We start from the raw sequence: 72,089 nt of genomic DNA on the forward strand, positions 1-72,089 counted from the left end.
AACTGTGTGTGGGGGGACTCTAGCCTAGCAATCCTAGAGTCCTTTTCTAAGGTTTTTTTCTTGGTTGGCCATAGACGTTTAAAAGCATGGGGGATATTTATCAAACATGGTGTAAAGTGAAACGTGCTCAGTTGCCCCTAGCAACCAATCAGATTCCATCTTTCATTTTCCAAAGAGTCTGTAAGGAATGAAAGGTGGAATCTGATTGGTTGCTAGGGGCAACTGAGCCAGTTTCAGTTTACACCACGTTTGATAAATCTCCCCCCATATTTTGAGCAGACCAATTATTTAGGTCCATAGAGGACCCTACTGTCTTAGGCTACATTCACACATTCGATGTTCTGTCTGCAATCATGGACAGAACACAGGACCAATGTTATTCAATGGCCCCGTTCACATATCCGTACGTGTGTACAGGGCCGCGATCTGTGACGTAAAAAAATAGGACCTGTTGTAATGCGGACTGCATTTTGCTGCATGCATCGCTACGCTAATGAAGCTGCAATGTAGTGCTCCCTGAAGCAGGGAACACTACAGATGCACATTCGTAGTGCGGGCTGTATAAAGAGCCATGTCAGGTTTAAAATTTAAAATTGATAAAGTTCACCTAAAAAGTAGGTACCTGTGTTTCCTGTTGTCCAATTTCTTTTTCCCAGGTCAGTATGTTGTATGGTCGTTGGTGTATGTCGCTGTTTTAGTAAAATGGCCCCTCAGATTTTTGTGAGCGTTATTGTAAGTGGTAAGTTTGCCCCTATTCTTGGCTGAGGTCAATGCTGCAGGCTCAGCGCTGTGGCTTTTTAGAACACTGTGATGACTGGTTTTCCTTGTACTTATAGCTTTTTTTTTTTTTTTAAAAGGTTTGTTGCCTGTACATCTAGTCTTGGGTGTAATTTATTATTTTTAACATGATTGTATTGACTAAATAGAACATTCCCGAGCCATTATTTAGAACACTCACTATTATAGTCTAAGTAGTTATTAGTGTCTACTTTTTTTGCCTGTAAAAAGTAACTATTATTTTTACATGAAATAAGGTCAAGGAATTCAATTTCCTCTATATTGTATTTTAAGTGAATTGGATAGCCTAGACCATGGGTCTCCAAACTGCAGCCCTCCAGCTGTTGCGAAACTACAATTCTCATCATACCTGGACAGCTAAAGCTTTGGCTGTCCAGGCATGATGGGAAACGTAGTTTTGCAACAGCTGGAGGGCCGCAGTTTGGAGACCCATAATGGAGACATTATTTAGATGCTGTGCACAGTAATATATTGCCTTCTTTTCATCTCCCCACTTAATAGATCATTTCTGTATCTGTTATAATACACAATATATTTCTTGTAGAGATGAATGGAATAAAAATATTGTGCCATAAAAGGGTTAGCATGTATGTTTTGCAAGAGATGTTTCCCTAACAGCAGCTTCTAAGAAGAGGAATCTCTTCCCCAACTGACCAGATTTCTTACCTTACTATAGAAAGACACTGGCCTGCGTCTTCCCTATGAAGTATAAGAGTTCTCCTAATCGCCAACTTTCGTACAAACCTTACATTTTCTGTTTGGTGTTAAATTATTTTTAATACATTTTGGGGACTTTAAATTTTTGTATTACAGTGAAAGGTGACACCAGTATATAAATAAGCCAGTATATAAATAAGATGGGATCAGGCCATTCAAAAGGCTTATGATCTAATGATCTTTGTTTAGAGCGGAGCATACTAAGAAACCTCTCACCAAAAAATATGCTTTACAGGAAGCCCCATTGACATATGCACAATAGTCTGAAGGGGTCCCCATTTACTTTTATAGGAGAGGTTTCTAGGTATGCTCTAAGACCTCAGCAGAGATAAATTTCAAGTAAAGAAACAGAGCACTGAAAACCAGCTATTATGAATGGTTTCTAACATATATATTGGTGTCTCCTTTCACTGTAACCTTATCTGCAATATTTCTATATTATAGACAGTAAAAATAAAATCACAAAAGAAATTCCTAAAAAATATGACTAGCATAAAAACTTAAATTTAAACAAAAAAGGGATTTTCTAATAGCGCCTTCCCTATAAAAAGGGAATCGGTCATCTGAAATTTACAGGATAAGGTGACATGTGGTACCTTTCATATATCCCGCTGTGCTTTCAGAAAACAGAAAAATAATTTAAATCTATAGTACACAGTCAAGGATGCTTTTACAAGCTCCTGAAGTGCACCAGGCTGTAACACCCCCCCTCCTCCCCCTCCCATCCCTGACCCTGCCTGGGTCTCTGCTTCCAGGTGTCAAGAAGAAGCACTCCAGCTTTATGCTATTCAGAAGTAGGCTTGCTTGATCATTAGGAAAAGCTAGGTTCGATTGGACTCGAACCTAGCCGGACCTTCCACATTTAATTGCTGATGCCTTCACGGTCCGTGCGGAAGGAGGAGACATCCCGGGGACCGCCTGGAATTCCGGGATACAGCCTATTACCTAGACTGAATCCCAGAATTCCAGGCGGTCCCCGGGATGTCTCCTCCTTACGCACGTACCGTGAAGACATCAGCAATCAAGTGCGGAAGGTCCGGCTAGGTTTCAGTGTGATAGAACCTAGCTTTTCTCGATGTTCGAGCAAGCCTATTCAGGAGCTCAGGAATACCTCGACTCTTTGTACAAGAGAATAAAATAATTTTTCTACATTCTAGGAGCACAGCTGGATATGTGAATGGTACAAGGTGTCTCCCTGACCCGACAGCTGTCTAACAGTGACAGCAGTTTGGAACATACATTACAGCTGACAGACTCCCTCTACTGGCAATAAACCTAAAATGTAATATTGTCATTTTCTGAGAAGGTAAAATATTACTCTCTTCACTCTCTTGGCTTCAGAGTAAAGGACTTTAGTGAATTGCCAATCTATTAAAAACTTTAACCACGTTCGACCATTGGCTCAAAAGAATGGACAAATAATAAATAAGGGGAAAAAAAAAGAAAAAAAACAGAAAACATCAGGATTGGGAAATACTTTTACAGTACTATAGAAGCTCTTTATATAATACGCAGATTTTATAATAGAACATCCACCAGGCCTCATCCACTTGAGCCTACGGACTGTTCCCTTATACCTACTCCTGGTAAAGCCCCGCAGAGCAGCATTGCCACATGTTTTACTGAAATTAAGCAGACAGATTCCATTTATTTTCACTTTCATGGTACTTAAAAGATTTGCCCGCCTCTGGGCTCTGCTGTAATCAGGCCATGCCTCATCTCTTCCCTGTTAAATGGACCCAATCCGAAAACATACAACTCTTCTAGTCAATGCTCAGCTTTATAGCACTGGTAATGGAGATCAGAGCGCCGGCACTCTGATAAACTTCTTAAGCTTATAAACCTGAATTTTTACGGTCATGTTTTCATGCCTCAATATGGAAATGAAAGCAGGGTCCAGGCATGACTGGCTGGAAGCGCATAGTGGTATTTTATTGCTCTTTAAAGCCTTCTAAGTGTTCCTAAATAAGGAACAAACATATGTATGTTAACAAAATAGTTGAACGTCACTTGCCCAGCTGTTCCAAAGAGGAGCGAACAACTAAGAACCACGGGATGTCCAAGTAGTGAGAAAACAAGCAATGGGGAGGGTTCTGTAGAAATTACCTAATGTCAAGTATACACACTAAATGCTAGTAAACAGATTATTACCTACATTAACTCTGCTATTGTATCAGGAATAGTAGCATTTATCTTATATAATAACGTCCTTTGTGCGTTAGGAAAATTAAAGCCTGTCTTGTAATCCTCCTCCTCAAACAGTGTATAACTTACAATTTTCTACATGAATCTGTAGGATTCTTGTGTAAGCTTCTTATGTCTTCTGTTTAGTAACCATTTCTTTCCATAGCACCAACATATTCTGCAGCGCAGTTAAAAGATTGTCAGCTCACATTTGGGAAAGTTTTGGAATCGCTGGAGGAAATCATTGCAAACCCTTGCAGATGTTGTCCAAATGGAAGACCTGAGCTTCTTGGGCCGTTGAGTACATGTGGAAACATGCGTTGAGACGACATCTAGCAAAGCTGACCAGGGGTTGCTAAGCTGTGGATAGAGTTACTGACAGTGTTTTATTAGACATTTAACAATGGCAGCTATCTTTGGAACATCAAAGTTTCCAATGCCAATAATGTACACAATAAGTCTTTCAATGATTACGCAACTACAGCTTAGATCTTGGTATATTAAAGCCTAAAATCTTATCTTCTGATAAGGCTCAATATTCTAGTTATATACAGGTTTTAACTTTCATTTGAAGCCCAGGAGCAAGATGAAAGCTGTATTTTCTGGAAGGCTGAAGATGTGACATCGGGAAGAAAGGTCAGACTATACAGCCTCCAGTGACCCCAATGATATGGGAACTTTTCTTCATATCATCACCCTTCTTACCAAATCACAAAAGGATATGTTGCTTCTGTGGGGAGGGTTCCTACTAGCAGAATGAGAAGTTGCACATCTATTTAGCAACTCAAATATATAAGCATTTGTATCATGTAGAGTTTTTTTTTTTTTTTTTTTTTTTTAGGTTTGTAAAGTGATATGTAATGTTATGTACACAAGGGGAATTATTAGCAGGTTAGACTAATCTAACTTGCTCATGGCTCCCTATAGTGAATAGTGCTCTCTAGGATAAGGCCATTTGGAGCACTGCCGCACCCCCAGAGCGCTGATCAGCCCCTACTAATGATCATCAGTGCAGCAGGCCGGAACAGGGGCACGACAGTGCTCCAAACGGCCTTACTGTACAGAGCACTACATTAAAACTGCACAGGAAAGGTGCCGACGATGAAGATGACAGACATACCTTCATCCTCAGCACCCTGTGCACTGTAGGGAGCGATCAGCAGGTTAGATTCCGACAGAATTACTCCGTGGGCATATACCCTAACATGTCTGAAGTGTGTGCATCTTCATTTTTTTTTTAAAGAGATTTTTGTTTTGATGCAAAGTTGATCGAAGGCACCCACGTTTAAAGAGTGCTGAGGGCATTTTCAACTGTATATTTCAAAAAGATTCTTGTAGCCAAATAATTTGTAATCCTTGGGTCAGTGCAACCAGGTGGTGTACTATATAAAAACGTGATGCCATGTCAACCAAGTGAGAAATAACCATTACGACAAGTCCATTTCCATAGGAAAAAAACTTTATTTAACAATATATCAGGATTCCAACATAGCTCCAGGGATCTGGAGTTCCAGGCATTAAACGTGGACATGGGGTGAAGTTTAAACAGCAGGGCAAATGTATTCAACAGGAAACAAAGAAAATAATTCAATCTCAGGTGAGGCATGAAAATATAAAATAGAGTGCCTGAGGAATGACAAGCAAACAGAAGTGTTATCTGAGGAAGTAGATTACAGTGAGAACTGAAGGTGTGCACGGAAAGCTCTTCCCTAAGTGTGATGGAATCAAACCCTGCCTCCCACACCAGGCGATATGAGACTAGCGGTCCTGATGGAGAGGCCTCGGACATGAAATGGCGTGCATAGCAGGGTGGAGCCACAAGCTCCGTCCGAGAATCCAGGGTTTTACAAGGCACAGTCCAAAAAAGTAAAACAAAAATAAAATATATATATTTATAAAAGTGTTTATCCTACCATTGTTTAACTGTGTCCTATTCTGTGGTACTGGTGACTCCGCAAAGCTAAAATGGGGTACAGAGGAGACAGACGGCAAGGATATTAAGGGATGCTTGGAAGCTGCCCACCCTCCATTGCCAGAGAGATGCAGCAAATATTCGATGGCTACATTACAAGAGTCTTGCCCTGATCTTAACCCTTATCTGAACACACGCACGTATACACACACATTTATGAGTACTACATTGGGGACAGGGAACTGATTGTGCACAGTCCGCCTTTACTCTAGAGGAATAAGATTACACATTAATCCCTTGCAGACTTCAGAAAAGAGGTTGTGGCTTAAACTGTATTACACGATTAAAACCTTTGGAAGTTTAGATTATTATTATGTATATGTTTCTGAAGAGTTATTGCTTAGGATATTTTTTTTTTATTAACCCCTTTCAGATATAGTAAGAGCCAGTCATTTATTTGTATTATCTTATGGAACTTAATCTGTCTATCCAACAGCCTGTAGTAGGCTCAGAAGGCATAGCACTCCTTTACAGAGACTTCTTAGTAGACTGCTCAGGGAGCAATCTCACAGTCCGCTGAATGGCAGTAAGATGGTGTGAAGTTCTATTGCAGGAAGTCAAAGTGCCAGACCCCATTACATAGTCATGAGGGCCAGAAAACAAATTAGTTGGCCCTCTTGCGCAGCAGAAGTCGCTGCATTGTGCCCGCCCTACCAAGCAGATTGAAGCCACTGAAGGATATAGCGCTGTACCAAACCATGGGGGTCATTTACAAACAGATAAGATATTGCATTTTAATAAAGTCAGCTATAATATTAGCACCTAAACCTGGGGAGAACCTGAAGATGAACCACTAACACACAATCTGACGGCTCGGTCCTTCAAACAAAGTGCAAGAGCCCTAGAAAAGCCCGAGGCGCTACAATGCTCATCATTTGTAAATGACTCCCGATGTCTTGCAGGTTCGGAAAATTATTCAGTCTTCGGAAAGACTACATCTTAAGATCCCAGAATGTAGTGGAGTCTGAAGATATGTTAAGCCTTAAATTACTATTTAGCCAGAATTACCATTGATGCAAGGGTTAAACATGACTAGCTTAAAGTATTTTTTAATGCCACATTTTGGTGGATTTCCTCTATTATTGAGAACAGTGAGATATTCTCCAAAATTACTACCAAAGCTGCTTCTTATCCTGTGAATACATTGTCAGAGTGACTATGGATGCTTTGATGATTTGAATAGATACGCATTGGATTGATGTTTGAAAAAGAAATACTATTTTTTTAACTAAGAAAACAAATGAAAATAAATTTGGAGTTTATACAAAAACAGCTTTACAGTATTCTTCTCAAAAACACATTATTTACAAAAAATATCAAAGTTAATCTCTTAAGGTACAGAAGGAAAATCAATTTGAAAAATTAAAAAAAAGGTGCTAATAAATTTAAATTTCACCTTTTATATTTTCACATATGTACATGGTGCTTAGGGCGTGAGGGGGATGATGGAAGAAAGCAAAGAACTCATCGCTGCAGGTTTGTGAAGTCACAAAGTCCAGTCACCGAATTACGGAGTGGTTTGTAAGAGGCGACTAATAGGACATTCGTAGCCAAACCGTTTAGAATCGGGACTGCTCCTAAACTAGATAATGGCCAGGAGCAATCTGCAAAAAAACATAAAATAGGAATAATGAAAAAGGTTTGTGATCTAGAATGTAAATGAATATGTATGTACAGAAACCTTAAAATAAAGCAGATAAGAGTGCTGAACTTGAAAGTACTGATTTCATGTGCTTAAAAACATCTTGCACCATCCACCTGCTTGGCAAAACCCAGCAGGTTCCACTCTGAAGGAAAACTAAAAACAATATCCGCATCGAACAGTGCTTGATGCAAACATGAGGTGGAGGGTTGAGCGTGTGGTGCTTTTTAGTTTCTATTTTAAGGCCTTTTTCCTTGTCCCTAGAGACCGTGTGTCTCATAGCCCCTCTCCAGCAGACAGACAGCTGCTGCCTTAGAGCACACAAGCCCTTAATCTGCCTCAATACAAAAAGGACACCAGATCCAACTCTGCATAGAATGTAAAACAGGGCACAGGAGCTGCCCGGGGGAAAATATAGGGAGATGTGCTGGAGGCGCCGCTAGCAAGGCAGGTAGTTATGGCAAGAGGTACGTAGCAAACCCTGCACTTTATGCAAGTTCTCAGTATTCATATGTGCCGCTCTGGACAGAATGCAACTTGGGTGTGATTGACCAATACCAGAAGACAACGAGATGTATAAGCAGCATGGGCAAGAGACCTCATCGTATGGCTGAAATGGATGGTCCTAATGTTATTGGAATGAACTGGTGCATATGGCTATGGTACTAGAAAGGTGACTTGTGGATGGAATTATGTACACGCACCAGTGTGGTCGGATCCTACATGCCATATTAAAGCGAAGTTAAGTTAGACATGTAGCACATGCCCTGACTCGGCTGTCGCACTCATGCAAGCGTGTAGGAAACACTTCCACAACAGGATTTACAGCAGGGTGTGTTAAGTGCGGAGGAGTGAGCAAGTAGATGCATGTGTCCATATACAAAAGAGTGTGTAAAACGTCCGCAAAGAGTCACAATCACAAAGACATGTTAAGGAATAAGGCAGTGCTGTCCACCTTGTTACATGGAGTTTTCATGTTGGACAAAACATACCAAGAACATGCAAAAAATGAGAAATCTATTAAGAAGCAAAAGTGGCTGTAATATAAGGAACATAACCATGAGAAAAGGAGGATGGGTGTAGAAAGGGGATAAAGGGTGGGAAAGAATCCAGGCATAGGTGAAGAAAAGCGAGCATATATGATACTGGAAAGAGTAAGCCAAATGCAAAGCACTATGGACAGGTATGGTCTGAGCATGTGACGTACGTGGGAGGTATATGAATAACTGGGTTTTTGCATAAACATTTATAGGTAAATGGTGGTCCCTCTAATATTGGTATATATGTTACATATACTTCATACTGCCAAACTGTACTTTTTCAACAAAGTGTGCTCTATCCAAGGTGTTAAATATATATTAGGATTGGGGAGAATGTGCCCCCTCATATGGTCGGAAGGTGTGTAATCCCGCTTAATCAAAGATGATGTCATCAGCAGAGTCATCGATGGAAGGTTGAACGGTCTGCAGTTAAACAGTACATTTACTAAGGTGCAAAAGGCAGAAAAGCATACAAAGCCCGAACTCTAACTAATGGTAACGTGTCTCAAGCTTCAAGGAGGCTCAAATACCAAGCTGGCTTTCCCACCAAAGCAAATTAAGTTTTTTTTGCAGACTGAGTCATATATACTATGGAATTGAATACCATCCAGATCTAGTGTAAATAATATAAATAGTAGAATGTAGGCTAATCAAGGCAACTGAAGGAATACAGGGTCGCCACAGTACTACCATCAACACCCTTGGAAAACAGCATTGCTTGCCGAATAACACTACAGCAACGTGCAAGTTCCTGAGTGATCAGAACCCCAGCGCCTTACAGGTGTGTAAGGGTCGCCTCACTGGCAATACCTTACCAGTCACTAACTAAGCTGGTTAAATAATGACAAACAAGTCACCAGTGGTCAGGTAGTGATAGTAGCATTGATGTTGCTATACAGAACCCTCCCCCCGGTCACCTACAGTCACGTCAAATTGTTTAACGTACATCATGGATACCATCGACAGTCTCCAGAAAAGACCTGCTCACCAAAAACATTTGGGACTAGGTTCAATGAGAAAGCAAAAATTGAATGTTACAGAGTGTTTCATAAGACCCTGCATTAGGTCTCTTTTCTCACATAGGTCAGTCATTATTCTAAACACATTTTTTCTGCAGTGTAAGGTGTTTGCTGCAAAACTGGATCCAGCCCATACATGACGACGTTACGTTGTTGCATCCGTATGATACTCATTTTCCACACATTACCCAAAGATTTCACTGTAAGGAGATCAATGAGCCGGACTGCAGGAGATGCAACCTACTGAAAGGAGTGTGCAATTAAGTGCATATGTGTACACTAGCGTAGTGTGTACTGGTGCACAGGTAGTGTGTGCATGCGTGGCTGAATGGTTTCAGCTCCCCCAGGACTTTTAGCTAAGTAAGCCAGGGTGGGTTTAGACTGGAAAAGAGCAAGACACGCAGAATTATACAACTCAGAAAGTGAACACAGACCACAGGATCTATGTCTGTCAGGGCCCTAGTCGGGCCTCACATAACTGTGCCCTATATGTTCAGCATATACATGCCTAGAATTTGTCATTCTTTACCGGGCACAGTACATGTAATGTCAGGGCATCCAGCGCAATGTTACCTAGGTTACTAAGCATACGTCAACCCCTCTACTACCATGGTATAAGGACATCGCTTTGCTGAATACTGAAGTCACAGCCATGAATACTACCTGCATCATTGTGCCTCCACAAGAATCGCGGAAGACAGTTCAGACTGCCCTTGCATGTCAAGTAAAGGTTGACCACTGCAGGTGTGCAAAGTGCAGACAGGAGCATATCCAAACCACCCTCCCCTGGACTGGAAAGGGAGCAGAACAATGGGGCAAACTATATAAAAATACCTAACATAGGGAAAGTTAGTCTTATTGCTCCGTCTCCCAGAGTCCTGTAATGCAGAGTGACCTTTGGCCTGTGCTCCTGGCGCTTGATTGGCCATCCCACTGATGGGGAGCAGGATAAGTTGTCACAGTTCATCTCAGACCTTGTAATAAATGTTTGCGGGGCTTTGAGGTGGCATCTCTTGTACTATGTATACAGGGTGTCCATAGTCCCCGCTCACCTTCTCATAGTGTGGGCAGTAATTGTTCTCTGTAGTCCGCAGCGGGATGATGATGTCACTTGGCTCAGTGCCAGCATTTCCACTGCATTTAGGGCTAGCCAATGTACTAAGGGATAGGGCAGCTGCCCGCTGCTGTGTATGCTTGCGGTGCCGTTTTCGGATCTTGATAAGCAAAACTACTAGGAAAATGATGATGAGTATAAAGATGACGCATCCTGCACCAATGGCGGCGAATACAGCCACTTTAGAGCTGAAGAAGCTGTCAACACCCCCTCCGGAAGGTTTATCCGCCTGGTTCACAGTATCTGAAATATAAGAAACACAAAAAGGTTGAAATGTGTGGGGAAAGGGGAAATTAAAGGGAAAAAAACAAAAACAAAACAACTTTTAAAAGAAAAACATAGCTACTTTCTTGCAAAAACAGTGGCACCCCTGTCCTCAGGTTGTGTTTAGTATTACAATTCAGCTCCATTCACTTTAACGGAAGCTGTGCTCCCAAACCATACACAAACTGAGGACAGGAGCGTTTTTCCTTTCTGGAAGGAAGAGGCCAAGTTTTTTTTAAACCTGGATAACCCCTTCAACTATATTACATGTGCCACCCACCAGAGAGCAATAATGGGTCAGTAACTGGATTCTGTTTTTGCTGTATTGTACAAACATGTGCAGCACTTAATCTTCTGACTGTCCTGTAACACATAACTCTACTAGCGGAATCCCCATGTCCGTCATATACATGTACAAATATAATCAAGATGTCGGAGGCCCAGCACAAAGCTGGTAGTTAAAGGGAGGGAGGGAACGACTCTGGAGCACATTTGTACAATTTACGCATCATTACAGGTTTATTAACATTTTTCACACGTTCCACAAATAATTTAAGATGATCTGGCTACGGAGACAGCTGGGGACTGAAGGAAGGAGGGACTAGCCTGTAAGATGATCATGCCCACAACCACCTGTTCATCAAAGCTTCAGATTTACTATAAAACTTAGCATCCTGGGGTCAAACGTGAAATTCTATCAATAGTCCGCTACTTCTACTTTACGCTTATAGCTGAAACAGCAGCATTCTTGCCAATAAGGGCAGGTCTTTATATCTCACCTGGCTTCCCATGGTCTTCTCCTTCAAACACATTATTCCATAGTCCAGGCGTTACCATCTTTCCAGTATTGTCTGCTTCCTTGCCTGGCCGGCTAGTGGTGACATGCTCTGGTAATACTGCATTTGGGTCTGTAAACAGATTTTAGAACATAGAAAAAAAAAATTTAACATTGAAGAAATATTTTTTTTTTATTGTTGCCTCAATATAGTTCTCAAACTTGTGCAATATCACTGGAACACATTTGTCATGAAGATCTACTGAATGCACCTTGACAAGTAAGGCTGGGCTCATACCGAGGTACTCCTCCATAAGCTCCCAACACATACCAAGTATTAAGTCAGAGAGCCAAGACACTGGTAAAACAATGGGGGAGATTTATCAAACATGGTGTAAAGTGAAACTGACTCAGTTGCCCCTATCAACCAATCAGATTCCACCTTTCATTTTCCAAAGTCTGTGAGGAATGAAAAGTGGAATCTGATTGGTTGCTAGGGGCAACTGAGCCAGTTTCACTTTACACCATGTTTGATAAATCTCCCCCAATATGCATTCATTAATCACTGGGGGCAGGACCATTGGGTACCGTTGGTAAAGGGCTTAAATAAAGCACCCAAAACTGTCTGCTTAATAAGCCAAGCAAAAAGCTAAAAATCTCAAAAAATAAATAAAAAATCTCTATATCTATATCCACACACACCTATTTATATGCATCATGCTCATATGCACAATAAAAAAACGTTATGGTGCTAGCCAAAAACTGGCTGCGGCACCAAGGGGTTAAATAGATGCCGTATTAAGTCTATGGGTGTGACGTTTGTCAAAGTTTGTTTAAAGTATACATTATGAGCTTTTTGCTTTTTTTTAATAGCTTTCCATGACGTATCCATAAAACATATGTCTTTATAACCTATAGGAGACTGAAACATTAAAACAATGCCTAGCAGTTTGCATCTACCACCCATAGACTATACTGGGATCCAGTTAATGGATGCGTAATAAAAAAAAAAACACCAAAGTTCAAGGGATCCCATATTAGTCTAAAAGGTGACATTAGTCTAAAGGTCACAGTATGCATCCATCACAGCTTCCATTTAACATATACGTTGGGAGCTTTCCCAGTATATAAGCTACTACATGGAAGCCAAAAATGCAGTGTGAACCCAGCCTAATGAAAGAGCGTATGTTTTTCCAATGGCCAAAGTAAACTTTCATAATGTGATAAGTGTATTTGGATTTTGCATTTTCATTTTAAGAGGAGGCCTTTGCCAAAGTAACCACCAGAAGCAAGGCTGAAAACCTCACTGCTCTTTTGTTTCTTCCACTAAGGGTCTTTTTACATGGGCAGAATTGTTTAAAAGGAGCATTTACACAGGGCAACAGTTAGGGTGGCGACAGGCCACAAGCATGACCATTCATAACTTGCGAACCATTGTGCGGCCATTCATTTCCATTATTGTCAGCATAACATGCCATTTATATTGGAATGCTTGCTGCCAACAAAGAATTTTTACTGGCCCATAAAACGTAATCAGGCGACGAATGACCAGGTGTGCTTACTCGTCTGACTTCAGGACCTTTTACACTGGTCTATAGTCTGAGATGAATCTTCCTACGGCTTGGGTTAAAAGGCCCTTAAGATTTATAGTTAGTCAAACTCAAGGTCCTGCCAAAGAAACTTGTTAAGTGACTAAACATACCTTGTCCGACTTTCATGATGATCTTCATGGATCGTGACTGGCATACCCCTCCTTCCCGATTCTCAAGACCTTGTAGAGTTCCATTGGAAGTAGCTGCAGTGGAAAGAATACATTGCGTTAAAATGACCATTATGACTTTGTAAAACTAAACTGTAATTACGACTATCTTTACATTTAAAAGGGGGTTATCCAGCATTAGAAAAGCATGGCCAAGTTTTTAGAGACATCACTACTCCTGTCTCCAGATTGGGTGTAGGTTTTGCAACTCGGTTCCATTGAAGTGAATGGAGCTTAATTGCTAACCACACCTGAAAGTGGCCATGTTTTTATTTTTTAATTTTTAACACTGGATAACCTCTTTAAAGATCTAATGCTTTTTGAACATCTAATCTATTTCACTACAGAGTAGGTCTGTCAGATGGGAGGCCTGGGGAAATGTCAAAACTTGTAATTGTATAGCAGTAAGTAATGTTGCTTGCCACGTTTTAGGAGGAAAGACAAAATATTTCATTGTGCTTTGTATACCCTCTACTAATTGTATATATCCACCCAGACTGACTATTACTATATATAATAATGTGCATTACTAGCTACAGCCGACAGTGAAATGGATTCATTACAACATTAACAATGACATAGATGCATGAACTCAGACCTGTGTGAGTGTTAGGGCTTGTTATTGGATTAGAGGAGGAAGAAGTCATCTTGGCAGAATGAGACCCTCCCTCTAAGTGCCTGCAGGCCTGGGAAGAGCATAAGACTTATCCAATACTATGAGGAGTCTGCTCATTCACATCAAAAGGGATAATAAAGCCAGCGTCTAAATGGCTTGTACAATAAAGCCAGTCATTTATCTGGCACCAGCGGTACATTTTATTCCTTTAGCATTTTATAGACAGAATGTCACATTGCAATACTTAACAAATGGCCCTACATTTACATATCTTATAAGACCAGGTATTCCATTAAAGCTGTTATATGGCCACACCTGCAAGGAATTCTGGTCATTTTCAGGTGTTGCCAATGAGAAAATGATGCTGAAGTAAAAAAAGAGTTTACTTGCAGAAGCTGGACCATGTAAAAAGGATAAAACTACTGTAATAATAAATAATAATAATAAATAATAATAATAAATAATAATAATAAATAATAATAATAATAATAAATAATAATAATAAATAATAATAATAAATAATAATAATAAATAATAATAATAAATAATAATAATAAATAATAATTAATAATAATAATTAATAATAATAATAATTAAATAAATAAATAATAACCATCTTTCCCCACCCAGCTCCTAGAACATAGGGGTCAAACTCATGGCCATCCAACTAAAGCTTTGGCTGTCAAGGCATGATGGGAATTGTAGTTTAACAGATTGAAGGCCTCGAGTTTGAGACCCCAATCCTACAATGACTCCCTTTAGCTAGGACAGGGCGATGGCCTCCTGTATGCAATACCAAATGTTCCTGACTGTAGATAATATAGTGATGGTCCACATCCAGCACAGTCTATGACGTATCACAGTAAAGGTGGGTTGACAATGGATGACTGTAATAAGTGTTACTATATACAGTACGAACAGCTAAACACAGAGCTATGAATTGAGATTAATGGTTGCAGAAGAAATGCCCGGTGACCCTCATGTCTCAGGAATACTGGGCCCTGTACCCATAGCAATCAGGCTGAATTGTTCCAGTGCAGCTCATAAAAAGCTGAAGCCATGACTGCCGCTAAGGACAACGAGGCTTCAATTTTCTTAGACAGGTTTGATACATGAGGCTCAGTATGTGTCCTGATAAAGTCGGCTGCAAACAGCAAAATTATGTAAGGCGCGCCATTCAGTCCTATAAATCGGAATGATGGAGTGGATTGCTTCCCTCTGCCCTGTCCCCGACTTACTACTGAGGCCTACATGTTCATACAAATTACTCTTACATAGAAAGGCAGCTGGCCGGTGCATCAACCTATTATAACATGCCGGGCTGGAGCACACACACACACACACAGACATCCAGGCATGGGGAGGGTTAACTGGAGCGTCTCCTCCCAAACTCTGCAGGATTCCCCCACACAGGAAATTAAACCTCTGTCCCAGTCTGGGAAGCGGGATCATGGTGTTTGGAAAAAGAAAAGAAATATAAAGCATCGGAAGGCTCCAGGCAAAACCAGCAAGCCCATGGAAGGGGGATTATTAGCAGCGGGAGCAGAATAAGCAGCGGACCTCCCTAAAGTCCAATGCTTCTGTTTTTGTTCTTCCATGTGCAAATGGGAAACATTCCCGTATGTGAAGTCAGGGGAAAAAATAAAAATAAAAAAAATAAAAAATAAAGTGAGGCTGAAGGGAACAACTTCAAAAAAGTTCAACCCCTTGGTACAGCAAGTATACTGCTGCACACCCACATGTGCTAAGGCAACAAGACTAAAACTGCATTTACACATCACAGTATAGCAGATAGCCGAAAAGCAAGAAACTGCTAGAATAAAAAGGCACATTTTTACAGTTATCCTACAGATGGCACCTATTTATTAAAGCATCAGGGTCTGGGTGATCACTGATTTTTAGTGATCAGATTCCCACAGACTTACAATGAAGCTACCCTCCTGCAGGGAGAGAAGCGTTTAACCAAGCGCTTCTCCCATCTCTAACAGTTACTACTTGGGGTCTGAATCCAAAGACTCGACCAGACCTATGTCTAAGCATTAACCCCTCAGTTACTGCAGAGTCTTTGTAGTTGCAGAAACCACCACTTATGTGCAGATTGGTTTCTGGGAGGCCTCTCAATGACTGCCACTCCAATCAGTGTTGCTCTCTCAGGTCTATAGTCACACATGGCAGCTCTCTATAGTCACACATGGCAGCTCTCTTCACCGTACAGTTACAACCCGAGTCCCAAATATGGAAAAAGCAAACCCTGATGGAATGAAAGTTATTTTTCACCCTCCTTTCTACAGAAACACAATGTGAGGTCCGCAGAGGGAGAGGGTAGAGGGGGTCATGCACAACACAAGAATGACTGGAGGCACTATGAATAGAAGCAATTCTGCACACAGCTACTGGAAAGTGGTAAAGAGGATGACGCCTGGACCAGTGAAAGTCAGGGAGACAGAAAATGCACTGATCTGCAAATTCACTAAATTACATTGTGAATCTACTCTAGACGCCTGGATTACAATTTTAGCACCGGGGTCACAGGGACCACGCAATGTCTTGACTACTTCCTCAGGCACAGTAAATGTCATTTATGCAGGTCAATGCTTCATTTGACTGGACCTTATAATATATACACCCTATATATTGCTCTGTCTTTTCATAGAAAGGCTGATGAGAAAAATGTATGAGATCTAGAAAAGGTGGTATTCCGGAGAAAGGAGGCCACACTAGGGGAACACAATGCACTTTATATAATACAGTACTGTACAAAATCAAGCAAGTCTGCCTTTAGAAGAGCATAAGTTCTTCAAGGTAACTTGCAGTGTATGAAAGAACTGGGCAGGGAGCTTGTACTAAACATCTCTGGAGAACAAGGCCAGATAATCTGCAGACATCCCTGCTCAGGTGCTTCTGTGTTCCTGTAATCCCAGACAGACGGGATGTCCTGATCAGGACTCTGTGGGAGCCATATTACTGAATGTCTTTGTAGCATTTTATTACACACCTGCCTTAAACTTTTGCACAGTACTGTAAAGGAAATAAGAGAAAAAAGGAGAACATAGTACATTCTCATACACCTAATATACATTGATGCTGTTGACTAAGCACAGAGATACAAGAGCAGTGAACTTGTCTGAAGGGGAGCATATCCCCACTAAGTAACATGGGCGGGCAAGGTAGGGGTGAGGTGGCTATATTTGTTCCAGTGCAGTGATGCCGATGACATATCCCTATGACTTGCACTCATATTGAATCCTCCAGACTATACGAAATAGAAGCATGGCAGAACATAAAGCAGAAAGTGACGTAGGTGTGCTATAATACTAATGGCATAGAGCAGTATAGCCAAAGCCTGAGAAGAGAGAGAAGACAAGGTACGAGGTTCAGAAGGCAGACACTTCATGGACCCGGATACCCACAGTATCTACAAAGTCTCTTCAGTAACCGCTGGACATGAACCGCCTGCCAGCTGAGGCCAGAACACTTCCAGATGTGAACTGCTGTGAAAGATTTCTCCCATACACTCACACCCGCCAGCCAACTAGTGCCAGGGGCTCAGGCTGGAGAAAGAAAACGACAAAGAAATGCAAGGAGAAAAAAAGATATGGGGGGGTTCTATGTCTGGAAAGAATGTAATTTTATAGAGAAATACAGGATGTGACGAGAAAGCAAGAAGAAAACATTTGATGAGAGAAACAGCTATTGGCCTTTTGTCTCCTGCACCCATCGAGCAGAACACTACAAATGCTCAGGAGTCATGAAAAATACTAAAGCAAACCTGCTCCCCTCAGCCCTGCCGGAGCCGGCACCAGATAGATCTCAGTACATAGCCTTGCTCTGCCATTTCATGCTCGCTGAGCTTTGAATCCCAGCGGTAAGAGACTGGCATGACTGGGTCAGTGAACATGCTTCCCTTCATAAGTCGAGCTGCATTACTCGCTCCATCTGGCCCAAATCAAGTATTGACTATTTCCAGAAATAGGGCACGACGTGTCACATGTAGGGAACGTGTCCTTAAGGGTCCTTTCTGTTCCTCAAATAGTAAAGAAAAAAAAATCATAGGGAACGTTCATGCATACAGTATAGTGTTTTACTGGCAACACGAGTCGCACGGAAAACACAGAACTATAAGAAATAGCAATACAAAAGATGGCAGCAAGCCTGGGTGGACCCTCTTTACAGTTAATTCTTTAAGCGCTTTCGCATAGAAATATTTAAAGTGGAAAGAGCACAGGAAAATGTTGGTAAGCACAGAAGGAAAAGCGCCGGCAGTTTTTATTTAGACAGGATTTACTATAAACAGTGAAAATATACACAGTGGTACCTTGATTTAAGAGCGTTTTGGTTTAAGAGTTCAGTTTTTCAAAATTGTGACTTGGTTTAAGAGCTCCCTGTACTGGGTGGGAGTGCGAGTGGAGGAGGGGCATGGTCTGCATAGGGGGGTCTATAGCACTGTACTTTGACCCAGAAAGTCTCCCTCACCTTCCAAATCATATCAGATCGACTTCAGGTTGGGGCTTGCATCAGGGGACAGGACTGTGGAGGTAATCTCTCAAATTATTATCTTTGGGGTGTGGAACCAATTGTCTTGCATTTCTATAATTTCTTATGGGAAAATGTGCTTTGGTTTAAGAGTGGATTTGGATAAAAAGCACGGCCCCGGAACGAATTATGCTCGTAATCCAAGGAATCACTGTATAAAGTTATAACTTGCTATACATGGTCAAGCACTACTAAGGAAAGAGAAGCACTATAATAGCTACAAACTTTCATCAGTGCTCAGCATATGTAGTAATAAAAATAAAAAATAAAAAAGGAGATTTAACACGAATCCCCATGTATTAAAACAAACAAAATTATACCTCAAGCCGCCTGAGATGGTAAATGGGAAATTACACTCACAAATAAATTCACCTTTCATTCAGTTCCCACAGTCTAAGGAATACAATTACTACTGCAAAGGGCGGGGGAAGAGTTTACAATTATTGGAGTGCCCTGGGCTGCAATAAACCTTACTATGACCCTAAACTCCAGAAACCCTTCTACTTAACAGGCCACAAACCCCACTAAAGGGAACGCCTGAGATGCGCTCGGACTGCTGTGCATGCATATTCCATGCATAATGCTATTTAATTGTCTAAAACCACTCCACTAAGGAACACAAACCTCAACTTTTTTGGTTGCTTTGTAGATTAGGTGGTAAAAAAAAAAAAAAAAATGGAAGCACAGCTACAACATTGCTTGCAGATATAAAACTTTCCCAATTCAAAAAGGTCTGATTTACAACTTTTTTTCCAGCCAGAATAAGTGTTGGTAACACTGATCAGTACTTGTACAGGAATTGCACCCCAGTGCCGAGCTGGTGACTCCTCATGTAATGACTTACATGTAATATAATAGTCCTGGTTTCTTCGGAACTCTAGGCCCATGTAGTTTGGACTAAACTCCTGGAACTTGATGGTAAAACGAAACTCCTTCTCAGGTTGGTTACACGTGACCAAGACATTGGGATCCATGACTGTACTGCATGACTCTGCCTGATCCCTGCGCACCATGTACAGCTTATAATACTCATAAGGCTGCGACGGCTCCCCCTTGGGGCAAATAATGTCCAAACGGTCTCCAATCTCTGGGTATAAAACCAAGCCTTTTCCAGGTAGAAACCTGCAAGATACAAAAAGTAAAAAGACATTAACAATAAAGCTCTATAGCAATTTCTTCATCAACTACTCTGTAAGCTCCATCTGTTAGCACACACCACACCTTCAGACACTTCACACGTTCATCAAGTCTTTCACTGCGCATTTTTATTACATATATTACCACACAACCTTCTGCATCCTTAAACACATGCGTCCTTTCATACAAGCACATAAAGAAAGGGCAGATGCGGAACGAAGAAACATCCAACATGGAGTCAAATACGTAATCGGGACATCAAGTGCCTGCAGCGAGGAAGCAGGAGCGAGGAGCCCAGGAGCCAAGCCAATGACTGAGCTGAAAACGGGGTTTGGCATCTGGATGTCACCCAACATGAACAAAACCTGCGGGAAGACTGGGTGTGTGCATGCTGCAGGCTTACAGGCAGCTGGCATCACACACAAAGTATTCCTGAGACAACCCTAAGCTGCTCCAAGTAGGTCAGGTAAAAGACTGCAACAGTGATAATGGCCTCTTCCTCCATACACAGGACATACAGAGCCCAAAAACTACAAAATGAGAAAGTCACAACCTCATGACAACAAACATGTATTCAGGGCACCGCAGGAAGAATAAGGAAGGGTGTCGAGTCTCAGGTGGCCAAGCCTATAGATGCAGACAAGTACACGTGTGAATCACCAGAGTCTGTCTGCACCCCCGGGCGGCTTCACACAGAAGATAACAGCCCAATCCAGCAATTTGTACACCTGTAAAATACTCAGAGCATTTACTACACTATGTGCCTGGGGAGGAGCAGAGAAAAGATAATCCCAAAAAGCTCAGCACACATCATGGCGATCCAGGCTAATAGGAGCACTGCCATCTATGTGGACAGCACGGCCATGTGCCAGTCTATCTATCCAAATCTAGTACAAATAACAGCAGAAGCCACAAGATCTCCTGTATTATTCATCAAGCATAGGTTTTAATCGAGGAGATTAAAGTGTAATATAGGTTAAGAAAAACTAGAAGTGCTAGAATTTGCCTCCACCACCCAAACACAATATTGCATTAATTGTTATACTTCTAGGAAAACTGGGTGAAACAGAGATTACTGACATGACGCCTCCCATAGGAGTTAGCCCCCAAAGGTATGTGGCAATAAGAGGACAATTAAATGGCTTCTAGGCATTTTAAAATGTTATTTTAGCCCCATTTAGGTTTTATTCAACAAAATTAATATACTTTCCATCTCCGGTATCCAATAGGAAAATGCATAACTGAATATACAGGGCAAACAATATTGGACTGATATATGTGTCATTTAAGAGAAGAATAAAGCTGACCTGTATAAATCAACAGCAGATTTATGGGATCACAAACCTAATAGAAGCTTATGGGTATTTCGAGGCGAGGGGGGGTGGGGTGTAATTTGTTTTTGGTCTGGAAGCCTTACCCAGCCATCGGCATGTTTGTTCGCCTAATGGACGTACTCTTATTTATAGTACAATAAAGACAAGTTCCCCATGAAAACCAGTCTTGTTAAATATTTAACCATGTGATGGCCAGCGTCTGCTAGATCGAATTACTAGAAGCATATGAGAGATTCCAGTCCGACCTGCTGCAGAAAGGAGCAGCGACACGCACTTCATGCTCAAATGCACATTTCAGACACGGAAAGTCCCTTGTTCACTTTTAGTCTACCAACTTCCATAGCAAATACAATCTCCTACTAGAGACAACATTAATGGATATTTAAAGAGGAATACTCAGTTTAATCTTTTAGCCCGAAGAGTATATCTGCCATAGTTACTATGGGTGAATCTGTAAGCAGAGGAGCAAACTACAATCCAATCTGGTTGGCCAGTTTCAGCAGACCTAGAAAACTAAGGGTAACAACAATCCAGAAACACTGCAAGTCCTAATGCAGCATAACAATTTAAAGGAGAAGTCCAGCGGATTATAAAATCCGGCAGCCAGCAGGGGCGGGCGGGAAATTGATTACAAATACTAACTTACCTCTCCCCATGCCCACAGTGAGTGGCGGGGCCCACTTTGGGCTCCAGGGTGTACTTGTCACAACCTGGCTGATGGACTGGCCGCTCCAGTCACTGATTGGCTGAGCGGCCAGTCCATCAGCCGGGACAGGTCTCCTAAAACCGCCCCCCTTCCCTCAGAGTTGTGAATGCCTTGCGGCAGGACCTGTTTACCACGATCATGGGGAGAGGTAAGTTAGTACTTGTAATCAATTTAGGCCCTGCCAGCTTTTATAATCTGCCAGCAGTCTTTAATTTAGTCAGATGGTGGTAAACATAATGGTTGTGATTACATACCTAACACACCCCAATTATTACCCCCATCACCAGATATTCACACCCATTTGAATCTGGAATAAACCTTAAAACTTAGTACGGACAGATTGGCACCGCAATGCTGAATCGAACACTATGCCCCATTTGTTACCCAGAGATCCGGTTCCTGAGATATTAGCCAAGTTTCTTTTATACTAATGAGCTTCTTTGGTACACTGGAGGTGGTGCACTAGGACAGCTTCCAGTGTACCAAGGTAGCTCATTTGTGTAAAATGTAGCCAATAGCTCTGTTACTGGATCTCAGATTAAACAGGGCACATCATTGAATTCGGTGTTGCGGTGCAGATCTGCCCACACTTAGTGGTTCACATAGGCAAGATTTATGGTAGATTCGCTTTAACTGCATTGTCAGACAATCTATGAACCTACATATCTCAGGAACCAGAAAGCAGATTAAGAAATTGTAGAACTGTGTAATCAAGTACGTCCAAAGCTATGTAATGAAGGCAATTTTTTTTTTTTTTTTTTTTTGGGGGGGGGGGGGGGGGGGGGGGGGGGTTGGGGTGTTTAAGAGGGGACCTGTCAACACTGCCATTTCTCCCCAATACACCCAATGGCACCAAACCCATAACATGAAGGAACATTTTTGCCCACTGCACGTCAGACAAGCTAACAGAGTATGTTTAGATGGCTTTAACTTGTTAGCTATGGCTTGCGCTGACTTGAGAAAACAAAAAAAGAGGCAAAGAAAAGTCAACTAAAGAGTGAAAGGCCGAACACTACAATCTACGACAATGCTGCACTATACAGCAGCCATTGAAAGCCATCGTCTCCATGGGTATAAAGCGGTTAATGTTTGAGTTACTTAGTATACAGCGAAGGTCTCAGCCCTTCTTAGTTTATATAAAAGATATATTTCTACACACAAACATATATATTGCAGTCTCCAGGGAAAGACATAAAGCCTCGGCAGGGCGTCCCCCAGCAAATTCAGACACAGAACACAAAGGCCGTCTCACAGGAGCCAGTTAGCTCTGCACATTCCTCTCTCCCCGGTTCCTTGGGAGAGCTATCAGGTGGCAGGCCCCAATTTTCTTATTGTTCAGGGAGGTGTTTTCTGATGGGAAAGGTGAAGAGGGGATTTGTGAGGTCTGAAAAATGATCCCTTCGAGTTGGGTAAACAAGAAATGCTTTGTTGCTAGGCCGGATTCACAAGCTGTGTGATAAATGCGTGTGTTTAATGTGTGGATGTTGACATGCGTGGACCTGCGTGCGCAACACGGGGAAGAGGAATAATTTTGGCAAAGCCTGCTGACAGCATCCCTGAGGAAGATGAAGGCTCAAGGGTGATAGGGCCATGAAGAAATCTACACTTCTATACTACAGAGCACACCAATCTACACAGTGGATAAATTCACAGGCTGGAAAGTTTCGCTGTGGTTCAGACGGCCATTCAATTCTCCCTCCAGTGCCACGGAGGATGAAGTATAAAAAAAAAAAACTTAGAAGTTGCCAAGCTAGAACCTCTGCCTGACAAGTTCATGAATATTAAAATGGTAAATCTGCATATCCTTAGGGTTTTTGGCTCCATTGGGGGTGGGAAAGAAATCTGTTGTGTGTGTGCCGGGAGGGGGAGAACAAGGATCCCCCCCAGTCTCTGCTTGACAAATCCCTTTCACGTCCCGGCTTGGCTTTTGTTTTAGGATTTCCACGATTGTGCTGGGGTCTCTAAAGCCGTGTTATCTCATTACGTTCCCCAGCTCTCAATGCCAGCCATTTGCATATGAGAGAGTCTAAACAAGCCCCCCTCTCAAGTCCCCACAACTCCCCTTACCCTCATGAAGTGGGGAAGTTAGCGATCAAAGCTGTGTAATGCGGCTTACATTCCTCGCCCATTCAGCCGCATAAAGACTGGCACAGAGGGGGTGGGACTGAGAAGCCAGTTGGCAACAGGGCAAGAGAACTTGAACAAAACCCACTAAATCTCGAAGAATTCATAGTGAGAGTGATCATTCACCAACCCCATCTGCTTCACCTGACACCATTTCATCAGGTATCAAAGAGAACTTCAGAGATTAACAGTAACAAACATAAACCTGACAAACAAAGGAGACGGAAAATATTCCAGGTCCTAAGAGTGCCTAGAAAATCTCAGCAGAACGCTCTTGTACTGATCCCTAAGCTTGTGAAGCTCTGCCAAAATCTGGAATACTCAAAGCAGATTGCCCAATATGTACAGGGAAAATAATGCTACTCAATAATATCTATAGTGTTTTGTGCTTTTTAACAGTGAACAACATGCTGCGTATTGTTTGCTGGAGCCAGGTGGTCCACACGCACCAAATCAAAAAATAAAAATATCAACTTGTTGGGTTGTTTGCTGGCGTCATCTAGGGAAGGTTTTATTGGCCATGATCAAAATATATTAATCTACAGTAATTACTCTTATCTATACAGTTATCTATCCAGTTAAACAGCGGATAGACGATTATATTCACCATTCAATAAACTTGCAAAATATGCAAAGTCTGCCACTGAATTTCACCCACAGGGTTGTAATACTATTGTTGACTAGTCTCCAGAGAGCACAGTCACTAAGCGGAACATTAAAACAACAAAAGGAAACACAACCGTACTACAAATCAATATATTCCGTAATACATCCTAGTTTTAATTCCCTCTGGGGCCGCACCACTTAGTGGAAGCTTCAACTAAATTAGAATTATGCAAGAACGGAACCAGACTATGCCAGTTGACGATAACTATCCTGGAGAAGCCCGAGAGTGGAAGTGGAAAAAAAAAAAAAAAAAGTCAGGTTATCTTTTCACACACACCCAGACTGCCAAAGTGACCTAATGATACTGATATTTTTTGTCAAGTCCCAGCCCTTTGTTATAGTCATTGATAATGGTGGTTGGACGTAGGGCTGAGCAATAAGGTCAAAAAATAAAAATCAATTATTTTTTTTAATTATTTAGACCATCCTTAATTTAAATCTCGATTTTTTTCAATTTTTTGCTAAATTTTTTTTCTCACAGATACTATTTTAATGACGTTTGAGACAACAACTGTATTGCTCCCCCTGTGACTGGAGCAGACTGGGGGTGACTGGGGCAGCTGGGAATGACTGAGGGAAACTGGGGTAGACTGGGGGTGACTGAGGCAGACTGCGGGTGACTGGGGCAGGAGTGCACATAGCCCTCTTCCTCTCACCCGGCACACAGGTTCCCCTCCAGGCCACACACACAGGTCCCTGGTCTCTGGAGGAGGCAGCAGGGACTGCAGGATAGGGTGATTACTGGAGCTGTACAGCAGGATCCGATCCCACTGTACAGCTCCAGGACCCACAGCGACAATATCACCCTGCAGTCCCCTCCAGAGACCAGGGACCTGTGTGTGTGGCTGTGTATAAGGGGCTGGGGAAGGTCAGCAGCTGCTCGAGGCCGTCAGTGCTGCATCTCTCCAGACTGCCCGCACTGCACCTCACCACAGCACCCGCCGCTCTCTGGGCTGCTCATCCACCCGCCGCGCTGGACCCGCACCGACGCTGTCTGGACCGCCTGCCACTGTACCGCGCCGTCCGCAGTGATTTTTTGTGAAAATGTAATCAATTCTAACATTCTAGAATTAATTTGATTAATCGCCCAGCCCTAGTTGGACGTGGACGTGATATGGATGCAACCAATAAAAAAGCAGCTAAAAAAAAAAAAAACACCTGGAAATGTTTCCTAGTCTCCTTATTTTAAAAAATAGCCATGTTTAAAAGTCAGAATCTAACATCCTGCTGATGCTCAAGGCTGAAATAAAATACTGTGGAAGAGAGAGGAGGAGGGGGGGGGGGAAGAAAAAAAAAAAAAAAAAAAAAAAGCACCATTAAAGAGTTTAATGAGCTTTGTAAGGACAGGACGCAGCCTGTGCAAGGTGTGCCAAGCATGCACTACTTCCATCATCTAAAAAGGTATTTAAATAACTCAGCATGATGATAAATATAAGATGCCCTCTTCTGCAGACAGACGCCCAGACGTAAAATGAGGGTCTAATTCTATGACACAATTGTCTACAAGAAACTGTGGGGCAACTCCTAACACATTTTACAACATTGTTATGTTGTAGAGGCATTAACCATTCAACATCAGCATTCCCTTGTGTCAGAGATGCTTAGTTTGTCAATGCGTCACCGACATGTAGCACTTGTGACAAATCACCATAACTTTTTAAAGGGGCTGTGTGTCTGATTTTCTTTGCCTACTTAGTTAGAAAACCTGTTCATGTTGGGGAGGGCAGTGTACTACACAGGCCTCCTAATATTTGAGACCACTGCAGGGGCTTGATGCTTGGGAGCTAGGGGACCTCCATTTTGCACTGTCTTTGTTGTTGTGGCATAGAGTCATTGTAGTGCAATTTTAGGCATGGAGAATGTACTTTCTAAAACACAGCCAACTGCAGTCTCAGATGGGTGCTATGTCTAGACGTGGCCCCCTGGATACAACACTAGCACTTAAAGCGACTCTGTACCCATAATCCGACCCCCCCCCCCCCAAACCACTTGTACCGCTGCTTTTAATCCAAGATCTGTCCTTTGGTCCGTCCGGGCAGGTGATGCAGTTATTGTCCTAAAAAACAACTTTTAAACTTGCAGCCTGTGCCAAACAGCCGTGGCCTAAAGTGACTATGCATTAGGCTGGCACACCCTCTCTATCCCTCCTCCCCGCCCTCTTTATCATTAGGAATGCTCCAGGCAGGTTTTCTCCTATTCATCAGCTGTGAGAACATGGCACATGGGCTGGATCATTAAGGCATCTGTGCAGTGTTCACTGCAGAGGAATAGGAAAAATTCTGCCAGTGGCATTCCTAATGATGAAGAGGGTGGGAGGAGGGACGGAGGGGCGGTGCAAAGTTATGGGAACAGATACTCTCGGCAACAGCCATTTGGCACAGGGCTGCAAGTTTAAAAGTTTTTTAGGACAATAACTGCATCACCAGCCGAATGGACCCCAGGACAGATCTCTAAATAAAAGCAGCTATCTGAAGGTACAAGTGGTTTGGGGGGGGGGGGGGGGGGGGTCTGGGGCAGATTATGGGTACAAAGTCGCTTTAATAGGCGGCAAAACTAGATACATTTACAAGCGTACCTAGCGTATCAGAGATCAGTACCCCCACAATGAAGTATTTTCTTAGGATGCTCTGGAGTCATTGTAAATTTAGATGGCATTCTTTATGTGCAGCCCTGCAATTTTGGTAATCAGAGAGGCCCCATGGTCAGCTGGACAAACACATGGCATCATCAGCTATGGACATCCCCAAAAGTTTCTACGTGCAGTTATCACTAGTGTTCAGGAGATCTGTTAAAATGTGTGCCGAAACACAACTACACTAGTCATCACCTTTTTAAGGTTATGCACTACGTAGGATTAGATACTTTTTCTCTTTTTAAATCAACTGGTTTCAGAAAAATATAGATTTTTAATTACTTCTAATTAAAAATCTCAAGCCTTCCAGTACTTAGCTGCTGTATGCCCTGCAGGAAGTAGTGTATTCTTTCCAGTCTAAAACAATGCTCTCTGCTACCACCTCTGTCCTTGATAGGTACTGTCCAGAAAAGGTTTTTCTATGGATTTGCTACTGCACTGGACAGTTCCTGTCATGGACAGAGATGCCAGAAGAGACTGGAAAGACTACACGACTTCCTACAGAACATACAGCAGCTGGTAAATACTGGAAGCCTTGAGATTTTTAAATAGAAGTACTTTACAAATCTGTTTAACTTTCTGACACCAGTTGATTTAAAAAGAAAAAAAATCCACCAGAGTACCCTTTTAAAATCCAATGGCACCCTCCCACAATGGAAGTTAACCCCCTTAAGGACAGAGCAAATTTTCATTTTTGCGTTTTCGTTTTTTCCCCCTTGTGTTTAAAAGGCCATAGCACTTGCATTTTTCCCACCTAGAGACTCCCCTTATTTTTTGCGTCACTAATTGTACTTTGCAATGACAAGCTGAATTTTTACACTGTGAAACCAGCAAAAAATTAAATGTGTGGTGAAATGTTTTTTTTTTTTTATTTACGGGGTGTTTGTTTTTACGCCATTCGCCCTGGGGTAAAACTGACTTGTTATGCATGTTCCTCAAGTCATTACGATTACAACGATATATAACATGTATAACTTTTATATTATCTGATGGCCTGTAAAAAATTCAAACCATTGTTAAATATATGTTCCTTAAAATCGCTCTATTCCCAGGCTTATAGCGCTTTTATCCTTTGGTCTATGGGGCTGTGTCAGGTGTCATTTTTTGCGCCATTATGTTTACTTTCTAGCGGTACCTTGATTGCGCTTATACAACTTTTTGATCGTTTTTTATTACATTTTTTCTGGATTTGATGCGACCAAAAATGCACAATTTTACACTTTGGGATTTTTTTGCGCTTACGCAGTTTACCGTGTGAGATCAGTAATGTGATTAATTAATAGTTCGGGCGATTACGCAAACATGTTTATTTATTTACTTACTTTTATTTAAAACATGGGAAAAGGGGGGTGATTCAGACTTATTAGGGGAGGGGGCTTTTTTACTAATAACACTTTTTTTTTTTACACTTCTACTAGAAGCCCCCTGGGGGACTTCTGGTAAGAGTATACTGATCTCTCATTAAGATCTTTGCTGTATACTTATACAACAAAGATCAATGAGATCGGCACTCGGATGCTTTCGGCTGCAGCCGAAAGCATCCGAGTGCCGAGCCGGGATCAGCAACACTTTGGAGCTGACACCTGGACGGTAAAGATGTGTGGATCTCTCCTCTGGGACAACGCCCCGGAGGAGCGATCCACCCCACTAGACACCAAGGAAGTGCTGCATCCGGTAATCAAATGCAGCTGTCATCCTTGACAGCTGCATCTGATTACTGTATTAGTGGGCACGACGATCGGACCGTGCCCACTAATAGCCGTGGCACCCGGGACCGTGGCGGTTCAGAGCGGGGTCGCCGCGCGGCCCCGCTCTGAACATCTCTTGCGGACGCATGACGTACCGGTACGCCATGCGTCCTTAAGAGGTTAAGTGATTTTCCAGGCATGCACGTCGTTGATACAGAAACCAGAAGTATGTTGACATACAAGACGTGCCTGCTTAGCCAACCACTAGATGAGGTGGGTCACCACTGTGGCCAGTGATTAGATGAATGGGCATTTCCTGGGTGCTTATATCAGAAAGCGATGAGCAGCAAAGATCTGGTCACCATCAACACTGAAGCAACGTCAAAAAGAAGGCTGGTGTTTAATACACCACCTTTTTGAAATAAATTCTTTCCTTAGAAATTCACTTAAAAAAAAAAAATTCTTCCAAGGATGTCACAATATATACACAAGTTAGCTCATACAAGAATTGCTCTGTTTCCTAAAAGACAATACACATAATGATGTTACATGCAGATAAAAGCATGATAGTAAAAGGCGACATACTGCAAAAACAGCAGAACAAAGCACATGCTGGAGCGACTATGATTCAGGGGATGGCTCCTCCCCCAGCACTGCATGGGTTAACCCCAAGGAGAGAGCTCACCCAACGAGCCCGAGGATGAATAGTGAAGCGCTGTATCATTACGTAATACTGATCATGCTCAAGGGGCAAACTGCAAAAACACTGAGCTCTATAGAAACTGTGGCATAAAAGATTGAGAATAGGAGCGGACAGTGGATCTACACAGCAGTGAGGCCGAGGTACACAGCTGGGGCGGAGAGCATCTTTACTGTGAGAACCAAACCCCGGCCCTGTAATTAAAAGAAGCTCCACCCCGAGGCTGGTATAGGGGGGGAATGAGCGGGCCTATATACTTGAGACAAGTATAGCTCCATTGTTTGGGGTTAAAGGGTGACTCTTAATGGACTGTCCGAGACAAGGGGCAGGCAGAGCTCTCTTTGTGCCTCTATTCCTTCTGCTTATTCACGGGGCTACCCCCTTGCAGACACACTTAAGCCCTCTTCTGTTTCACACACCGGCCTCTATTGATGTGCTCTCCACACACCCACTTTCTGGTCTCTAAATGGATTTACAAGATGCACCAGTGAGGCAGAAACTGGTTTCTATAGCAACCTTTGCTCTCCTTCACCCCCTACTCTACCCCCTTTCCCAACATCTCCACACGTCTTCACGATCAGTAGCTTCTCACCTTAGAGTTTGGGGGGGGGGGGATTTTGAAAAAAAAACATTTATAAACCCCCCCCCACACACACACACACAACCCTCAACAACAAAGCCTCTCTTCTGACACCAAAGCCAGCAAAAAAACAGCTGCAAAATCCCTTCACGCTAGTCAACTGGGAAGCATCTCCAAGCCGAAGAGACCATAGATGGGGCGCAGGTGTGCAAGCAAACCACCTACGGCTGAACCATGTCAGATCTCATTGTCCCAGTCATTAATAAAGAACCTAAGATCACAAGAGCAGTCCTTCATAACACAAAATATCATAGAAACAAAGGACGGAAGCGGAGCCTGGAGGACTCAGGCTGAGTAGTGAATATGCCATGCAAGAATTGGTAAAAGAGTAATGAAAAGCTTATAAAACTGTCTGCCATAAGAAAATTCTCCCCACAAGGTGCTGAAAGAAGTTTGATGAAAGGGTTAAGGTCCACTAGGCCCCATTTCTCTGTCAGGATCTCCTGCCTGCACCAGACAACAGAACTTGAGGCCCATTGTCTCCTTTCCAGCGCCAATTAAAAAGCTCGGCCTGTCAGTCACATCGTTCGGGGGATTTTTTTTTTTGTTCCTTTACTGTCATTTCCTGTCAAGTAAACTTCTTTCTGCCCATGTCTCCCTCCTTCTATGCAATGAAAAGAAAAGAACCTTGCGGCCCACCCTCTTACCTCATTCCCTGTATGGGAGATGAATTCCCGCAGTGCAAGGGAGTGCAAGGCTTCTGGGAGGAAAGGCAAATTTCTTGAATACATTTCATAAGCCAGAGAGCAGGTAGATTAGACCAGGCACATAGACCCTATTCTAAGTATTTAGGTGTATTTTGGTATCCATAAGGAACACAACTTTATTTTAGCAATTCCATACATATAATTTTATAACAAAATAAACCCTCATAAAAAGCATTTTAAGGAAGCAAATAATAATCTTGACGCTGGAGCCTGCCCTCCCCAAGCCTAACAGGTTCTCGAAAATTAACACAAGGAGGATTAGAAGACACCATATTAAATGATTCAAATGTTCATACTGATGTCATGGCGTCTGTTTTTTTTTTTATTGGGTCCATGAAGGAAATAAAAGATTCAAGATGATGCATCATTATTGCTTGTTCTATTGGATAAAGTGTAGGACAAAGAACGAGAGCAGACTCAGGAAGGCAGCCAGCTCATTGTTTGACCAGAATCAAAATAGTTTACTTTTCCCAGGGACCCTAAAGGGCAAAATTCCCCCTTCAACCTTGCGATAGAACAGGTACACAGATTGCAAAACCATGTACACACGAAGGACAGCCAAAGAATTAATTGGCTTCTTCATACCGACCACTGAACTTTGACTGAAAATGTTACTTATTGACTTTGATGGAGCACATATGGGGATAAAAACACAAGATCCCATGTAATAGACTATAATCACCACTAGTAATCAATAACTACTTCAGGTCTACTGCTCCAAAAGGGAACTGGTCATCACTTTCATGCTGCCTGAACCACAAGTCACCGTAGTGGCCCACCTGTGATTCACCCCACCTCTCCCTGATTGGGTATAGGGAGAGATCTATCAACCAAGGCAGGCAGCCACAAAGGACTGCACAAATTACTCACTGCTCGGGCAGCATAACCATGAAAGGTTCCCTTTCAAGGAAGAGCCCAGGTGTTTTCCAAACTACAGCTCTCATCTTGCCCTGACCACCGAAGAGCTACAAGTTGGGAAACACTGCTTCAGTCCATTTACACACCCTAAACCAGAGGATAAAACTGTTCCATGGAACAGCCATTTTCAAGATGTAACGTAAAGGGCTCAGGGGGAGAACAGCATCTTAAAGTGGAGCACCACAAAGGCGAGAGTTTGTTGTTAAAAAAAAAAAAAGAACATTTTCTACAACACACATGATTCATATATTTATGAACACCTTAAAGGACTTGTTACCCATAAAACTGGTCTTACCAGGTATGTGCCAATAGAATAAGTTAGTCCTATACACATTATATTGGACATTTAACCCTTTCCAGAGGAGGAAAAAGTATCCAGTGCCCACAAAGTTCTCCTTTCCTCTTGAACAATAGTGGGATTAAAATCCAAATGAATGCTGGTCCCACCCCTCTCTTCAAGTTCTTCTTCCTAATTCCTGCCATCTTAATTATACCCTCGCCTCCTGTCCCCCAAAGGAATTCCAGGCAGCCTCAGGCTCCCTCTGTATAATTTGCATCCAATTACTGCAGATTTCTATTCAGAAACTCATTGAGAGTGAGAGGACTCTGAACAAGACTGACAGGGGGAGGGAGCTAAGCATTATCCACCCCCCCGGTACTCTTTATTTCAAGAAGATGGATAAAGTGCAGGGACCATGACAAATTTCACAAAGCCCCCACCTTCTTCAGCGAGCCTCTCAAGAGAACAAGACGGGGGTCTGATGAAAAGGATCAGGGGAAGGGAGGTGCTGGATCCAGGGCGACTAAGCAGTGTATGGGAGAGTTAATTTGCAGCTGGGAACATAGGAAAGCGTCAAAATCTCAAATTAATGGAGCAAGAAGTTCATCACAACCCACATAAGAAACAATGATCTAGGCAAGGGGATGACTCTTAAAAGTGAATTGTCTTGGCTTGCAGATAGGTTGAAGAAATCATTGAGCAAGACACCTTGCAAAAAAATTATGTTACTCTGCAAAAACTACCTGCTGAGAAACTGCTAAGGTCATCATAAATCAGGCATGTGACAGGAAGGCCTAGCTGGCAAGAATCTTCCCTCCTCTGTGTCTTCATCTACAAGGAATCCGAGGACCAAGAAAGGACAAGAAGATTTAATATGGGAGACAATAGGTCAGCAAAGCTCTGAGAAACAATATCTTCCCTTGACCTGAATGAAAGAGGCGGCAATAAAGCTGTGACCCCTACTGAAAAACCACTATAATAAACAATTCCCAGTAGAAGAGAGTGTTCACTCCCACCTCATTCTCATTGTACCCCTTCAGGATTGTAGAGACACCAGCTTGTTTAAGTGTACAGTAATGAAGTCCGAGACACATGGGCGGAAGATCATAGTAGAAGGATTGCTGGGCAAGAGACTATTAACCAAAATAAAGTTGCTAAAGACCGGAATAACCAAGATTACACGGGCCCATGGTGCGACAAAGTAATGTTTCCCCACAAATTAAATTGTCTACTAAAGCCAACCATACACATCCAAACCTGTTGATCGTGGTGGCATCGGCCAACGACATTGAGCTAGTCGAGATCTGTCAGCCAAGTGCTTAGACAACAGCTCTCGTCTAATCAACCCATAGATATGACCACTAGGTGTCCTATTGCTGGAGTGGAGAATGAAGGGAAGCTGTAGCCAGGCAGCTTTGGTGGCACCTAGTCTCCCCAAAAACAAAAGGGAATGGCAGATCCTTCGCCTACTTAAAAATCTGCCACTGAGAAGGATTTAAGAGTCCACAATACACATTGTTGTGTTTGTGCCCACATGTATCTAAGGTGGATTTCAAAATGCTGAATACCTTTTCGTTGAAACTAGGTTACTACCACAGGTGTAACCATGTTTTAGCCCCTTTCCACTGACAAAATATACACACTCAACTAAATTGATCATGCATGTGTACATAGCGAGAGTCATTCCTAACACATTGCATCGGGAAGTCACTAAACTTAACATGGTTGGTGGATTTGGCTACCATTAAGTTTATGTTCACATGGGCAAGAAAACCTCCCTAAAATGTGTTTTGAAGTCACAAGGTCAACTTTTGCAGGTGAATGTTAAGTTCTTTGCCCTGTGTGAACATACCTAAATATGTAAGGTCCGCTTAAGAATTGAAGAATGCTACACAAATTTGGCTATGCCACCCTGCAGGGTTCATGCTGTATCAGTGAGCCCACAGTCTCGATCAGGGATAGATTTCCTTGTGACTACTGGGTCGCAGTCACTCGTGAGTAACAATGTGACCCCCATTACCTTCCATTACTGCATGATCCCTGCAGTGTGACAGTCTGGCCGCACGACCCGTGTCGCCCTAGCCCAATGTGGTGTCCAATACTAAAGACTAGCATAGATGGGCATGCTTCTTTCCAAAGTTACCCATGCAAATCCTTTGAAGGAACTCAAATATCATGGATAAGCATTTTTCCCCTGTGAATGATCTGTTGCCATTGTAATGAAGATGCAAGCGTTACCAATCCAATTACTGTCCATCTATTGTACAGCGGGAGGCGCTTCTTCATCCTCAGACATCAGGGACACGGATGATCGACAGGCACTTGTTGTACAGGGACACGCACAAAGTTACAGAAGTGAGAATATACAAAGGCCCAACCATTGGGGCTCCCTGCTGCTGGAGAAGGGGGGGGGGGGGGAATAAAAAAAAAAGACCCTTTAACAAAGCTCTCTGTGACCAAAAGCCTCAGCATACTAAATCTGTAACCTGTAGTCAGAGAGGTGGGTAGAGAAGAACATGTGTAACCTGGAGCAAGATGCAACATGTAAAGAACGGGAGGGGAATATGACAGGTGCCTGAGCTGAAATGCAGCCATAAGACCACCCCAGTCTGCACAGGGCTGGACACCCAACTTATGGAAGGAAAGCGTAGCAGACAGTTCATGAAATATGGAGTCTTGTTGTGCAACGTGCCCGTAATTACACAAGAAAGCACATTTCTGAGCCCCTAGAAAGGCTACGTGTGTAAATACAGAGTGACACCTGTTAGTTAACCCTTTGTGTGATTCGGGCACCTGTCACTGGATGGGTGGGAGAGCGAACAGAGCGACAGCTGTGCTTGTTTTCATTTGCAGAAATATAATTGGTCATTTCCTCCATTGTGGATGTGGTGCTATGCCACCAGCTAAAGGCACCAAATATCAACAATGTTTTGGGTTAAGAGTCTAAAATTAGGTAAAAATAAGTGTTAACTGAAGGGAATTTAGAAGTAGAAGTCCAGTGAAACAAAAAAAAAAAAAAAAAAAAAAAAAAAAGGACAGGGTTCAAAAACAAAAGTATACTTACACATACCTGTGCCCCATATCACCAATTATGGGTCCTGCTGACAGCTGCTGACCTACTGCAGCTGCAATGCCATGTACCCTGATGGACTGCCCACTTTGCCAGAGACCTAGTCAAGACTGGCTGAGCAGACAATCAATTGTTGGGGCTGTGATGTTGCAGCTGGAGAAGCCAGGTTTGTGACATACCCATTTTGTGAGCAAAAACCAGGTAGCAGCACTATGGGGACAGGTAAGTATAGTTTATTTTATTAAGTTACCTCAGCCCCTGAATTTTTTTAGTTTCATAGGACTTCCCTTTTAAATGCAACTAATACCAGTTTAAAGAAAAGTATAGAAAACTGCTATTATACACAAATAACCGGAGATGTGGGATATAAAATAGTGATCATGGGTGTAGGCAGCCAACCTACCCAAAAACAACAGTCAGTACTCCAGCTGTTAACAAAACTACAATTCCTATCATGTCTGTTGTAGTTTTGCAACAGCTGGAGGGTGAAAGGTTTTCAATCCCTGCAACAGATCAGCATAGTAAAGCATGACAGATAATGGATTGCCCCATTAGGAAAATAATTTTGCCATACTAATTGATAGACTTACTTAACCATAGCACACAGTTCACAATACTGGTCTAGTGAAAAGCACTGAGTGTGTGCTCTTTGTATACTAGACAGGAGCTCTGAAGAAGAAACACAAGTGTCCGTATATAGTTGACTGGTAGCAGACAAGCATGACCACCCGCCTGAAGGAGCCAGGTGAGCAAACAAAAAAAACTAAGTCTCCATCATGTACTTAAGACATGCTGAAATGAGCAAGGCACAGCACTGACGACTGGCCATCTTAAATTGTCTATACAATATAGTCACCCAATTTCCGCTATACAAGAAATTCAGAGCATTTAAAGGCCATACCAGGCAGATGGCCAATGGATTCAAGTTTAAATTGATAGGATTTCTATGAGATATATGGATGAAATCAGACTGATCGGCCCTTAAGTAACCAGTGTGGTTAAATGGCCGCTCGTCTTGAAGCCACTATGTCTATAGCAGGTATGGAGGTGGTTCCTAACAAACATTACCATCAGGTGAAATATTTCAGTACTGCAGAATGCCAATAATCCATAATCTGTTTCAATGTTACGCTTGATCTTTACTTGCACAAAAAGGAATGAGCTATCCAACCACACAACCGTGCATCATACACACGGGTTATACTAAATATAAAATGCACAAAGAAATCAGGCCTAAAAAGGTAAAGATAACTAGTTTACACTGAGGTTACGGAAGATTTCCAGCCTCTCCCGTCACTCGAAATGATTGTGTTTTACAGGCTGTCCAACTTAGATCATTAACACCGAGCGCAGCCTGAGGGTCAACACTCCCTGCTCTACCCCAACAAACACATTCCTTGCCTTTGATCCTAAAGATGGCTTGGGTTTCTAGGGAGACCATGTCACTCAGCGATCCCCACCTGTGTCGACACAGAAGCGAGGCCCATTCCAAGGTCGAAGTTTAAAGGTTGATTTGGTAAAGATCTCATGAGGCCTGACTTGCATTACAAGACCTCCACCAAGGGTTCATACATCTTGTTGGACCAAATGATTAAAAAAAAAAAAAAAAAAAAAAAAAGTTTTCCCAAGGTTGCATACCTCATTTAAGTAATTCCCAAAACACTCATATTAGTTCCCATCTTTATTAGATGCTGCGTGAAAAAAACATAACTATTCAGGTCTATATATCTATGTTATCAAAGTTGCCAAAACACTTTCAGAATGGTCTTCCAAAGTCTATTAGTTGAATAATCTTTTCATCATATAGAAGCTAATACAAGAATCGGACATTTCTATAGCCATTAGACTGAACTCATCTTGGTTTAGAATTATGCAAGGCTTCCAACTTCCAGCAAATAGCAAATAGGATATCATTTACTAAAGGCAGAAAGTTAAGGGAACGCTTAAAATACAGTTCCATCTACCGACAGCATGTTATAAAGCAGGGGGGAGCGGAGCAGATCAGTTATGTAGGGAAGGTTCCGGGATGGTTCATATATTCTTGTAAATATGAGCCTTGAGAGATGCAACCTTGAAAAATACTTTGTCCAATAAGATGCATAAATCTTTGGTAGAAGTCCTGTAATAAGAGGGGGGGGGGGGGGGGGATTGTCATGTGGGCGGTTCTACTCTATGATAGACAGCTTACTCTATAGGCACATATCTGTTGATCACCGAGTAGGACCAACCACATGACTAGTACAAAATGAGTAGAGATTTAAAATAAGTTATCCTGGAACTTTTCCTACAAACTATATATTAATCTTCTCAGTTCCACCTGCCTGCAGATTCAACAATTTTTTTATTGGGATCTGTTTGCATTCGATTACTAGCCGCCATCCATTAAAATTTAAAAACCGCCCCAAATTCATATCCTACAGAGGATCGTAACGCAGAACCCAGGCTGTCCGTAGGAAGGATTCATGTACTGAATAACTCATTTGAGAGGGAGACTCTTGAAGGGTGTACCAAGATAATGGAATCCAAGAGTACCAAGGGTAGTGCCAAAGAACACTAAGACCACAAGACAGATTTTACTGAGCAATTTCCGACATCCTAATCTTTTGTCTATGTCAGAAATCCTGGATGATCCAAGATGAATAGGCAAGCATGCTGTATTTTCCACTGGATGGTGGACAGAGCAATTTAGCAGAGTTCATTCTGGGTGCTCCATTACATGACTCCCCCTCTTTGTAGCAGAAACCCCTCAGCTGTTGAGTCAGGCAACGGCAAGCAGAGGAACAAAGAATCGAGGCAAAAGTGAGAAAGGCGAGGAGACTCAGCAGGCTGGATTCCACACAGCAGCCCAGCTGGGATAGATTACCAGACACATAAAAGGAGGCCAAGAATGAATCCTGGGAAGACCAAGACACTCCCATACCCAGAGGGAGACTTCCTTCATAACTGGACCACAGCTAGGCCAAAACTGTGGCGAGGGAAGAAGAACAATCTATTTAGCCAGAGCAAGGAGGAAAGAAATTGAAGCTAATGAAATATATAATGAAAAGTAAATAGGACACAGACTTCATAAGAGGAAGATGCTCTAAAACACATTGAGGAGACCTCGAAGACGTCACCCAAAAGGAACGTCAAGCTTAACCCTACACTGTACTGCTGTTTTGCTTGCAAACTGGAAAAGCCTTAAAAACAGGTCAAGGAGAAGGGGTATAAATATTCGGGCCACATTTACAACCCCCCACTTTCATACGAAAATAAAGCAAAGCACTCTGGGGTTTGTAGTTAGAGACCATACCAGAAAACTCCCAAAAGACCCTGAACGCTCTGCTTAGGCCAAGCACGCAGAAAAGAAAACACATTCCTGGCTTTGGTTAGCTGCACAAGATTTCCAAGCTGTAACTTAACAGAGAATAATTGTTACCGGGGAAAAATAAGGCGAAAGGGGTCATAAAAATAGGGGGAGGGGGGGGATTGAAAAATTAAAAAGAGAATGTGTGCACAGGGAGGGGGCTGGAGTAATGAGTTTAACAGACAGCAAGACCATTAGAAAACATGAAAGGAGTCTTGTCTGTAACACCATCATAGCATGCTGTCACTTCCCTGGATTCTCTCCCAGGGCTGGATGCTGCTATGTTACAACAAGACAAATGGATCAGAGGAGGCGTTCATAATTATAGGTGAATGGATACTGCACAATGTGGGTCCCTCTAGCGTACGGCACGCTCACTGCACTCCTGATATTATAATATTGCTGCGTACATGTGAGAACTCTTATGTGACCCTGCGCTTATCTGGCGGTGATCTCATTGCCCCCCCCTCCTCCCTCCGGTGCATTTGTCAAACACAGCTCTGCCATCATTAATGTAATCATGGCCCCGGACAGGTCACTGCCTCCCACAAGGTCAGCACAGCCTTCTCCAACCGCTCTGAACGCTCCAGTCATATGTATTGTATCCCAACTTCAAAGAAGGGGGACGTATGGACAAAAGATGAAAAGCAAAAAGTGCTGACCCCAGTAAAAGGCATCTGAAATGAAAGAAAATGATTAAACTATAATACAAATAAATATTGAAAGTTTAGCATAAAGGAAGAAAAAAAACAAAGCTGATGTAATGTAAGCCATATACGCCGTGACTCCCTGGTCATTGCTAGAAGCTTGTGAAGAAATGTCTGGACAGCCCTCTGCTGGAGAAATCACTGACAAACAGAGCGAATCCACTGTGCAAGACCGAGACCTATTGCAGTGAGATGAAAGCATACAGAACTGATCATACGAGCAAGCAGAATGTATACCTTATATACCCACGTATACAGCATGAAGAGTAGCGAGTGGCTGATATGGAGCTTGTGACAAGCACCTATAGCAGGGAGTTTACGAGTGTGGCAGTGTTTAGGCCGCGGCGTCACAGATTATTCTGTCAAACAGTAATTAAAAAAGATGCCAGAAAGGAGAAGATGAAGGTTAAAGCCGTACAAGGCGGCTACATAGCTATAAGGCATAGTAAGCGTTGCAGAAAACGTTCACAAGTCTACAAAAAAGAAAACACTTAAAAATAACCCAGGCAGTTCACAGATCAAGTGCCCAGGCAGAGTTGCCCGCACACCATCATTTGGAGAACACGCTGACATCAGACACCCATGTCTGTACTGATTGAGCAGGTTTGTTGTGACACACAGAATATGTCAGCAGAGGTGTCTACAACGTTCAGTAGGCCGGATCGGGTGGACCTTCCCGTCAGATGGTATGTGTCATATCACAACTCCAGTAGGCTCAAATTAATTACTATTACTAACTATAAAGCCCAGATCAGATTACGCAGGTTGTTAACATGATGCATATGGCCTTCTAGGAACTGTTCAACCTTTAAAGCTGATATTTGGGCACAGAGCACGAAAGGCGGTAACATTAGTCCACACTATGTGGTTGGAGACCGCCACCAAAATCCTGATACTAAACCACCAGTCACTCTCCCTTCTGTAACATGCCATTACTTTGCTTTAAATAGAACTGCAACCTGGTATTTACCCAAGTATGAACATTAACACCCTAGAACAGCGCCCAAGTTGCGGCAAAACTACAACTCTCAGCGATCTATGGGAATTGCAGTTGTGGGACAGCTGGAGACCCAATGGCTGCTTTATTCTGACGACACAATGGACTTGGCTTACTAAAACTATTAGGTACTTTTACATGGGCGGCCAACAGTTTTACTATGAGGCTGAATTCACATGTTCAGTGAAACTGGACTGTGCTGGGAAACAGGACGTCACGGTTCAGCCAATAGAAGTCTATGGGATCTGTGTTTTTCACGGACTTCACATACGTGACATCAATGAAAAACAGTTCAACATTTTATGCAGATGCAAACATGGATACGGTTGCACAGAACACAGAGTAAAAATAGCAGACCAGGGAAAACACTCATGTGACAAAAACAACCATGTGAAAAAGGCCTTATTCCCACATTGTGTTTCACTGGATGCCACGGACGTGGAAAGCCTGTAGTGAAGACACCCCCCCACACACACACACACACACGTCAATATCTCCAATATGATGCTGAGAGCAGGGGAATATGTGAGGCGTTGTAATGAAGCGTACGCTCGGCAGGGTCATTATAGCACTGAGTATATTCATACAGTTTCCCTGCTCCCAGCATCATATTGGAGATGCTGCCTTGCTGAAAGGGGGGAGGGGGTGTTCCACTACAAGCTTTCCACGTCCGTGTCATCTGTGAAACACAGAACGTGAAAATAAGGCCTTAGACTTGATTAATTGTAAATTATCTACCTAGTGTTGTATAGTAGGGGGGTTTACCAAAGTTTCCCTCATTTTGCAGGAACAATGGAGAAAGAGCATAGGACATAGTCAAATCTCCTAAACCTGGTTCTCTCTAATTATTGCAAAGCTAAAGCTCCCTGCATGACCTGATGGGAGTTGTAGTTCTGAAAACGGATGGAGAGCTGTAGGTTGTGCTCGAACTTCTAAATAGATAGATGGCCTTTCACAGTAGGTGGAAAGATTTGAAAAACATGCAAAAGAGTAAATGCTTAACTAGAAAAAGTAATACTAAAAGAACATTGAGTGGAAGGAGTCTGTATGTGGACGGTCCTGCCTGTCAACCAGCACTAACAAAAAGTCAGAAGAAGAAAGTGATCATACTTGGAAGCCGGCCCATTGTTGAGTGAGGAGAGTCTTCCCGTGCGTTGCCTCCCATCCTGTGTTACTACTTGAAACACAAGGGTGTCTTCATGTCACTTTTCCTTTCCTGTATTAGCGGCAGCCTTAAGAGTTTGGAGACACTTCTTTCACTAAAAGAATCCCAAGATGGTAGAAAACAATGCAGCTCAATGACTGTGTGCGGTAACAGCCGGCCACTTGTGTAATACAGAACTGCTGCTCTGAAGCTACTACTTAGACAATCCGTCGCTGAAGGATATTCCAAAGGAAGTTTAAGCATAAAGCATTCATTAGGAAAGATGAAATAGTCCCAGAACAGATTATATGCCATCATAAGGCAATAGTCACTGTATGGTGCTGAAAACGCCCTTGCCAGAGTCCAGTAACAATGAGGAATCCGTGGTGAAACAAGGAGATTAAGCTTCAACAGCGCGGAGTCAGGTCTGTGATGTAACTAGGTGTGGACACTCAGGCAGTGATATACGACATTGCTGCTGTCTCATAACCACAGATCACATCCTACCTATGTAATGATTCAGGACAATTAGAGAGAAATTATGAGGCAATAAATCAATTAAACCCCACACAAAATCAAGATGCTTGGTAATGGAAATTGGTGCGATGGAAGAATGGAAACAGGCTTAACACCTGTCATGGCTCATGGATAGCGGCAAATAACCAGAAAAGGCAACAAAGAGCCCGGTGCACTTGTTCTACGAGTGGAAGATATGCTAGACTTGGAGAAAACCAAAGTCAGATTAATGCTCAGACAGAAAAGAGTCATAAGGTCTTGGAGGAGCATTGTTCTGGCTTTAAATACCTTCTAATGGCTCGGCAATACTTCTCTAGAGATTAAATTGTGCATACAAGAGTGTACATAATTTACAGTGTAGCATAAGCCTTAAGATGCCTTCTAGGATAATCCAGAGGAGTCCTGGCATATCTACGTTGCAGTAGATGCTCTGTGAATGGTTTCCCCCCCCCCCACTTTTCAAGACAGAAAACACTATAAAATAAAAGCGTGAGTGAACACAGCCCAATGACTGCTTCACATAGTTTTGCGCCTGTATTTTGGATACATGACCATACAGCTGTCAGTACGGCAATTAGAAACACCAGTCTGCCAGAACTTGTGGTGGTAAACAAGAAGCAAAAATATAGCTGTGTAACAATGTGTGAAACTGGCCGAAAAAGACAAGAGAAGCTATATTCAAAATCTAACTATATAGATCTTGAAGAACTACTGTCGTTTGCATTTCCTCAAACTTGTTAAAGTTACTGATCACACCGGGCCTCACTACCCGTACACGTTGTGACCCCAAATTACAGGTGGGGAAGGGAAGGCGAAGTGCACTGCAGTTCGTTCCACTTCCTGTCTGGCAGAACATCTAACACAATTGCTCTACAGGTTGTAAGGGCGGGTTCACACTACGGAATTCTCGCGAACAATGTCCGCGGAATTCCGTCAGCTGTCCGCCCGCACATCTGGGTGCATTTCCGCTGGCCCCATAGACACCATTCTATGGGCCGGTGTATTCCGCTATACGCTGAAAGAAGTGTCATGTCACTTTAGCGGATCGCGGAATACGCCGGCCCATAGAATGGTGTCTATGGAGCCGGCGGAAAAGCGCGTGCCCGTGCGGGTGGACAGCCGACAGAATTCCGCGGACATTGTCCGCGAGAATTCCGTAGTGTGAACCCGCCCTAATGAGGCGTAACAGACTTGACTGACAGCTAGGGAGACTGGGATGCTGCCATCTACTCCCCTGGTTTTATTTTGGGATTTCAGCCTGTCTCGGGGCTGAGACCTGATGCGATTAGTAACATTGACATGTCTGAGGAAATGCCAAGTTATCGCAAATGAAAGTAACACTTTAAAGGGGTCAATACACATTAAAGTTGATGGCAACAGATATTTTCCAACAAAACAGTGTTGGGTTAGGGTTTATTTATCCTCAAGATATTACATCAGCTGAGGTCTGACTCCATTACAATGAGCGGATTGGGGTGCCCCTGCCCCATTAAATGTTATTCTATTATTGCCCTGTGCTTAGAGCCAGCCCACATCAATCTAAAATTCATTGTCCCTTTATGTATGCAGTCTGTTGAACTAAAGTCCTCTTCAAAAAATAAAATGAAAAAGTACACTTCTGTATCATGGCTTCAACTAACACTCTTTTTTTGCTATTGCTTATAGAGATACATTGAAGACCCTACCAGCCTCCTTACATGCGGGACAGCCAGAGAAAAGGACACGTGGGCACCAGCAGGATTTGAATGGCATCATAGCACCGGAATGACGCCGCACCATGGAAAAACATCCTTCACGCAGTAGTGAATCACACAGAATGTAATTCATTTGGTAGCTGATAAATAGCCAATATTTTGCAGGAGAATCATTCAGCTGCGTGAACTGTGAAACTTGATAAATTTCTATTAAAGCAAACTCCTCCTGCAGGGCACATGGCAAAAGGTATCTCGCCCAGCCTAAACATCTGCGAATGCCCATCCTAACCTAATAGCATCCACATGATTGCGGAGGCCTAGAGTTTATATTAACATAGACTACATCTTAAAAAAAAAAAAAAAAAAAAAAAAAAAAAAAAAAAAAAAAAACATACCTCCATACAGACTCTCCCCATGTATTACCCACACGTCTCCTGTTTGCACACACAGAACTAGAACTTAGTTTTCAACGTAAATAATTCCGTGATGCGAGGTGAAGATTAAGAGGTCATTTTCAGCTCCGATCATCAGATCAATTTCCACTTTCAAGCAGGGGATTTTCTATGACATCTGCAGAGTCTTGGGAAGGATTAAACCGAGGAGTTGGAGAGTACGAGGAATATCTCATGACCGCTCTTGCACTATTACAACACTGACCCCAATTTAACAAACACGCCATATTAAAAGTCACCAAGTCATTTGTGCCAGCCAGCTGCTGGTGGACTTCTAACTAGCCGTCAGTGGGGTTATACTATCCTCAAATATATCTGCCACCTCACAAGATCCTCCAGAAATATTCATGTAGTACACACCTAGCTGGCACTAGAGGCAATGGCCAACTGGTGCATGCCATCTCCTGTTCATGAACCAGACCCCCTGTGGTCCACAATGCCCTGGCGGCTTTGTGAGTTGTGAACAGATGGACTAGATACAATCTGACAAGACAATCTTCACTTAGCTTTTGTAAAGATTTCTTACCGCTAACAGAGGGTATTCCAAAATGTGCCCTGAACTTGGCCTAAAAGTGCCACGTGTCTCAGAAAGAGATAGGATTCTATTCACTACAGAATCTCCTATAAAATTTGTAAAGAAATAATTGAGAAGTTTTGTGACATAACCGTAACCTGCAATCGATTCCAGAGAGTCTCCGAACCTTGTTACAGCCGATATTGACGTCAACACACAGCAACGTGACCCAACGTTACAACTCCAGCCTAGAAATTCGCAGGTACCAGAGGCAATTACTCTCAGAGATAGATGGAAAGAAAAGCTGCAGTTATTGTACAGCTCGGGACAAGTTTCTCTTCATTAACAAAACTGCAGAAAGTTCAGAAGCTCCTGCGCCTGGCTGTACACGTAGTCAGAGCAAAACCAGAGAAATAATACAAGCCGCCATTTGGCTCCTTCCTCAGCAAAGGGATTAAGTGTACAATCCCTAACCAGGGATAGATGATGAGGTTTTAACAGGATTACCAAAGGCAGCACATCATCTCCAACCAAATTACCATGAACAATCAGGGGCATTTTAGGAGAACAGATCAGCGTCCGGCGATGGAATCATTACTGCAGACATGCCATCATTTAATGCAACCCAACGCGCAATGAGCTTTCCCTAACGTTCAGCAGATGAAATATATCAGACACAATTATCCAGCTATAGGCAGATTACTTAAGCCTTGCTGTCTGCGTCTGACGAGAGTTGTAGTCCACGAGAAATGTGAACCCCTCCAGCCACTGTGGTCTACAGTGGAAATGCTACAAGCGGCTTATTAAACATGCCTTCGCAGATAATCCCCATTTTCGGGTTTAGCTTTATAAGGACAGATTTTTAAGTTCATAAAGGACGATTGGAAAATAAAGCTATATTGCTGCAGCGTTATTAACCCTTTCTATGGTACAGGTCCATAACTTGTACAGTGGGTTACAGTTATATAAAAAAAAAAATATACATAACCTCAGTCTCAGGACATTGTACACATAAGGGGTTACAATATATAACAAAATCTGAAGTAAATGACAGACCTACTATATAAACACTTTGCATAAAAACAGAACATGGCCATACAGTAAAGTCTCGGACAGCCACCCAAAAGTGCACCGTAAAGTGGTTCTCTTAAAGAAGTATGCATAATATATAATGGGATCCGAACTCTTTGCTTATTTTAGTAAGAATAAGGTGCAAAAAATTAAGCTTTATTCACCCATGCAAAAACAATGCATAATAAAGTTCACATCTGTTGTGCACCTTATTTTTGAGTACTGCAACCTCCTTGGATATCTATACACACACACACACTATTTGGACTTTTTAAAGCGGTTCACAATTCTCTTACACAGGACTTTATCACCCACTAGTCACTTTCTAACAATAAACACAGAGAGAAAAAAAAAAAAAAAAGGATTCAGTGTAAAACTTCCAATTCCAACACCCCTGAAAAAGCAACCACTCTATGCAAGGGACCATGTAAAGAACAAGGAGTCTCCGATGTTACAGACTTTACAAACCAGTCTGCGTGCTCAAGCGCCTCCCCATAGCTTGTGTTCTTCATAATCTGCTTTATTAGATCCCACACTACTAAAAGCGAAGCCTCTCTATTTTGGTTCAGCAGAAAAACAATATGAAGGGTATCTGAGGGCAAAGCCGATTCCATTCATGTGTTTAATATTTTGCTGTGACAAATACTGTATTGCAAGACAGCTCCAGTCCCTGAGGCACCACGGAAGAATAAATGCACTTAAAGTGTTGGGTTCTTGAACAAAAGGAGCAGTTTAACCGTGTGAGTGCCGCAGCCTCCCAGCTCGCACTCTCTTCAGGAAAGTTCATTATCTGCAGCGGTGCAGCTTGCCGAGTCCCAAGACTAATTAACACGTTTACAAGTCGCTGCTTTGTTTTATTGTTTTCTGTCTTGGCAGAAGCTCAGTCTTCCTAATGGATTTTCCAAATGGCAGCTAGGGCTTCTAGACAGTGTCACGGCAAGTCAGGTGAGGAAGCTCCAGTAGGGACAGTACAATGACAATTTGCTAGTGGGGGGGTAACCTGCCATCTCAACAGGGCCTAGATTACCTTACTAGCATCTCTATCATAGTAGAAACGCATTATGATACAGATCTTATAAGACTATATAGGTCTTAACACACACCGGCATCTGTTTTCCCCTTTATTTCACTCTCCTAAGCTGCAGAGCTATGGAGTTGTGAAGCAATAGTCTGGAGCGTGTCTGGACACAAACGGCACCCCATATCTTAGCTTCCTTGATAGTCCAAGATGCACTGTCTAATTCTTAGAGTTGTGTAACCTAAAAGATGTCATAGGGGGAGATTTATCAAACATGGTGTAAAGTGAAACTTGCTCAGTTGCCCCTAGCAACCAATCAGATTCCACCTTTCATTCCACAGACACTTTGGAAAATAAAAAGTGAAATCTGATTGGTTGCTAGGGGCAACTGCACCATATTTGAAAAATCTCCCCCATAGACTTTATACTAAAGTAGGCCTAACCCACCACTTCTGGCAAGTTTAGCTGGTGATAACAAGTACAATCGGGACACATTTTATCAGTGGAGAGTAGGATTAAGAATGTCTGATTTCTATCATCAGACTACTTGGTTCTAGAAGTGATAAGCCACTGCCAGAGCAGTCCCTTCTGTTTTCAACAAAGCCACACCCACCTTCCGTTAAGCCATTCACTCTGTCAGGCAAAGCGTTCAATTCCTACTTAACTTATTTGAACCCAATTTTTGGTGCAAATTGTGACAAAATTGTGAACACATTTATTTTCCATAAAGTTTCCCGGCATTTGGGAGTCAAGTAGCAATCGTGGAGTTTTACACACAACATCCACCTTGTACTGGACACTAGCAATGAGTAAAAGGACGACTGCTCGGCAAAAACCAAAGCAAATTTACGGGGGGATTCCTTTAGTCCAGCGTTTCCCCAACCTATTGGCATAACTATGAGGACATGACGGATAATAGGTGTTTTGCAAGCGCTGGAAAGCCACAGATTGGGAAACACTTATAGAATATTGGAAGAGAAAAGTGAATTTTTTTTCACAGGTTTTCAGCAGGGTTAGGGTTAAGTATTGCTAAGATTACAAATCCAGATCAATTGATTTTAATTTGTAAATTATTCCTGATAACTAGTGTGTGAAAGGAATTAAGCACCGGATTCCAAGGGCCGGCAATGTTTGGACGTGCACTCCGCTGCTGATAAGGGCTTCAGGTTTTGCAGAGATAAATGGCTGGTTAAATGCTACTATGACATTAGGTTAACAAGGGTGAGACCTTCTCAAAACAAGAATCTCCCAGAGGAGAGGAAACCGTTTAACTCTTAAAACATGGTCTTCTATGCAGAACCAACCCAAAACTCCCAGCACTACAAGCAATCAAAGAAAGCCTGCCTATAAATGTCCATCATAAAACCCTATAAAAAGAACAGAAAGACCAGAACTGGACCACACTGCCTACAGCCAGCTACAACTTAAAGGGACAGGAGCGTACTGCATTACAACAGTGCCGCAAGGGTTAACAGAGGAGAACCTAGAACCAAAAGAGTCATTTGCTTGTACGTAATGTCTGGTCCAGACACACTGACATTCCTAAAAGCGGAGCCCACATAAGAGCCTGTTACTTACGCTCCACTGGAAGTTCACATACAAAGCAGCCTGAAAAATGGCTACTATGGCATGGTAAAAGAGAGGCTTTTAGGCAATTTTAATGCAGTTTACTGAACAAGATTAAGCAGGGACCCTGCAAAAATCGTATTTAATGCATAATGGTACCATACGGTGCACGGTGGGCACGTAGACAAACTCCACAGAGAAGATTACAGAGCCCAGCACAGTGTATATATGTATACTTATCATGGGGTAATTTAGACAGGAAATGTTCTTCACCGCACTTTTTCTAGGCCACCTTTCTTGGAATAGAAGGTGCTTCACAAATTTAGATTGCAGCAAGCGATCCTGTCCCCCTGGCATGGAGGAGATAATACCCAATGGAAATGAGAAGCGAAAGACAAGTACCAAATAGTGTACACTGCCAGGAGTATAATTACTTACTCAGCAGAGCAGAAAGTAAAACAGAACGGAGAGAGGAAGACTTAAAATAAAAAAATAAAAAACACACCAGACTCGCCAGGCCTGTGCCCATTAACTATTAATGGCGTAGCACTACACAAAGTCAAGTGGTAGGATAGCAATTCCTTAGGTCTGCTGGAATACTGTCATCCTAGCAATCATCTCCATTCACCTAACACATAACAGCCCCTCCTTGGGGATCCAGTGAACCGTACCCACTTGGAGCGTCTGCTTGGCAGAACCTGTCACATCTCCTTAGTGAAGGCAGCACGGCAGGAGGTGGGCACATCATGCCCCAAGGTGCCTTATTACATTTTGTCTATAGAGATAAGTGGGAAGAGAAACACGCTGAATATCCACAATCAGCCCTGAAGGGCAGTAGATTGTGTCGCTATGCAAAGCAGTCACAACAAACACCATGACATAAACCTGTACTGTGATGGAGAAGAGCTGGAGCTGATACAGAGGGAAATACGGGTGGCAGGTTTTATTGTCACGGCTGTAAACGAGAGCTTGTTAGGAGAACAGTCCGCTCTGGTCTCTGTTCTCAATGTAATTACCAGACAACTATTGTCTTATTTACCGCAAGTGGAGCTCTAAAGCATCCAAGCAGCAGAAATGTCACCATTTCTTAAAACCGCAGGCTACACATCAGCCCCTGTTTACAGCTGTCAACCAATTACCAACGACTGCGCCCGATGCCCGCAGGGAGGAGAGGGTTAACGTGCCACGCCTAAAGTTCTGGAGAAGGAAAAAAAAAAAAAACCACAGGATACAGAAGATCAGAAAATAAAGTATTTGTTCTATTTGACTGTGCTCTGAAACCACACATTAAGCTTCCAGACTCAAGCAGCAAAGCACAAAGTAGAGCAATTTCCATTCTAGACCAGCTCCAACATGAACATTACTAGCCCATAAATGCTACCAGAGGCTTAATATCCCAGAGATATGAAAGAGGGTTCATCTGCAACATAAGCAATAAAAACAGGAAGAAAAAGTCCAATAAGTAGTTCAGAACTTCCCTAAACGTTGCCCGACTTTGTTCCACTATGAAAATGTATTAAGAACGCAAAGAATTTGTATAAATACTCATCTAATACAACATATATAAGTATAGTGTTAAAGAGGATTATCTAAGAAAAGGGGCCAGGAATCAGAAGAAAATGGAATCAGTAAATAAAGAGGTAAAAAAAAAAACTAAGTAAATATTTATAATATGTATGTTACACTGTATTCTATGTATTATATATGTGCGGCAGCTGTTTATGGTTTATTTTCTATAACTTGTGCTCATAACACTTTAGTGATGGGAAGAGGGGCCCCGGTCTCCTGAGGACCCCTGCAGTAATTCCGGCAGATTCCCCTGCTGTCAAGACCCTTCACTTTAATTAGGTATAATGAAACTTCATTGCTGAATTCAATACCAATATAGGCGCCCGGCCTCATGATATTACTGCGCTATTGTTCTCAGATCTCATAAGCCAGCCTGACAACACAAACTACTTCATGGAGTTTTAAAATTAAATTTTCTAAGAAATGTGGACTATAGTGGATAGAGCACATATGGATTTAGAATGATGTTTTTTAACTTCTACAGTGCTGTGAGGGTGGCGGAGGGAAGCACTGGGAGTTGTATCACAGACTCGCTGTGAGTAGTATTAGGGGGGCTCAGGGCAGCCATCAGTAGCTGCGTGGACAGGGTGGACATCCAAGCTTGGCAAAGAGTTAACACGTGTCAAAGCTGAAAATGAAGAAATTAAGCAAAGTACGGTCCGGCCTTGACGCCTTACAGCTGTCTGGAGGCACCCGTTCTGGCACATCCATTGCATGTTAGTTTAGAAAAAGTTCTGTATATAATAAAAAAAAAAAAAAAAAAAAAGTACTCTAACTTAATAAAACCAGAACAATTTCCAATATAACAAACAGCGGCCTCACAAATCATCTTGCCCTATGAGAAAAGGCTAGACAAGTCCCTGCCTGACCAAATATCAATGTCATGTAGAGCTAGAATTCTCGGCATGTGAGGGATGCATTATGTTACTGCTGCTAAATAGCACAATGAAACCGTACACATAAAAAATGAAGTATGAAACGATGCCAGGTAAAATCCATCTATAAAACAAATTAAATTACACATATGTGTAACATCCTCAATTTTTAAGGCCTAATCATTAGATTGTAAAACCAAAATTTTGAATTTCTAGTCCTCTCATTCCCCTCGAAGCCTTTTGTATGGATACAGGATAGGGCCATCTACCGGGAAGCCATGAGATCAGTCTAGATTTTCAGATATCTGTTCACTTTTTATTTCACGGCCATTAGGATTATTCTATAAGATTTCAGACATTGGTGGAATATTGTAAGATGCGTGGTGGGATACAGCGCACATACATCACTTACTCCCCCCCCCCCATCTACACGACTTCTCTTCACCACCATGGAGTAGGAAACTACCAGCTCAGTATGAGTTCCTGGCTCCTCCACATCACAGATTGCTGTCAGAGAACGGCACCTTTCCTGCTGGATATAGCTCCCTCTGGCAGCACACAGGTTTATTTCCAACCAGGCTATTTACAAAGACCCTTTTCAAAGAGACCCCTGCCGCACCCTGCACACACGTATTACACGGGGCAGCCTTCCAAATCGCTGAACACTAATTCATATGTATAATATACAATCTATCATATGCATCTGTTCATTATGGGTGAAGGTTTTATTGCCCAATTCTACAAGTAGGTAAAGACAAGCAAATGTGTGACTGAATCCCCCCCAAGTATGAGTGAGGTGACTTAGAGGCTACAAACCTCAATGAGATCAATGTCACATTACAAAAGACATAAAAGAGTAGTGACTTCCCTTGTACCCAGGCAGCCACCTACAGAGGAGAAGACTGTGACGTGGTGAGACCACTGGCACATTGTGAAGGTCAGGAGCTCACATCCGACTGGGTTTAAGGCCTGCTTGGGATTCATACAGCCAGTCTGAATTAACCCTCAAAAAAGATGCAGAAACCTGAGGTCACATTGACCGACCACAACGGAGACCAGCAGCAAAGCCTTCTCATAAAACTTTCATTGTATACAGAATATCCTATAGGGTTGGAAAAGATCCCTTTGTCTAGCAGCAAGAAGTCCAGAATAGGTGGACAGGTCAGTAACATGGTACGGCCAGGTACATCCCGAGTGTGGAGGTGAGTGAAGTGTCAAAAAGTACATGAAGGACCGGCCACTTGACACAAAGCAAGGAGACTGTCTTATCTGCTTGTCTTTCAATAAACCCATCACAACCTGATTGGTAACACAAAGACCCCCCCTTACAGAGTGCGAGATAGTGGCCTGTAAAGACTATGGTGATCCAGCCATGGAAGTCTCCTACATAGTGCAATGCGTAGTCCACCATGACAGATCTACGGCCCCACCATGGTCCAGCACATACACAGATCACCATTTATATACAGACACCGCCATGTCCACCGCCATGAGAGGAGACACAAAGATCTACACGGACGTCACTTCTACAAGCTATTGTGCCCAGCTTAGTGCCACACTTCTCTAGTCACTATAATAGACTGCGAAACTTCACTGAAAGTTAATATATATGTATTTAGTTATTGAGACTTTGGCCTGGTACTAGAAACTACACACAGATCTAGGCTCACCACATACTGCCAACAGTGCCAACCTATACCTACACAGTGCCCAACAATACCAAGCAGTAACCTGCACTTACTAGCTGCAGTATTAGACAAATAACCAGGACATACTGCTTGTATATGTTGAGCGCTGTATATACGCCAGTATGTCCTGGTTATTTGTCTAATACTGCAGGTAGTAAGTGTAGGTTACTGCTTGTATATGTTGAGCTTGTTTATCTAACCAAGATATACTAAAAATGGTGCCCATGTATACTACACCCAACATAAGCAGCCACCCTGCACTGTCTATAGCACTAATATCTAGTAACCAGTATATACTGCAAAGACTGGCAACGTATACAGGGCTCAACAGCACCAAGCAGAAACCTGCACAGTCCACTGCCTACAGTCCCTATACATAGTACCCTGTACAATCCTCTGCCTACAGTGCCTATACATAGCAACCTGTACAGTCCTCTGCCTCCAGTCCCTATACATAGTACCCTGTACAATCCTCTGCCTACAGTCCCTATACATAGTACCCTGTACAATCCTCTGCCTACAGTCCCTATACATAGTACCCTGTACAATCATCTGCCTACAGTCCCTATACATAGTACCCTGTACAATCCTCTGCCTACAGTGCCTATACATAGCAACCTGTACAGTCCTCTGCCTACAGTCCCTATACATAGTACCCTGTACAATCCTCTGCCTACAGTCCCTATACATAGTACCCTGTACAATCCTCTGCCTACAGTCCCTATACATAGTACCCTGTACAATCATCTGCCTACAGTCCCTATACATAGTACCCTGTACAATCCTCTGCCTACAGTCCCTATACATAGTACCCTGTACAGTCCACTGCTTACAGTCCCTATACATAGTACCCTGTACAATCCTCTGCCTACAGTCCCTATACATAGCAACCTGTACAGTCCTCTGCCTACAGTCCCTATACATAGTACCCTGTACAGTCCCTATACATAGCAACCTGTACAGTCCTCTGCCTACAGTCCCTATACACAGTACCCTGTACAGTCCACTGCCTACAGTGCCTATACATAGTACCCCGTACAGTCCATTGCTTACAGTCCCTATACATAGTACCCTGTACAGTCCTCTGCCTACAGTCCCTATACATAGTACCCTGTACAGTCCACTGCTTACAGTCCCTATACATAGTACCCTGTAGAGTCCACTGCTTACAGTCCCTATACATAGTACCCTGTAGAGTCCACTGCTTACAGTCCCTATACATAGTACCCTGTAGAGTCCACTGCTTACAGTCCCTATACATAGTACCCTGTAGTGTCCACTGCTTACAGTCCCTATACATAGTACCCTGTAGTCTTCTGCTTACAGTCCCTATACATAGTACCCTGTAGTCTTCTGCTTACAGTCCCTATACATAGTACCCTGTAGTCTTCTGCTTACAGTCCCTATACATAGTACCCTGTAGTCTTCTGCTTACAGTCCCTATACATAGTACCCTGTAGTCTTCTGCTTACAGTCCCTATACATAGTACCCTGTACAGTCCTAATATATAGTAACCTGTACTGAAGATAGGACTACAATACCCTGCACACAGTGGCAGAGCTCCCAGCCTGGATGGGTGCTCCCTGATACAGCAGCAGCACCATGTTCCATGCCAACAATGCCACCAGCTAAGCCCACAAGCCTCGCGCCCCCGGTGCCCCGCGTCTGTAGCCGGTGCCCAGTAGCATCAGGTACCGGGCAGCCCGGGCGATGCTGCTCCAGCTTCTCTCCAGCGTCCTCTCTGCCACATCCACCACAGCTTGTGCGGGCACCGGCTCCTAGGAGTATAATGGAGCCGCCACCGCCGGAGCTAGGACGTCCCGTCTCCTGGGCCCCCGCGCGGTACGGAGCACACACCGGGGCTAGAGCGGACAGGCAGGGGGGGACGAGCAGGTGATCGCCGCGCTCCTTACCGCGGGTTTTGCGAGTTCCAGGTCACCGGCTCCAGGATCTTGCCGAGCACCGCAGACACCCGGCACAGAGCGAGCAGGAGCCCGAGCAGCCGCCGGAGACCCTCCATCCCAACTCCCGGCTGGGGCACCGTGCCAGTCCCGGACTATCCGAACTTTTTCCCTTCCAATCTCAGAACCCGCCCAAAGCTCCGTCAGGTATCCAGGCTTCCCATCCCCTGGTGCCGGAGCGATGAATTGTAATCCCCCAGTCCCGGGCTCTCGTCACGGCTCCATGTCAGTCTCCAGTGCGGTAATCTCCAGCAGCGCCGGCTCAGTGCACAGTCCCCCGCGTCTTATCCAGTACGAGCTCCGGGCACAAGCTCCAAGACTACAGACAGGCAGCCACGATGCTCACTCCTGCAGCCGCCCGGCTCAGACTGAGGCGCTGGGCACCCGCCGCTCGCATCACCCCCGCCCCCGGGGGCGTGGCCACACAATCCTGGCCTCAACCAATGACAGTAATCTAATGAGGCTCCCTCGCCAGACCACACCCTCTGTCCCGAGAGAGGCGTGACTGGCAGAAAGACACGCCCCTTAAAGGAGCTGCCCTCACTCAGTGCTGAAGAGCAGGTCTATGTGTGCGGCGGGTACGGACTAGGATCGCGGGACAGCGATCATCACCCTGCACACACATAGATATACTTCACTGTATACAGCAGAGGTAGAAAACCTTGTCTCTCCAGCTGTTGCAAAACCACAACTCCCATCATGCCTGGAGAGCCAAAGCTTTAGAGTATGGGGGTTACTATGTACCAATACTGAACCCTCTCCACATCTGTACTGGTTGAGTCCAGCTACATGTGCACACTAAAGTAATACAGTTATAATAGTAATAATAGTTAAACAGAGAATTTTCAAACTATCCTTATTGATTATATTGTCACTGTGCAACAAGCGTTCCTCGAAGTGTACCGAATACGACAAATAACGGTGCGTCATGTCACATCCTCCCGTGCAACGTGTTCAGAAACGTCGCAGCGCACCAAAAAGCACTTCCCCTCCAACACACTGGTGGTTATTGAGGTTTTTCCCATATTTTCTTTTACTATAAATCCCTAAATCACATAAAGAATCCAATGACCTGTAATGAGCTGCTAAGTTTCACTTATATACTGGTACACACTATACTGGAGACAAAAAAACACCACACAAATGTATATAATCATATTCACTGTTTGAGGGGAGAAAATGGCAAAAAAAAGGGATTTTTTTTTTTTGTCTCTTTTTTTAGGTAGAAAGTATGAATGAAGCCTTATAATATAGACCAGAGCACAAGCCATTCTGCTGGGGGGGGGGGGGGGGGGGGAGGGCAGAGCCCAGCCAGGGGCCATGCCAACAGGGGGCTATAAGCTGATTTATGGACTCCTGCATCCTGCATTCACTGGCAGTGGGATGGGGTGGGCAGCTCTCTGTTGTTTATGAAGTAGTCTCTTTTCACTGACACTACATTATTTCAGCCATTTTCCCCCTCACAGAGGTCCCAGTGTGAAGAAGACAATGGCCAGGTCATCTCCTGACTTGTGCACGTGGTCCCCTCCCCTCGCTCTCGCTCCTTTCTGCTCCTTGCACAATGAGAAAGCTCTTTTCAGCTCTGTGTAAACTTGTTAGTTTAGCTTCTTGTTATTCTACACCCTAAATAGGCAACCGGTGATCTCTCTCATGTGTCCTCTCACCTTTCAGTTCCCAGGAAACCAGAATTCTCACATTTTATTACAACCACCCAGTGACTGTGCCCTGGATTGAGCTTAGGATGCTTGCTGAGGAGTGGGGGCACTTTTCGGAGGTTATTCACACTTGTGCGCAACATCTTAGGTCACTGGTCACTCAACGTAGTCTCTAAATGCCTAATAATAATCTTTCAATCCATGTTATTCCACCTTGGGACAACCCATAACTACAAGGAGATTGAAATGTATATATAGTACTATATATGTATCATATATACTGCTCTGTCTATACTGAACAATAGTCCATGACAAAGTGCAGCCTCAAAATGTGTAAGCTGACCTAGATAAGCATTGTGAAAACTCTATGGGGGGGGGGGGGGGTATTAAACTTTTTGTGTGTTTTCTCCATTTTGCCCTTTTTTTAGACACATCTAGACAATTCTTAAAAAAAAAAAAATTTATAAGCTCCTCTTGATAAGTGGCGTTTAAGTCACAAGAATAAAAGTGAATTGAAAACAATATGCAAATTCACCATACATTACGTGACGATATAATACATTGGTTGCAAAAAAAAAAATAAGTGCAAGCTTGAAAAAGCTGTAAAAAATCTTTTTTAATATAAGTTTCATGGGAGATTTCAAAACCTGACGGCACCAGTCATCCATTTATCTGTAATGTTGATTTTATTGCTCTTATTCGGTCCATTGCTATACATTGCTCTAGTAATAAAGCATCTTGTGGAGCAAATCAACATTTTTCCATATGAATCAGACAGAGAAGAAACCCCCTATATGCCTCTGTATGGCATCAGTAAGATATAGGGAGCTACATACAGTAAGGCCCAGCAGACTTCTATGGGTTCTGTACTGACTCCATACAATTCAGGACTGGTATGATGTCTTATTACGGCCATGTACCTCACGGCAGGAAATGTACAATCCTCACGTACACCATAATCCTGTAATAGGATTCAATGAAATGGGAATATTTGGGTAAAGCAGCCCAATTTGGAGAGGTTTGTGAAGCCTGAGTTTCTCCAGCTTCGTGCAGCAACACGTCTGACACAAGGTGAGGTCTGAGTCTCACTGGTTAATAATGACAAGTTTATGGGCATATTAAAGGCTTCCTTTATTTTTAGGTCATATTAGGGGGATTAAAAGATGCCCGTCTGACTGTTTTATGTCTCTGATTTATACGCTGAAATCCAGGTGCCTGACGTTTCTTCACATTTTGTTTGTGTGGTTTTGTTTGAGTGAAAGTATTTTTATTGCAAACAGACGTAACGTCTTTTACGCCATTCTAAACCTGTCCAGAAAACGTTGGACGATTTTATCCGAATGTTTCTCCTTTAGCCTTCAATAGTATTTTCTTCTAAAATTCTAAATTCCAGACATGTAACACTAAAATGGCAGATATTGGAGGATTCCTGCTGCTGTCCCTTTCATTCGAATGGAGCTGGCAGAACTCCATGGGGGGGAATTATCAAAGCGAAACTGGCTCAGTTGCCCCTAGCAACCAATCAGATGCCACCTTTTATTTTCCAAAGAGTCTGTGAGGAATGTAAGGTGGAATCTGATTGGTTGCTGGGGGCAGGTGAGCCAGCTCTACTTTACACTATTTAAAAGCTTTGGCATAACTAGGCACATTTGCTATTCAGTGACTGTGGAAGAGAAAAAGTTTTGACTATTAAAATGTATTTGTTAAGAGAACTTGATACACAATATATATAGTGGGTAGACTTTATCGGGGAGATTGATCAAACATGGTGTAAAGTGAAACTGGCTCAGTTGCCCCTAGCAACCAATCAGATTCCACCTTTCATTCCTCACAGGCTCTTTGGAAAATGAAAGGTAGAATCTGATTGGTTGCTAGGGGCAACTGAGCCAGTTTCACTTTACACCATGTTTGATAAATCTCCCCCTATGTTCTCATAGCACAACATGGACTGACTAGTAAAAGCAATGTGACCACTTCTGTTTATCGCCCCTATTACATTGTATTGTCTGGGTCTTCATTAGGAGATAATTGCTTTTCTCATTGATAAGATGAACAGCTCCTCATTGCCGGCCGCTCCAGCCATAGAGTTATAGACACTGCCGTCAAAGTCTTTAGACTAAATAAGTCAGTCATTTTATTGCAGTCAGTCATTGAAAACACTATGTACCCTAAAGGAGGTGACTGCTGTATAACAGGTCCCTAAACATTTGGGTTGAAATGACAGTAAATAATATGTGAGAGTAGTGGTGTTTACTTGTCATTGAAGGGCAGGGAACAAGACAATACATGAAGGCGTCCCCATATAGGTCACTAATGCACAAGGTAAGAATGGAAGAAAGTGCTAAGAAGTCTGAATAAACAGATTAGAGGGCAGTTGTCATCTGTGAAGCCACCTCAGGCCATGAAGAGACAGAGGAGGCCAATGGCTGCAGGCACTGACCATGGCCGGCAGTGTAGGTGCTGACTGAAGGGACTCTCTTCTGTTACTTATCTAATGTACAGGCTATCTGTTCCTAAGGCTTCCAGATAAGGATCTGTGCAGGCGATGTGAGGTGCTAAGGCGACAGCTAAATAAAAGGACGGTTTTTGTAGGTAATATACGGATTAAGTCTTCTGATTGTTGGTCGCATTGTTGGAGTAAGATTACAGGGCAACGATGAAGGGTCAAACAATGGAAAACAACTATTCTTTGTGTGTATTCAGCGGAACATCTTAAAGTGCACCTCCTGTACAATCCAAATGTTACTGTGCTGAGAAGGTTTCTTATTCTGTCTCTGTGTTGTGTCTTCTTTCTATGTCTGTCTAGGGTTAGGGTAGGGTTACACTAAAACTAAGGGCCCTATTACACCAAAAGATATCAGATTTTTTCAGCCAAAGTCAGAAACAGACTATAAACAGAGAACTGGTCGTAAAGATAAGACTGAGATTTCTCCTCTTTTCAAATCCATTCCTGGCTTTGGCTGAAAAAATCTGTAAAATAATCTGTCAGACATCTTTTGGTGTAATAGGGCCTTAAAGAGGTACTACAGGATTAGAAAAACATGGCTACTTTCTTCCAAAAACACTGCCACACTTGCGTGCAGGATGGCTGTGGTATTGCAGCATGGCCTCATTTATTTTCATGGAGAGGAGAGGTGTGGCGCTGCTTGTAGAGCAAGAATAGCACAGCCACATTTCTCTCATCTTGGGCAGCCCCTTTGCAGTCTATAAGGAATGCATAGAGTTGTGTGGTCTGGTACGGATTGTAGTGACACTTCCATTCTGTGTCTATAGAAGGAATATTGAAGATTGCAGTAGTAGTCACTTAATCCAGTGCTCCCCAACCTGTGTCTCTCCCGCTGACAAACAACTACATGTCCCCTTATGTCCGGCTATCTAGGCCTGATGGGTGTAGTAGTTTTGCAACAGCTGGAGAGCCACAGGATGAGTTGATTTGACCTCTTCTACCCACCAGAATGCATGCATTATTCTAGTACAGTATCTGTAGGTCACCATGGCTTCATGTAAAGCATAGCCTCTGTCCTGACCTCCCCTCTCCCGGCTCATCTTCATCTTCTCAGATTGCAGATTTGTTACAGATCTTCCTAATTAACCTCAATAGAGAAGTCGAAATCCGCTGCAAATCTACAAGAAATCCACAGTGTGTGAACATCCCCTTAAACACTGGACACCATAATAGCGTAATACCAATTCTATGTTAGTGGTGGAGTGAAAAGATCAGTGAAATATCATTAACAGATCAAAATGATTGCATACAGGGATGTCTCAATGTGAAGTTGTACAGTGTTTGAATACTGGGACATCCCTGCACCACCAGCAGGGGTAGGCAACCTTGGCTCTCCAGCTGTTGCAAAACTACAACTCCCATCATGCCTGGACATCCAAAGCTTTACTACCCCTACAGCTTTGAACCTGTAACTAATAAGCCTCAGTCAAATAGTAATGTTAACAAAACCTACAACACATCTATGAATGAAGCTTTGTTCATAATTCTATATATAATCCATAAATATGTTCAGTCATAAACTAAATATCCTTATCACTCCGTTATCTTATCTCTTCATAAAAACAGAACCTGAAACTACACCTACAATGTATGGTGTCTATAGTTATCCCAGCACAGGGCATGTCTGCCACCCAACAATACACTCACAATGTATGGTGTCTATAGTTATCCCAGCACAGGGCATGTCCGCCACCCAGCAATACACCCACAATGTATAGTGCCTATAGTTATCCCAGCACAGGGTGTGTCTGCCACTACACCTACATACTATATACTGCTAGCACATTTGTGTATATATTAACTAGCAGGTTCTGATATAGTGTTGCTATAAACTATTAACATAAATAAATATTATTAGGAAGTGAACAGATACTGTGTTTTAGGCCCTGGAGTTTTGATGGCCCTGTCCTGGACTAATGTTATTAGCAGCAGCTATGCAGACAATGCATTAGGATGACAGATGGGAAATCAGATTCTCTTTGCCTGTATGCTACTTCAGGGAAATTTCATTCACATCAATGTAATAAAATAAAAGAAATCCAATGTGTGATCTCTTTATACAATTGTCTGGGGATCTGTATTGTCTTTGGTAAGTCTATGCTGGGCTATACAGAGGATGCTGTGGTATACTGCTCAGGTATGGGGAGATTGCATTGCAGAAGTCTTCATTTCAGTTGAGAAACTTCTTTTCCATCATGATGGAGAATAATAATCTGTAATCGTGTAATGTGATGGGATTAGAGCTGCTGGAGATTAGTCCCTGCTCTCTGCCATCGATCAGACTGGATGCACCCAGGCACAGTCCCCAGCAGCCTGCACCGTGTTACTGGGACATCAGAGTTTGGGTGACTCCATGAGCTTTACTGGAGAGCAGGGGATTTGTTCTATCATTAGTGGAACAACATCTCCCCCTACTGGTAACCGCAGAAACTGCAGCACGGAGATTCCAGATTGGTAACATAACCGGAAATGCTACGTCACGTTGTGGATACAAGGGGGAACTTCGCCTCCAAGTTATATAAGCAGAAATTAAGAGCTGTTAATGTGATCTCCTGATGTGCTACCAGTTGTCGCACAGCGGCTTAGAGTGTAGAGAGATGCGACAGACGCGGTTCTCTGCTCCTACCTGCGCCTCTCAGGACAGAAATGCGCCCCCTGCCGGGAACTGCAGAGATTGTGGCCGCAGATAAGAGCAGAGCTACTGGAGGAGCAACATAAGGCGCCCACAGGAAAGAGAGGGGATACACCATTGTCACACAGGAAAAGAACCAGCACAAAATCACCTCCATATACCATAGTGGTCACACAGCTTACACAGGACTGTGCTGGGGATATATCACCTCCATATACCATAGTGATCACACAGCTTACACAGGACTGTGATGGGTATATATCACCTACATATACCATAGTGATCACACAGCTTACACAGGACTATGCTGGGAGCATATCACCTCCATATACCATAGTGATCACACAGCTTACACAGGACTTTGCTGGGAGCATATCACCTCCATATACCATAGTGATCACACAGCTTACACAGGACTATGATGGGAGCATATCACCTACATATACCATAGTGATCACACAGCTTACACAGGACTATGATGGGAGCATATCACCTACATATACCATGATGGTCACACAGCTTACACAGGACTTTGCTGGGAGCATATCACCTACATATACCATAGTGATCACACAGCTTACACAGGACTTTGCTGGGAGCATATCACCTCCATATACCATAGTGATCACACAGCTTACACAGGACTTTGCTGGGAGCATATCACCTCCATATACCATAGTGATCACACAGCTTACACAGGACTATGATGGGAATATATCACCTACATATACCATAGTGATCACATAGCTTACACAGGACTTTGCTGGGAACATATCACCTCCATATACCATAGTGATCACACAGCTTACACAGGACTATGCTGGGAGCATATCACCTACATATACCATAGTGATCACACAGCTTACACAGGACTGTGCTGGGGATATATCACCTACATATACCATAGTGATCACACAGCTTACACAGGACTGTGATGGGTATATATCACCTACATATACCATAGTGATCACACAGCTTACACATGACTATGCTGGGAGCATATCACCTACATATACCATAGTGATCACACAGCTTACACAGGACTGTGCTGGGGATATATCACCTACATATACCATAGTGATCACACAGCTTACACAGGACTGTGATGGGTATATATCACCTACATATACCATGATGGTCACACAGCTTACACAGGACTGTGCTGGGAGCATATCACCTACATATACCATGATGGTCACACAGCTTACACAGGACTGTGCTGGGAGCATATCATCTACATATACCATAGTGATCACACAGCTTACACAGGACAGTGATGGGAATATATCACCTACATATACCATAGTGATCACACAGCTTACACAGGACAGTGATGGGAATATATCACCTACATATACCATAGTGATCACACAGCTTACACAGGACAGTGATGGGAATATACCACCTACATATACCATAGTGATCACACAGCTTACACAGGACAGTGATGGGAATATATCACCTACATATACATTTGTTAGCACATAGGCTACACAGTGCAATGATTGGGGCTTATCACCTGCAAATACTATAGTGATCCCACAAGTTACACAGGGCAAAGATGGGGGTATATCACCTACATATACCGTGGTGAGCACACTCACCCATACACAGGCAATGATGGGGGCACATCAACTCCCTTTTAGGAAAGAAAAGCCCCAAGCTACCGTATAGTTATGTAACATGAGGGACCCTCATTAAGGTGGAAAATCGGAGTCTGGTAACTACAAGTAGAGGTCACATATAACTTCCTGACCTCTTGCACTGTCTTAGCTTCCTTCTCTCACACTAGGGCCCTCCTGCGTCTCTTCCCCTGTCACATGCCTGTCGTGGCAGCGCGGGGCCCCCTCAGGCGGAGGGAGGATTGGCTGCTGTGTGGGTGCGTGTCAGCAGATCTCTTATCTGATTATAGTCACTGTCTGCAGATGCTGCTGTGTGGTCTATAGCTCTTCTCACCTGGCTGCCTCTCCCATTTCTTAGATTTCCCACCCTAAGCACTTTCCTCTTACATTTGCATTTTTTTTTTAACAATCCATCACAATTACTATAATTGACTTTCTCCGGTCCATTTTCCATTACTGTCACTATGGTTGTGGCAGCCTTAAATAATACCATACTATAAGACATATCTATACTGGCCAGTCGCCACTTATTACAGGGAATTCTAAAAGTAACAAATACATTTACTGACACAACTATACTAAGTACATTACATACTGTAATGTATTCCATACTCATTGGGAACTCAATGTTCCGAAGATCAGGGGCAGATCTTATGGGCATTGGCCTCAGACCAAGCAATGTGTACTTAGACTTCTATAAATAATGTGTCTGTGAATGCACAGGAATACATTGTATATAAAACATTACTTTAGCTGGGTGAGCCTAGAAGAACACAAAGAAGCCCACACACTAAGGGCCCTATTACACGGAGGGATAATCAGCTAAATTGGCCCGATTTGGCCGATTATCAAGCCGCGTAATAGAGATAACGATCAGCTGATTGTTTCTTTAAGCCTTGACCTAAAATCATCGGCCACCGACTGTCTGATGATTTAACAAACAGTTTACAACAGTTTGCGCTCTGCTTCCTCCCTGCTCCTGTGCGCTGCAGCTTCACAGCGGCCTGTCTCAGCTGACAGGCCGCTCAGCCAATCACTGGGACCAGGGAGGAAGCACAGCGCAGGAGGAAACTGGGAATGTAGAAACTGTTTATGCAAAGGCTGCACGCAGGGGCGTAGCTAATGTCTCCTGGGCCCTGGTGCGCGAGGCCAACTTGGGCCCCCCCCCCCCCCCCTCCTTTCACGACCAAGTGATGCTATTGTTGTGTGTGTGTGTATATATATATATATATATATATATATATATATATATATATTATATACTATATATATACACAGTGGTGCCTTGGATTATGAGCATAATTCGTTCCAGGACCGTGCTTGTAATCCAAATCCACTCTTAAACCAAAGCAAATTTTCCTATAAGAAATCATGTAAATGCAGACAATTGGTTCCACACCCCAAATATATTTATTATTCTGTACTGTACAGTAATGAAGAGGATGGGAAACACAAGGGTGGACAGAGACTGCAGGGAGTATGAAGGAATGAGCAGGACAGATGTGGGCACATACATGCAGCACTCTCTGTCCGGGGAGAGAGGGGTTACAGCTATGGAGAGATTACCCCCCCCCCACACAGTCCTGTCCCCTGATGTAAGCCCCAGCCTGAAGGGGATCTGCTATGATTTGGAAGGTGTTTAGAGTACAGTGCTGTAGACCCCGCTATGCAGGCCATGCCCCTTCTCCACTCGCGCTCCCACCCAATACAGGAAGTTCTTAAACCAAAGCAATGCTCTTAAACCAAGTCACAATTTTGAAAAACTGTGAGCTCTTCAACCAAAACGCTCTTAAACGAAGTTACTCTTAAACCAAGGTACCACTGTATATATATATATATATATATATATATATATATATATATATGTATATATATATATACACACACACACACACACACACACCAAGACAGATATTACCTATTACTGCCATACTGTTACCGACCAAATTCTGTATACTGAGACCAATATTACCAGTAATACCAGTATATAGGGAGGAAACATTACCGCCACACCACAACCACTACCATCACCACCATATTGTTACTGACCAAATCCAGTACACTAAATCACCTCATCCAGTCATATAGAGGTGGCCCCAGCTCTACACAGGCTCTATACACCATATACATTACACTGCAGTTATATCAGGTGACTCACAGGAGACGTCTTTTCTGATCGGAGTTCTTTCCTTTTCATCTTCTTCTCCATCTGCCCTCGGCCGTTATGAGAACTTCTCCGAGCCACGAATCCACAGAATCTGCCAGACAGACATATTAGGCTCCACACTCTGACACCATCTCCATCTCTCTACACACTGCACATCTGTACTGTCCCCTTTACACCCTCATTTAGTGGGTAGCCCTGACTCTATGTGACCTCCTAATAATATATGCCCCCCTCTGTGTATTCCCTCTCCCCCTATGTTGCCCCCCCAAATAGATGGCCCCCTCTACCCCCTCCCTTATAGATGGCCCACTCTCCCCCCACCCTCCCTTATAGATGGTCCCCTCTCCCCCCACCCTCCCTTATAGATGGTCCCCTTCCCCCCCCCTCCCTTATAAATGGTCCCCTCCCCCCCCTCCCTTATAGATGGCCCCCTCTACCCCCTCCCTTATAGATGGCCCCCTCTCTCCTCACCCTCCCTTATGGATGGTCCCCTCTCCCCCCACCCTCCCTTATGAATGGCCCCCTCTCCCCCCACCCTCCCTTATAGATGGTCCCCTTCCCCCCCCCCTCCCTTATAGATGGTCCCCTTCCCCCCCCCCCTCCCTTATAGATGGTCCCCTTCCCCCCCCCCCTCCCTTATAGATGGTCCCCTTCCCCCCCCCCTCCCTTATAGATGGTCCCCTTCCCCCCCCCTCCCTTATAGATGGTCCCCTTTCCCCCCCTCCCTTATAGATGGTCCCCTTCCCCCCCTCCCTTATAGATGGTCCCCTTCCCCCCCTCCCTTATAGATGGTCCCCTTTCCCCCCCTCCCTTATAGATGGTCCCCTTTCCCCCCCTTTATAGATGGTCCCCTTCCTCCCTCCCTTTATAGATGGTCCCCTTCCTCCCTCCCTTATAGATGGTCTCCTTTCCCCCCACCCTCATAGATGGCCCCCTCCTTTCCCCCCCACCCTCATAGATGGCCCCCTCCTTTCCCCCCACCCTCATAGATGCCCCCCTCCTTTCCCCCCACCCTCATAGATGGCCCCCTCCTTTCCCCCCACCCTCATAGATGGCCCCCCTCCTTTCCCCCCACCCTCATAGATGGCCCCCCTCCTTTCCCCCCACCCTCATAGATGGCCCCCTCCTTTCCCCCCACCCTCATAGATGGCCCCCTCCTTTCCCCCCACCCTCATAGATGGCCCCCTCTTTCCCCCCCACCCTCATAGATGTCCCCCTCCTTCCCCCCCACCCTCATAGATGTCCCCCTCCTTCCCCCCCACCCTCATAGATGTCCCCCTCCTCTCCCCCCACCCTCATAGATGGCCCCCCTCCTCTCCCCCCACCCTCATAGATGGCCCCCCTCCTCTCCCCCCACCCTCATAGATGGCCCCCCTCCTCTCCCCCCACCCTCATAGATGGCCCCCCTCCTCTCCCCCCACCCTCATAGATGGCCCCCCTCCTCTCCCCCCACCCTCATAGATGGCCCCCCTCCTCTCCCCCCACCCTCATAGATGGCCCCCCTCCTTTCCCCCCACCCGTACAGGCTGATAAAAAAACAAAACTTAACTCACCTGACATCGCGCTCCCACGTTGATTCTCACTCCTCCTGGTCTGTCCCCGGCTGCTGCGCGGCTGCCGGGGGTGTCGCGTCTTATCCCCGGCAGCGCGCGCATCCCAGAACTCCCTGCGCGCCGGAAACCGGAAGTCAGGGCCCAAGGCGCGCAGGGAGTTCTGGGATGCGCGCGCTGCCGGGGGAAAGACGCGACACCCCCGGCAGCCGCGCAGAAGCCGGGGAAAGACGGAGCCAGACTCTTGTGACCGCAAGCAAAACAATGCTTGCGGGCACAAGAGTGATTGATCGGGGGGCCCCGCGGGGCCCCCCTTGTGGCGGGCCCGGTCGCGGCGGCGACCCCCGCGACCACGGTGGCTACGCCACTGGCTGCACGGACATTGCTAACTATGTCCGTGCAACCCTTGCTAAACGATTATTGGGCCGTGTAATAGGCTCAGTTAACAAGCCCCGATCTAACAATATTTACAGTAGCAATCTGGCTGCCGATCGGCCGATAGGCCCGCGTAATAGCACCCTTACTGCACTGGATGAATCATCTAGAACTGGCTAAGAACTCATCTGATTACTTCTTGGAATGATCAGCTAGTTCATCCATAGATCATCCTAATATTTTTTATTGTCGATAATGATACATTGTGTAATTCTTAGAGTAGGGCTTAAGGGGGCAGTGCATGTCATGCAGATTCCCCGTTTGGTGTTCCTTGAGACCCGCAGCCTGTGGCTCTCTACCTGTTAGTAAACTACATCTCCCATCATGCCCTTACAGCCTGCCACTTATTTTACCTCAATCCCCCCCCCCCCCCAAACACATAGATCACCCCCCTCGGTGGAGGCCACTATGCTTTTAAGCTTTTAAGTAAAGGTAGATAGCATCAGTAAATTCTTTTCAGATGCAGGTAACTCTATTAAGCTGTATCATACCCAGCATACTCTGCCAGGCTCCGGGATGATCTCACTAGACCTCCAAGGTTGTACTATTCTCAATAACTGCATGATAGTGCTCAGATTTTTTTTTAAGAATCTGTCCCACAAAGAGAGGTGATGTTTGTGCATAGCTGGAAATTCATTCTTTGTGGTCTTCCTTTAAAGGAAATGGCTTGAAGTTCTCTGCAGTCTATAATATTTAATGACAAACAAGATAGGTAATATAAAGTGAAGAAAACCTTGTAAAACATAGGTGTTTATAGCTATATAAATATTATAAGGAAAAGCTATGTATGCACATTAAAACAGGTATGCAGCATAGACGAAAGTATGAAGAATAAGAAGACGGTCTCCATCCCTCTTGTCATGGTTAGATAGATACAAGCCTTCTGTTGTTCACTATCATTGCCTGAAGCTTTTTCTGAACTTACAAATTTGTGATATATAATTTAATATTGGCTTCTGGTCCTAGGTTCATTTATGACCTTATCCTTCCTGCCCCTATTGAGTGGCCAGGAGAAGCCCATCTGTCAGTGTCACCGTCTACCAGTTGCTACTTCTCACTGAGCCCATCATTAATCACAGCCAATTACAGCAGGAAAAGTCCTTCTTCTCTCTGGGAAATGGTCAGGGAGCGGAGATGTTTTAGGGAGGTCTAAAACAAATAATATCTTTATCTTATATGGGAATGTACAGCTCATGGTAACAGATCATGGCTTTACTCACACTATGCAGTTTCAGTTATTCATACAATTGCTGTATCAGTTGATAAGGTTGAAAAAAGCCAAGAGTATAATCCTACTGTGTTGATCCAGAGTAGAGCGAAAACCATGAGACTGATGCTAATAGCCCTGTAATAGAGGGTAAAGCCTTTCCCAACTCCAAGTATGACAATCAGAATGAATTCTCGGATCAGCACCTTATCTCCAAAAATCTAGTCACTAGAAGTCGTAATACTATGTTCCGGTACCTGTCTACTGGCTGCTGTGGTGTAAAGGTTGTAGTCTGGCTGTAGAATGTACTCTCAGAGTCAGTTCCTGCTCAGGTCTTGTGAGTTATTAACTTGTTGAATGCATTACATTGCTTCAACATTGCTTCACATGTGCATACACCAGTCTGGTCCAGTGTATTTGTCACTGCCAGCAAAGCCTGCTGTTTTATCCTGGCCCAAGTTCCTAATTTCATCCTGATTCAGCTCTGGGGCGATCATGGTGAAGCGCAGTGTGGTAACCCAGTAGCTGTGGAGCTAGGGCGTTGCACTGTGACACCTGTCATGGAGCTCGGTGTGGTAGTTAGCTCTTCCTGGGACCCAACACATGCCCATTCTTATTACCGCATTGTGCAGTGTGCTGGTGCAAGATGTAAACACAGAGGTAGTTACAGAACAGATAACATTAGTGAATAGGTTTCTTAAAGGCACAGTACACAAAATACAAGACCCTTGTTCACAAGGTGCGTTGTTTTAAAAAAAAACTAATTAGGCAATCTGGTTTGTCAGGTTTCCTTTGTAGAATACTTGAAACCTCTGCTTAAGCAGGTAGACTGGGTTTTGGCAAATCTCTTTAAGAGGTGATTTAGGTGATTTTGACTTGGGTGACAAGGTGGACTACCTAGAGGGGACCTATCCAGTAAGCACGACTCTTAAGTAAAGGCGCACACCACTTAAGTAAATCCAGCGGTACCTTAGCCTGCAGCATGGCGAGCACAGACATCTACACCTGCCATAAGGCGTAAATAATGGTAAATCAGACGTGGGAGGAGGCCACACGTCCTCCCCACCTTACCGCTACCCTAAAGAGCTGGCAAGGGTTACGGCTGGCATATGCCACAGACAAGGTAAGAATCTGCACCTGCTCTGTGACTTACACTCGGGGCGCACAGTTAATAAGCCTCCCATAGAAGTGATTACAATGTTATCAGAGACTTTCTGACATTTCAAAAGTTACAAAAACTACTTATGGGAAACTTGTCCAAATCTCAAACATTAAATCCACCAGTTCCCACCGAACCTTGGAGTAAAAAATGCCAGTAATGCAGTTATTTCAGATCAGATGATGTGTTACTATATACCTTGGGGGGATTCGATTCAGGAGTCAGGGAAAGCTACAATCCCTCTGTACACTATAATGGGACCATACTGGTTGTCACCTAGTGGTCCCTACAATAGATATAACTAAGCATTTTTTTAGAAAGAATAATATTTGACTTGCACTAATTGTTAATTATTTCGTTATGGGTAAAAGGCTCTCTCAATGAGCAGAAGACGTCCATTGTATAGTCTGCTGGTGTTTGTGCTAAAATCCCAAATTACCCATAGAAAGTAATAAACTAAAATAAACTAAGTGATCACTTTTTGTAGTTACTTTTCAGTGCAACAAGATTACACAAAGTGGAATGTTTTGGTGGCATGAAGTAGTCCTGCCACACCTTGGGCATTGTAAAGTTTTCTGCAGGGTCAGAGGTCAAGACCTGTGACTTCTTCATCAGGACTTGATTAATGGTGTTGAAACCAGAGAGATGTGTGATGAATTTCAGAGTTTTCATGTCCCCAGGATTTTGTGCTTTTGAACAGAAAAACAATCCATTAAGCGTAAGGGGGAGGGCAACACAGGTTAGGACATGGGACCTCTCAATGAAAGTGAACGGATGGCATAATAATGAAGTGCTGACTAGACGTCATACATCCCAAATGTAAGAGGTCTGAGTGCACATATTTGACTTACTCCGCACCAAATGCCCAGATGACATACATTAGAAATAACCAGTCTAAGCTTGTAGGAATGTCAGTCTTAAACATCTTTATTTTAATATGGAATAATGGCTTCATGCATGAATACCCAGGTATTTCTAAATAAAAGATAAACGCAGCTACTGGGCTTCTAGATAAGATTGTGCAATGGTAACCGCTTTGCCAAGTTTGCTCAATAAAAGAAAATCTGCACAGATGTGCAAACAAAGGGATAAATGAGAAATGAATAATTAATGAAGGCAAACCAGTACAGTTACATTAATGTGATAGCATGGGATGAGAGCGGCAGCACTGGACAATACAGGGAGGCTGTAATGCAAACGGGCACTAAGCTACATAGACGTATTTCACCACTGCTGTAAGCTATGGACTCGTCAGCAGCATGTTAGCACTATATGTGAGCAAGAAAAGAACATTATTATATAGGAATTGTAGAAGGTGTAAATCATACAGGACATAGATTGGACTGATGCTATATAGGACCTCTACAGCCTAAGTATATACCAAATATATTAGGGAGCTGCATTCTCTATCTGGACAACCTCTTCCTAAAACACATCAAACCTGACAGCGGACATTGGGTTTGGCTTCTCCAACTGTAATGCTGTCCATAAACCTACAATAGCTTGATAGTCGTTGCCTGATCCTTCTATATACAATAGGTTCAGCTGAGCCTTCGTGCATTCTGAATCTTTTGTCAGGGGATGGGGGGCGCTAGACTTCCTTGGCAGCTGCCTATTTCCCCAAGAACAAAAAGATCAGGTCATTGAAACTCAACATGGCTGATCCTTGTCCAGTCTGAACAAGGTACTAGAAAGGCTATACAGCTGCTATGGGAGAGGGGCCCAGTCCAAGTTAGTTCCATTCTTTATTCTATTGGTTAAAAAAAACATGAAGAAATCTTGGACAAATGAAAACCAGACCTTCTAGTCCTGGGAAACTAAATTTTTATATTTGCTGTGGGGACCCTTCTCCTTTATGTTCACCACTGACCCTAACATCACGTGTTGGGCAAGAAGCAGAAGACCAGATGGCTGGCTGGTCTTGCCAAAATTGCCGTTTTGGCCAACACATTCTAAATACATTAAGGGGCGTTAGAGTTGAGGTGATCTCTGACAGAAAAGCTCTTTTTCCCATTACATGGTGACTATTAAAATGAATGGGCAACTACGTAACACATGTCCATGTTGAGCGGGAACCACTCCCTCTGGATCATAGTAGGGTCCTAAGAAGATATGCATTTCATTATTAATATCTACTATACAATGTTATGTTATTAACGGAAATATTTCTATTAACTATAAAAATAATCCCAAAATAGAAACGGGCAGTCAGCGGGTTTCAGATACTGTGCAGCTTGTATGCAGATCTGTCAGCATCAGCAGAGTTTCAGTGGTTATACCACAGTCTACAGTCCACTTCCTTCTTGTGGATTATAGACTTCTGTACACAGTGATCTATAACTTGTTTGTAGATTCTCAGGAAAATCAGAATTCCCCTGCCCAGCAGTTTATACCCCAGTGCTTGATTTACAGCTGCACTGCTTATAGCTGCTGGATACTTTTCACTAGGCTCTGCTGGGAAATCCAGGGGTTAGACGGGGCCACACTTTACTGCAGCCTGCAGGGTCCATGGATGCGTCTCTGAAAAAAAATCACAGCGCACCTTATATTCTCTTTAAAAGGACTTTAAGCAAGTCAGTGGCAGGTCAATTATAGTTTTGTTGCTGTTTCTTTAAAAGAAAACCATGAAAGAAAATTTTTTTTTTTTACATGTGCCACAGAAATGTGAAGAGGTCTTGATTGGTTGGGGTCTACCTTTACAATCACTACATACAGCGGGGTGAGGCGAGTTGCTGGTCGTGTTTACCTGCCCAAGTCATTACACAATAGGGGCTATCAACATGTTACATTCTTCTAACCTGCTGATAGTTGCCCTTTAAATTCTATAGTAAATCTATGGAGCCTAACTCCTACAACTGACACATCAGTAATCCAGGGAGTGAAGCACACAGCAACACTGGCTCTATCTAGTGATCGGCAGAGATCTGAACACCCATCCCCCGATCGTTCAATTAATTTGACGTGTGTGTGGCATTAACATTTTAAGACTATAAATGCCCCAC

At 43.4% G+C, this 72,089-nt stretch overlaps 1 protein-coding gene across 2 annotated transcripts; it reads right to left on the bottom strand.

The window, feature by feature from the left end:
- Window positions 1-5,156: 5,156 nt before the first annotated feature.
- EFNB1 (ephrin B1) lies at window positions 5,157-54,510 on the bottom strand. Of its 2 annotated transcripts, XM_069985898.1 has the most exons (6): window positions 54,107-54,510; window positions 19,278-19,555; window positions 13,228-13,320; window positions 11,530-11,658; window positions 10,425-10,729; window positions 5,157-7,275 (listed from the first exon to the last, which is right to left on the bottom strand). In XM_069985898.1, the coding sequence occupies exons 1-6, from the start codon at window positions 54,211-54,213 to the stop codon at window positions 7,249-7,251; spliced, it is 939 nt and encodes a 312-aa protein (XP_069841999.1). In that variant the 5' UTR covers window positions 54,214-54,510; the 3' UTR covers window positions 5,157-7,248. The 2 variants fall into 2 exon arrangements, with proteins under 2 accessions (XP_069841999.1, XP_069841998.1); XM_069985897.1 differs by having other exon boundaries at window positions 5,157-10,729.
- Between the last annotated feature and the right edge of the window lie 17,579 nt (window positions 54,511-72,089).

This window comes from Dendropsophus ebraccatus, chromosome 10 (genome assembly GCF_027789765.1).
Source record: "Dendropsophus ebraccatus isolate aDenEbr1 chromosome 10, aDenEbr1.pat, whole genome shotgun sequence".
NCBI lineage: Eukaryota > Metazoa > Chordata > Amphibia > Anura > Hylidae > Dendropsophus > Dendropsophus ebraccatus.

Coding starts and splice junctions, on each gene's coding strand:
- EFNB1 (XM_069985897.1), bottom strand. CDS start 54,213: ATGGAGGGTCTCCGGCGGCTGCTCGGGCTCCTGCTCGCTCTGTGCCGG. Junction 13,321..19,277: donor CCAGGACTATTATATTACAT/GTAAGTCATTAC, acceptor TTTCCACTGCAG/CTACTTCCAATGGAACTCTA. Junction 10,730..11,529: donor AGAAGACCATGGGAAGCCAG/GTGAGATATAAA, acceptor CTTATATTTCAG/ATACTGTGAACCAGGCGGAT.